The sequence below is a fragment of the Bubalus kerabau genome, chromosome X (assembly GCF_029407905.1).
Source record: "Bubalus kerabau isolate K-KA32 ecotype Philippines breed swamp buffalo chromosome X, PCC_UOA_SB_1v2, whole genome shotgun sequence".
NCBI lineage: Eukaryota > Metazoa > Chordata > Mammalia > Artiodactyla > Bovidae > Bubalus > Bubalus kerabau.
This window is the reverse complement of record NC_073647.1, coordinates 38945448-39017536: the sequence shown is the minus strand read 5'-3', so window position 1 is coordinate 39017536 and position 72089 is coordinate 38945448. Positions and strand designations below refer to the sequence as shown.

General features: G+C 40.9%; 1 protein-coding gene and 1 long non-coding RNA gene across 2 annotated transcripts; both read right to left on the bottom strand.

Annotated features, from left to right (window-relative positions):
• Positions 1–38255: 38255 nt before the first annotated feature.
• On the bottom strand, positions 38256–42761 carry SLITRK2 (SLIT and NTRK like family member 2). Its single transcript, XM_055563345.1, has one exon. It carries the CDS (start codon positions 42720–42722, stop codon positions 40188–40190), a length of 2535 nt encoding a protein of 844 aa, XP_055419320.1. The 5' UTR covers positions 42723–42761; the 3' UTR covers positions 38256–40187.
• Positions 42762–43014: 253 nt separating this feature from the next.
• Positions 43015–47356, bottom strand: LOC129639871 (uncharacterized). The gene is made up of 3 exons (XR_008708641.1): positions 47154–47356; positions 43306–43359; positions 43015–43198 (listed from the first exon to the last, which is right to left on the bottom strand). It is a non-coding gene; the product is annotated as an uncharacterized LOC129639871 (long non-coding RNA).
• Positions 47357–72089: the final 24733 nt, after the last annotated feature.

Genomic DNA, 72089 nt, shown 5'->3' with positions numbered 1-72089 from the left:
ACTGTTCTAAGCATTGAATATGTATATTAAGTCATTTATTTCCTCACAGAAACCTTAATGTAGTTACTATTTTTATCCCCATTTTAAAGATGAAGAAACTGAGACTCAGAGGTGAAGGGAGTTTTCCAAGCTCACACAAGTAAGCTGGCAACATCAGGATTCCAGTTAATTAGCCTCTGGAGCCCATAGTTTAACGCTGGCATCATACTGTCAGTGAATAGAACTGAAGGAGAATCTTTGGGGCTGTACTTGGTTTAGCAATCTAATTTCTGCAATCATGGCCTTAACTTTGGTTAACTAATCCTATGAGTTGTTGAGTTTTATTGATCATTCCACGTGTCTACATGGCATATAGTCAAAAGATTCAATTAGGCAGTCCTTCAGTGTCAAAGAAGACAAAAGTGAAAAAGTCATGGTTGTACTCACTCCTCTTTACTCTTTAGAATATTCAGAGGACCCAGTCAAGGGCTTCTTAAGTTCACAGGTATAGGGAGAGCCTGTGTCATTGAGCAACTAACTGTAAAACCTCCAAACCCAAGCAAGGTCTCAGTCACTCATCATGGGGAAACATCTACATAGGAAGGAAATGAGGCTCTCCAGATCTTCATATGTGTTAGATGGTAAGTGTTAAAATAGACATGAAAGTTATCTTTAAAAGTAAACAGTTTTTAATGGTAATCAAGGAAACCTTGCCCCTCCTCTGGCTTCTGAAGTGGAATACTTCTTTCCCGTTGCTGAGCAGTGGCAGTTGGGTTACAGTATTTTTGTCCACTGGCATTTTCACTCATTCTTCCATAGGAGAAAAGTGACTCAAGGTGACCTGTGAGTTCTTAAGAAGAGCCCATATCTGGGAGGGCAAGCCAGTTTCCATGTTGTCCTTTTAGAAGAGAGACACTGCAGGAAGCATCTTTGTGTGGCTTGGTCTTTTTTTATTTTTTGAAAGAAAAAAAAAACAAGTTCCTTCTGTATATTGTCATCTTGTGTAACCAGTGAAGGTCTCCCTAGAAGAGTGAGACAACCCATCAACTGGTCAAATACAGCAGGGGCTGGAAACCATTGAGCACCATGGGAATTTGAGACACGTCCCCTGCCTCCCAGCCACATCATCCTGAAAGTCATAACATTCTTGGGAAAATCTTGAACTTCAATAGGATATGGAAAGGGGCATCAGGCCAGTATTATCTTGTTATTAAAGTGAAAGGAGACCTTAAATGTCTTATATAAGTCTTAAACAAGAAAGTCTTATATGAGACTTTCTTCAAAATTATCCTTTCAAACAGGATATTTTAAAATGCATTGTAAAATAATTTTATGAAGGAATATCAAAAATAACTATGGAAATATCTTTTATAGGAATGAGAACTAACGTGTTTCCCTTGATTTCACACTGACATTTGATGAGACTCTGTACTTTTCCTGATAATTAGCCTCTCATTGATTTCCACATAGAAAAAGAGTGTGAAACACAGAAGTTATATACATGTTTGGCATATAGTAAGCACACAGATAATTGAACTAAATTTCATTGGGATCTAGATACTATTATAGGACAAATAATATATAACCCACAAAGGCATGTGACATAAATTAAATATTTACATGGGAGGATATGGTTCATCATCTTTGATTATATACATATATATGTATGTATAATATCTATATGTCTATTTCTACGTATTGTTATAGATAATATAAAGAAATTCTGTGACATATGTTGTCAGTTTGTTGTTTTGGTTTAGCTGACAAGACATCTGTGGGACTCCTTATTTCTTAGGAGGAAACTACAATTGAAATAGTCCACCTGGAGGTAAACCATGATCCTCAGACACTTTTACCTTTGGCAGAATACCAGTAAGCTTCCATTCAGGCTTTCATCCCACTTTCAGTTCTTTCTTTATCTTTCTCCTTATACCTCATCCAAGGAATCACTATAATTGTCCTTTGGAATGCCAGCTGATATTTTCAGCTTCCTGTCTCTTTGCCCAAGGGAAAAATGCTGATTTCCTCTGCTATTTGGCAAATGTCAAAAGAAAAAGACTGGCTACACTATGTATTCGTTTCAGCAGCATGAATGAGCATCTTGTATTTCCCCCCCAATCAGGAGAAGATTTAACTAGCTAAAACTTAATTAGCCTAAGCTCAGAGTTTGTTCTTATTATTGCTCTATTGCTTCTCCTTCATTTGTTCCTTTTTCTCTTCTAAGAATTACAATCATCAGGATTTAAGAATTCTATGGCCTTTATTTCTTTGCCTATCATGTCTGTCTCTAAATTTTTTCTAGGTGCTGGGAGAATTTTCTGATTTCTACTTTACAGATTCGGCTTTCTGCAATAATCTATCTCCTGTTCCCTGTCTCCATGGTATTCTTTTTTCATTCTGTAATTGTGTGTGTGTGTGTGTGTGTGTGTGTGTGTGTGTGTGTTTATCTGAAAGCAATCTTGACAGGTTTCATTTTGCTTTGTCTTCACCTATGAAATGTTCTCTCAGGATTCTTGGAAAACACAAAATAGAATTTATCTAATGATTTTCTCCAGTTTTATGGACTAAATCTCTTTCATTGGGAGAAATATTATTCCTTGATCTAGCTGCTTTCTTTGGGACTGCATCTTTTCAAATGTCTGTGAAGTTGTTCTGTTTTCACACCCTAACCAGAGTGGTCTCTACAGAGTTCTGCTAGTTGGGATAGGTTTCCATACAAATACTTTATTTCTGACAAGTGGGGTTTTACATTTTTGTAGTTGTATTTTACTAGATTGAGGATCTAGTTGCTCATAAGTAAATATGGAGGGAATGAATGCCTGTGAACAGTATGGCCCCCAGCAGTTTCTTGCTCTGTTGGTGATGGTGGCATGGAGTTAGAGGACCTTCTCTTTGCCAAATGGTCTAGACTGCCCTTTCTGAGCCTGTTGCAGCCATTTCTTCTCTCTTCACCCATATTGGGCAGAAAGTAAGCACATGAGCTCCCTGACTTGCTGCCTTGCAGTCTGGGGAGTGGAGTCATTTTCAGATGGTTGCACTGTCCATGCCCCCACACCACCCCATAGCTCCAGGAGCTTATTTGCATGCCAACACTGGACATGGGGATTTACAAACTGCTGCTCAGCATTCCTCCTCAACTGGGGTTTTATTCATCTGTGGAAGAAGAACAGAATAGTATTTCCCTTGACCATATCACAGCTTTTAGAACATCCTCAGTTTCTTGCCTGTTGATGAATTCCTTCGTTTTCCAGCAATGTTACAGACTTCCCTTTTTTATATAATTGTGTGAGCATTTTACTTAACAAGAATGTGTAGTACATTGTTTTCCATAATGAAACATGGCAGACTAATAAAAGGTTAACTAAATTATTTATATCCATTAAATATAAGGCTGGTTTTTCCCTGGTGGCTCAGCAGTAAAGAATCCGCATGCCAGTGCAGGAGACCCAGGTTCGCTCCCTGGGTTGGGAAGATTCCCTAGAGAAGGAAATGGCAACCTACTCCATTATTCTTGCCAGGGAAATTCCCATGGACAGAGTAGCCTGGTGAGCTACAGTCCGTGGGGTCACAAAGATTCAGATACAACTTAGTTACTAAACAATGATAACAAAATATGAGGCCATTGAAATGAACATAAATCCGTATTTATTTCTAAGTTTAAAAAAAGTATGTTATAATATTTAAGGCATAGCAAGATGACCATTAAAATTTTGGGTAAAATTATATATAGGCAGAGAAAAACAGAAAAATCTCAATGTTAGATGAAGTCATTCTAACATTTGAAATTTGAAGACAAATTTTAATCTCCCATCCAGTGTCCAGTGGGAAGTCCAGTCTCCCCCAATATTTCTTTGAATTCCTGACAATTTATGTTCCCATTCTCAGTTCTGATTCTGAATTCCTGCTTCTTTTTAACTTTTGCGCTTAACCTTCCCAGGCTCCTTTATTCTCCCAAACCATCACTTTATCCATTCAAACTGTCACAGACACAGTATTTTGTGTTTACTGTGGTTAAGAAGGAGTCTACTCTCTACTGGAGCTTATATTCTTACCCAAGGCATTGTGTTATTGATGACTTGACTGAATGCAGGGGTAGCCATTTGACATCCTTGTTCTTTAAATTTTTCTGGCTAATTTCCCTTCCCTCACAGGTGCCATCCTCCTACTAGACTACGCAATTTTCAATTTCCTCTCTCTCTCTCTGCCTCTGTCTTTCTGTCTCTGTCTCACATCAAATATCTGTCTTTTCTCTTTGATTCTCCAGAACATTTTCTTATTTTATTTCTTTCTTCAATTCACATGCATGGGACCTCATCTTTTTCATCCCAGAGTACTTATCAAGGCATTTACCTAATTAAATACTATTTTCTTTTCTAAAAATATCTCTAGTATTGACTTTTAAAGCAATTAACTGGACTACCTCACAACATGTATTTATGGGTTTGCAAAAACATATAGATAGAGACAAAAGAATGAGATTTTCTCTGAGATTGGGGTGATTTTATTCCTTTTATTTCATTATTGATAATCTGTATTTTCTATTTTACAAAACAAATATATATTAGTTAATCTTTAAAAGCAGGCAAACAAAATACAGCTTTAATAAAACCCTCAACGTTTCCAGCTTATCTAATTGAAAATAGAATATAATTGATCAGAACTTATCTTTTTAGGTTGCAAAACATTTCTGACATGCATCTTGTTTGTAAATTGAAGTTTTTCCATACTGCATAGTTTTAAACTAATTTCAATAAAATCAGTAAAATTAAGCATAAACACACAATTTTGGTATATACATATTAACCTATAGAAAAGTCATACTGAAACAGTTAAGTCAGTTAATTTTGAGGTAAGAATTGGGATTTAGCTTAAATTCTCTGTATAGTTTTAAATATTTGCTATTGGGTTCATGTAACAACATTAATGTTATTTGAAAAATTGAAAAGAAATATACACACAAACATAGCATGTGAGTCTTCCTGAAATCCTGTAAATTTATTTTCCATTAGAAAACACCCTTCACAGGTGATTTTGAGAGGATGACTCTTTTACACAGTGGTGCCTTGTCACAACTTGATTAATCATGGGATGGTGAACAGAGACGGAGAAGGCAATGGCACCCCACTCCAGTACTCTTGCCTGGAAAATCCCATGGACGGAGGAGCCTGATAGGCTGCAGTCCATGGGGTCGCTGAGGGTCAGACACGACTGAGCGACTTCACTTTCACTTTTCACTTTCATGCATTGGAGAAGGAAATGGCAACCCACTCCAGTGTTCTTGCCTGGAGAATCCCAGGGATGGGGGAGCCTGGTGGGCTGCCGTCTACGGGGTCGCACAGAGTCAGACACGACTGAAGCGACTTAGCAGCAGCAGCAGCAGCAGTGAACAGAGATTCCGCTGCTAACTGGTTATACAACCTTAGGCAAGTGATTTCACCTAATATATATTCTGCCATTTGCAAAATGAGGGGCTTACACTATGTTGGAATGTGTAATTCCCAGGTTCAACATTTTTGTGACTCCATTGAACATTAATTTAAAAATCTAGAATGAGAGCTGAAGAGCCCATGTTAGTGGGAAAGGTGGTTCTGAGGAGGAAACAAGGGTCATTTCACTGAGAATTGCTGAAGGCCCACAAGTGTGTTGACAGCCATGTAGAATAAGGGTTGCTATTGCAACCCTCCTCTGCCAAATATTTTCTGGATAATTTGTGATATTTTTCCTATGACAAAAAGTGATGGGATTTTATAGAATATATAAGTAAGAGAAAGGATTCCCAACCATCTGTGCTGGGCTGCATTTACTCTGTAGAGAAGAGGGTGCTGGCATCTAGATGTACCATCTGGGTTTACTCCCTGGTAGTAACTGAGTTGCAACCCGAAGCCTCAAGCAGATTCCTGGAACTTTGCAAAGTCATGCCTTTTCCTTCAAATCAATTTGAAAATCACTACATTGCTTTCATCTTTTAAGCAATGGCCCTAGTGACATGGAAGCGTGCTGCTTTTCTAACTGCCTGGACTTGGCACTAAAATATCTGGTCCCTCTTGTGCCCAAATTAAAACTAATATTTATATAAGGCAATCACTTGTATGAACACAACACAAGACACCCTGCTCAGCATCAGTTCAAATGTGCAGAACTTTAATCTGTAATGGAAATAAGGCTGTAGAGAACTGGTTTCAGTAACAATTCACCCTTCTTATTTAACTTTACACAGTGCCTCAAAAATAGTGGAGGCAACAATTGTACCTGTCACTCTAGGCAACTGAAACTTAAAAACCTTCCTCATTTGCAGGAATGAGGCACAAATGCTTAAGAGAGAAGATCATAGGTGTTTACTGCTTCCAGTTGTGTAGCTGTGGCTTCACAGTTAGTTTATCAGCCAGGTGCCTCCCATTGTCTCTTCCACATGACACCCACTGTGAGATCTTCAGGCCATTTTTTTCAAGTCTACTAAATTTATCGTTGCACGTATGCTCAAAGTATCTAAATCATAATGCCCTTGTTCTGTCATGTTTGTTGAAAAAGCATATTGATATATAGGCTTATTTTATTATTAAAAAATAGATACCTCCCATTTTGCTGTGTCTAAACAATCCTTAACTGTGTCAATCCAGGAATTCATTAATTTCTTATGTTAATTTCTCTCACTTTTCCAGTGAGTTTCAATGGAAATCTGTTTTATTTGCTTAATAACACGTCTATCCTTCTGCTTTAATGGGATTTTTTTCATTAAAAAAAAAAACACAAGGATTTCATATAGGCATGAATAAAGAAGAAATGGTACAATGACAGGGCTGATAAGTGGGAACTTTCCAGGTGCCTAGTTTCTATACCCCTTCAAGTCCCTGAGTAGAACTGGCTCTGTCCTGGGTGCCATGACAGCTCAGCAATGGACAGATCCAGTATCAAGGCAATAATTTGTACATGATCGAGAGCCTTGGAACAGAATGCAGGCAAACTGGCTGTTTCTTGTAAAGCAGAATTTCAAGGGTCTGACCTTTCAAATCAGGGACAACAATGACTAATGCTTTCTACAGACAAAAACAAAGCAGATCAACAACTATTCCCAAGGTTAGATGCCATCCCTTGAACTCCATGAAACAATCAAGCACCAGATGACTCAGAATCACACTGTTCCTTATGCTGAGAAAGCTTCCATTCCACCCACTCCATCCATTAATGCCCCGGCCCCTCAGCAAGGAAGGTCTCTCACCTGAGAGAGTATGTCATTATAAGCAGGATGCTAATTGAGAGAGGTCTGACTGGAGCAAGGCTCTAATGAGCTCAATTTTGATGCTCAGCCTCCAAAGAAGAACATGTTATACAAAGAGAGCTCTAGAACTGGCAGTGAGGACATACTTGGCACTGAAGACTTTAGGGGAGGTTAAGATTCACAATGTCTTAACATAACTGAGAAGGATTCAAGAAAACCAGGTGAAAATCAGGAGCCCTAGAGGAGCTCCTATGACTGATTTCTTTTTATTGTTAAAGATTGTGGTAAAATACACATAACTTTTGCCATCTTACAGTTTTAAGTGTACAGCTCTGTGGTGTCAAGTACGTTCACACTGTTGTGCTGCCATCACCACCATGCATCAGAAGAATGCTCTTCATCTTGCACAACTGAAACCTTTTATCCATAAATGCTTCCCTGTTATGCACTCTCCCACCCTCTGGTAACCATTCTACTTTCTGTCTCTGTGAATTTGACTAGTTTAGGCACTTCATATAAGTCAAAGGATACAGTATTTGTCTATCTCTTATTGACTTATTTTACTTAGCATAATGTCCTCAAGGTTCATCCATGTTTCAGCATGTGTCAGGACTTCCTTCCTTTTTAAAGCTGAATAATACTCCATGGTGTGGATATACCATATTTTTTTTATCCATTCATTCATCAATGGACATTTGAGATGCAGTGGCATATTTCTAAATGAAAACCAGTTGATTGTTGGACACTATCTGGTACTGCTGCTAAGTCACTTCAGTCGTGTCCGACTCCATGTGACCCCATAGACGGCAGCCCACCAGGCTCCCCCGTCCCTGGGATTCTCCAGGCAAGAACACTGGAGTGGGTTACCATTTCCTTATCCAATGCATGAAAGTGAAAAGTGAAAGTGAAGTCGCTCAGTCGTGTCCGACTCTTGGCGACCCCATGGACTGCAGCCTACCAGGCCCCTCCAACCATGGGATTTTCCAGGCAAAAGTACTGGAGTGGGGTGCCATTGCCTTCTCCGCTATCTGGTACTAGGTTTTCAAAATAGAGAAGTTCCTGGGTTACCATGAAAGTCCTATTCATGACAGTTTAACTTTCCGAGCAAATAACATAAGGGACAAGAAAAGCCTCATGGCGTAATTGCTCTTTGGTGGGAAGCAGTAACACAGTACTCATTTAATGCATTTCCTTGATTACTTGTTGTTCTGATAATAGTTTTTTTTTTTTTAACCAGAGAAATAATCATTAGTTTAAAATCAACAAAGCTCCAACAGCATAAGCTCTCTCTTGAAACACTTGAAACACCTAACTTCATGCTTTTGATGATATAAATTCCATGGGCTCATATGGAAGTTCACCTTGTAAAGATATAGGCATTTGCTGTATTATGGGGTTAAAAGTGGTGTTTTAATAGCATTTATGAACATTTCATTCTTTACAAAACAGCTTATGTTTTGAAATATTGGCCTTTTTTAAAAAAATGGTCTTTTGGAAATTTTGGAAATACCGTGAAAACGTTCATAGCAGGATAGTAGTGCCAGGATTTTCAACTTGATGTAACATCATGTCCTGGCATTTGATGCCCTTTCTTAATCCCCTTGTTGTATTCTCTCTCACCTTTTACAGTCAGTTTCCACCCCGCACCTCTCCCCAGCCCTTCCATCTTCCTTACTCTGTTTTTAGCCTTGCCCTACCTCAGCCTGCCCTGGACCTCCAGGTGTCTTCATAAACATTGCTCAGCTCTGCTGATGGCTCTGAGAGAAAGAGCAGATGTCAGTGGATTGTGACGTGCAACTAAAGGTCCTTAGATTTCCTCGCCCATGCAGATGGATACATCAGAGTTGCCCTAGAACATGTCAAGTTACAATGAAGTATTATAGAAATTCTTGCTCATAAAAGCATGTTTCAAATAGTTATTTTGTTCTTCAGATTAATAGCTAGTTTGTATCTTCAAGGAATTTACATATTAAATAAAGCAAACAGTGGCAATATAAATTATACCATGTTACAGATACATGTCTGAATAGACACGTGCTTTCCTGAGGATTTTTCTTGGGTTCTTTTCTCCCTTGAATCTCCTGGATCTTAATTGAAGTCTATACTAAAATTTGGATCATTCTGCATCTATGCTGATTTTGATGTGAAAATGCATGCAGATAGCATAACAGGATTTCCCCACATTTTTAATAGCTATAGACTTTGGTTGTTGCCAAACAGATTTTGTTATGTTCATTGAAGCCCTAAGTCACCAAAATACTAGCTGCTCAAATGAAAGGAAGGACTACCACTGGATAAATCTCTCCCTATGACTCTGACTCTTTGCACACACACAGGGCTTCTTTCCACTTAAGCTGGGAAATCTTAGCCAGTGTCTTCCTTCTCCTCTTTTGCCTTCAGTTTCTCCCTGCAAAAGATGGAGAAGACTATATGATCTCTAAGACCCCTTCTGACTCTAACATTCTTTATTTCAAAGTCTGTGGATAACCATGACACTAATATCCACATTGCTACTTCCCTTCTAAAATGATCTCTACTTGGGGAAAGAGTTTGATGAATGTTGTAAAAATCACTTCCTGGAAACGCAACTAGCCATTTTCATAATGAATATGATTTCATGCACCTAGCTTTGAAAGAAGCAATTTGCTTCCCAGATTGATAAATTTAAGATTATTATTGTGATAAGGAAATTAATGGTTCATATTTATGGCCATCTACAAAATTCACTCAACATTGATAAGTTCTCAAGCAGAGCCTAGTGAATTCCATTAAAGGGTTAGATTTCTGTTATACAAATGAATATCTTAAAGTACAAATGAATTGAGATATAGGGCTATAGCTGATGTAGTTAAATTTAAATTTGTCATATATCACTGTGTACTGAGCATACCATAAAGCTAGTTGCAAATGTTTTATTTACTTTTAAAGAGTAACATGAAAATTATATTTTTGAGCAAAAAAGTTTTATTTAAATGGTTCATAATGATACTCACCTCCGTAAAGTGAAGCACATCTAAAATATACTTATCTTGTTGAGTTCCAAACCAATAAAAGGACATGCTTATTTACTTGCCACATCATGTATAACTGATAGCTTTATAAACAGAACAAGATTAATGGCGGTAGTATCTGTAACTAAGATATTGAACTATTGATTTGGGAAGACATCCAATGCTTTTGATTTTATTTTTAAAATATCTCTGAACATAAGCACAATTAAACAATAAAAAAAGGTAATGCAATGTGGATTATGAGAAGCTATCTCTTCCTCAAACCTCCATTCATCATAGAGACTGGAAAGCATTGAAAACTCCAGACACTGGAAAAGAGAATCACCATGATTGTGGATGACTCTCATTTGCTGGTCTTCAAAGGGCATCACTACCCAGGAAGGAAAACACACTGAAATTAGTCTGTACAATGAGTTTGAATTCACACAATAGATGCCTGATTGGCCTTTCTTATAAGTCATAACATTGCTCTTGATTAAAAAAAATACCAATAAGAGCATTTAGAAAATGCATCTTTGTATTCTGGGAGTTGGGCTTGTGGGTAAATACTGATATCTGTAGCATCTCTGGGCTGGGTATTAAAGGATTGAGAAAGTCTCTTCTTTACTTTTCTCCTTCCTCTCGTACATAGTCAGATATTAGTCAAAAGAAAAATGCTTAATTATGACGTAGCAGCTAAACAGAAGAGATGGAAGATGAAACAGGAAAAAGTATAGACACAACATGATCTGGTTCTGAAATAAAATCGCAGACCATGGTGTTCTGTTGTTGTTGTTAAGTTGCTCAGTTGTGTCCGACTCTTAGTAACCCCATGGACTGCAGCATACCAGGCTTCCCTGCCCTTCACCAACTGCTGGAGTTAACTCAAACCCTTGTTCCTTGAGTCAGTGATGCCATCCAACCATCTCATCCTCAGTCATTCCCTTATCCTCCTGCCTTCAGTCTTTCCCAGCATTAGGATCTTTTCAAATGTGTCAGTTCTACACATCAGGTGGCCAAAGTATTGGAGTTTCAGCTTCAGCATCAGTCCTTCCAATGAATATTCAGGACCAATTTCCTTTAGGATGAAATGGTTGGATCTTCTTGCTGTCCAAGGGACTCTCAAGAGTCTTCTCCAACACCACAGTTCAAGAGTATCAATTATTCAGTGCTCAGCTTTCTTTATAGTCCAACTATCACATCCATACATGACTACTAGAAAAACCAGTTTTGACTAGATGGACCTTTGTTGGCAAAGCAACTTCTCTGCTTTTTAATATGCTGTCTAGGTTGGTTATAGCTTTTCTTCCAAGGAGCAAGTGTCTTTTAATTTTACAGCTTCAGTCACCATCTGCAGTGATTTTGGACCCCCCCCCAAAAAAAAAAAAGTCTCTCACTATTTCCATTGTTCCCCCATCTATTTGCCATGAAGTGATGGGACCAGATTCCATGATCTTAATTTTCTGAGTGTTGAGTTTTGAGCCAACTTTTTCACTCTCCTCTTTCACTTTCATCAAGAGGTTCTTTAATTCTTCTTCACTTTCTGCCATAAGGATTGTGTCATCTCCATATCTGAGGTTATTGATATTTCTCCTGGCAATCTTGATTCCAGCTTGTACTTCATCCAGCCTGGCTTCCCATGATGTACTCTACATATAAATTAAATAAGCACGGTGACAATATACAGCCTTGACATATTCCTTTCCCGATTTTGAACCAGTCTGTTGTTCCATGTCCAGTTCTAACTGTTGCTTCTTGACCTGCATACAGATTTCTCAGGAGGCAGGTCAGGTGGTCTGGTATTCCCATCTCTTTAAGAAGTTTCCACGGTTTGTTGTGATGCACAAAGTCAAAGGCTTTGGCATAGTCAATAATGCAGAAGTAGATGTTTTTCTGGAACTCTCTTGCTTTTTCGATGATGCAACGGATATTGGCAATTTGATCTCTGGTTCCTCTGCCTTTTCTAAAACCAGCTTGAACATCAGGAATTTCATGGTTCACGTTCTGTTGAATCCTAGCTTAGAGAATTTTGAGCATTACTTTGCTAGCATGTGAGATAAGTGCAATTGTGTGGTAGTTTGAGCATTTTTTGGCATTGCCTTTCTTTGCGATTGGAATGAAAACTGATATTTCCAGTTCTGTGACCATGCTGAGTTTTCCAAATTTGCTGGTGTATTGTGTGCAGCTCTTTCACAGTATCATCTTTTAGGATTTGAAATAGCTCAGCTGGAATTCCATCACCCATACTAGCTTTGTTCGTAGTGATGCTTCCTAAGGTCCACTTGACTTCACATTCCAGGATGTCTGGCTCTACGTGAGTGATCACACCATTTAGGTTATCTGGGTCATGGAGATCTTTTTTGTATAGTTCTTCTGTGTATTCTTGACACCTCTCCTTAATATCTTCTGCTTCTGTTATGTCCATACAATTTCTGTCTTTTATTGTGCCCATCTTTGCATGAAATATTCCTTTGGTATCTCTAATTTTCCTTAAGAGATCACTAGTCTTTCCCATTCTGTTTTTTCCTCTATTTCTTTGCATTAATCCCTGAGGAAGGCTTTCTTAAGTCTCCTTGCTATTCTTTGGAACTCTGAATTTAAATGGTATATCTTTCCTTTTCTCCTTTGCCTTTCCTGTCTTTTCTTTTCTCAGCTATTTGTAAGGCCTCTTCGGAGAACCATTTTGCCTTTTTCCATTTCTTTTTCTTGGGGATGGTCTTTATCATGCTTCCTGTACAATGTCACGAACCTCAGCCCATAGTTCTTCAGGCACTCTGTCTATCAGATATAATCCCTTGAATCTATTTGTCACTTCCACTGTATAATCGTAAGGGATTTGATTTAGGTCACACCTCAATGATCTAGTGGTTTTCCTACTTTATTCAATTTAAGTCTGAATTGGGCAATAAGGAGGGCTCAAAGAAACCTATGCAGACCAGGACCCAGAAACCCCACAGGGACTGAGCTAAAACTTTGTTTGAGTGTCTCCTGCAGAGGTACAGGTCAGCAGTGGACTGCTGTAGGGGCAGGGGCTCTGTGTGCAGTAGACCTGGGTATGGCATAAGCCCTCTTGGAGGAGGTTGCCATTAACCCCACAATAGAGCCCCCAGACCTTACACAAGACTGGGGAAACAGACTCTTGGAGGGCACAAACAAAACCTTGTGCATACCAGGACCCTAGAGAAAGGAGCAGTAACCTCACAAGAGATTGACCCAGACTTGCCCGTGAGTGTCCACGAGTCTCCAGTGTATGCCTGGATCAGTGGTGGCCTGCTACAGGGTCAGGAGCACCGAGTGCAGCAGTGCCTGCATGGAACCTTTTGAAGGAGGTTGCCATTATCTTCATTACCTCCACTGAAGTTTGGTTTCAGGTCAAAGAACAGGAAGGGAACACAACCCCGCCCATCAGTAGAAAATTGGATTAAAGACTTAGTGAGCTTGGCCATGCCCATCAGAACAAGGCCCAGTTTTCCCCCAAGTCTTCCCATCAGGAAGCTTCTATAAACCTCTTATCCTTCTCCAGCAGAGGGCAGACAGAATGAAAACCACAGTTACAAAAGACTAACCAATCTGATCACATGGACCATAGCCTTGTCGAACTCAATGAAACTGTGAGCCATGCTGTGTAGGGCCACCCAGGACAGTTGGGTCATGGAGAGTTCTGACAAAACATGGTCCACTGGAGAAGGGAATGGCAAACCACTTCAGTATTCTTGCCTTGAGAATCCCATGAACAGTATGAAAAGGCAAAAAGATCGGACATTGAAAGATGAACTCCTCAGGTCATTAGGTGCCCAATATGCTACTGGAGACCAGTGGAGAAATAACTCCAGAGAGAATAAAGGGATGGAGCCAAAGCAAAAACAACACCCAGTTGTGGATGGGACTGGTCATAGAAGCAAGGTTTGATGCTGTAAACAGCAATATTGTATAGGAACCTGGAATGTTAGGTCCATGAATCAAGGCAAATTGGAAGTGGTCAAACAGGAGATGGCAAGAGTGAACGTCGACATTTTACGAATCAGCGAACTAAGATGTATTGAAATGGGTGAATTTAACTCAGATGACCATTATATCTACTACTGTGAGCAAGAATCCCTTAGAAGAAATGGAGTAGCCATCATAGTCAACAAAAGAGTCTTAAATGCAGTACTTGGGTACAACTTCAAAAATGCAGAATGATCTCGGTTCATTTCCAAGGCAAGCCATTCAATATCACAGCAATCCAGGTCTATGCCCTGACCAGTAATGCTGAAGAAGCTGAAGTTGAATGGTTCTATGAAGACCTACAAGACCTTCTAAAACTAACACCAGAAATGATGTCCTTTTCATTATAGGGGACTGGAATGCAAAAGCAGGAAGTCAAGAAATACCAGGAGTAACAGGTAAATTTGGCCTTGGAGTACAAAACAAAGCAGATCGAAGGCTAACAGAGTTTGGCCAAGAGAATGCACTGGTCATAGCAAACACTCTTCCCACAGCACAAGAGAAGACTCTACACATGGACATCACCAGATGGTCAATACCAAAATGAGATTGATTATATTCTTTGCAGCCAAAGATGGAGAAGCTCTATACAGTCAGCAAAAATAAGACTGGGAGCTGACTGTGGCTCAGATCATGAACTCATTAAACAAATTCAGACTTTATATGCATGATCTCATGTAATTGTCACATTGACAAATATTATACCTATTTTCCACATTGGGGGACTGTAGTTCAGAGAAGTTAAGAAATTTACCCAACATTGTACAACTTGAAAGTGATGAAACCAGGATGTAAAACCACCTGGTGTCACTTCAGTCTCTGCATATTTTTTGTTTGATTATTTTTTATTGAAGTAATAGTTTCTTTGCAATATTGTGTTCGTTTCAGTTATGCATAATATATATCTATATAATTCATTTTCAGATTGTTTTTTATTATAGTTTACTACAAGATACAGAGTAGAGCTCCTTGTGCTATCTAGTAGATCCTCGTTCATTATCTATTTTATAATGTAATAGTATGTATACGTCAATCCCACCTTCTAATTTCTCCCACCCCCCCTTTTCCCCTTTGGCAGTCATAAGTTCTATTTTCATGAGTCTCTTTCTGTTTTGGGAATAAGTTCACTTGTATCTTTTTTTCATATTTAACATATAAGCAATATCATATTTGTCTTTCTGTGTCTAGCTTACTTCACTTAGTATGACAATCTCTATGTCCATCCATGTTGCTTCAAATGCCATTATTTCATTCTATTTTAAGGATGAGTAATATTCCATTGTGTGTATATACCACATCTTCTTTATCCATTCTTCTGTCAATGGACATTTACATTGTTTCCATGTCTTGCTTATTGTAAATAGTTCTGCTATGAATATTGGGGTACATGTATCATCTCGAATTATAGCCTTCTCTGGATATATGCCCAGGAGTGGGTTTGCTGGATATATGGCAACTCTCCCCTTTATGGATCACAGCCTTGTCATGGTGAAGGGGCTTGCATAATTCAGTGAAGCTATAAGCCATGCCATGCAGGGCTGCCCAAGACAGATGTGTCATAGTGAAGAGTTCTGACAAAATGTGGCCCACTGGAGGAGCAAATGGCAACACTCTCTAGTATTCTTACCCCAAGAACCCCATGGACAGTATAAAAGGCCAAAAAATATGACAGCGGTAGATGAGCTCCCCAGGTCAGAAGGTATCTAATATGCTACTGGGGAAGAGCAGAAGGCAATTACTAGTAGCACCAGAAAGAATGAAGCAGTTAGGCCAAAGCAGAAACAACATTCAATTATGGATGTGCCTGGTGGTGAAAGTAATGTCCAATGCTGTAAAGAACAATGTTACATAAGAACCTGAAAAGGTAGGCACATGAATCAAGGTAAATTTGATATGGTTAAAAAGAACATGGCAAGAGTGAACATCAACATCTTAGGAATCAGTGAACTAAAATGGATGGGAATGGGAAATTTAAATAGTAATTCAGATGATCATTATATCTACTACTGTGGGCAAGAATCCCTTAGAAGAAATGGAGTAACCATCATAGTCAACAAAAGAGTCTGAAATGCCGTACTTGGGTACAACTTCAAAAATGCAGAATGATCTTGGTTCATTTCCAAGGCAAACCATTCGATATTACAGTAATCCAAGCCTATGCCCCAAACCAGTAATTCTGAAGAAGCTGAAGTTGACTGATTCTGTGAAAACCTACAAGACCTTCTAGAACTAACACTAAAAAGAAAATATATATATATGCCCTTTTCCTCATAGGGAATTGGAATGCAAAAGTAGGAAGTCAAGAGATCCTTGGAGTAGCAGGTAAGTTTGGCCTTGGAGTATGAACTGAAACAGGGCAAAGACTAACAGAGTTTTGCCGAGAGAATACATTGGTCATAGCAAACACCCTCTTCCAATGACACAGGAGATGACTCTACACATGGGCATCGCCAGATGGTCCATACTGAAATCAGATTGATTATATTCTTTGTGGCTAAATTGGAGAAGTTCTGTACAGTCAGCAAAAACAAGACCTGGAGCTGACTGTGGCTCAAATCATGAGCTCCTTATTGCAAAATTCAAGCTTAAATTGAAGAAAGTAGGGAAAATGACTAGGCCATTCAGGTAGGACCTAAATCAAATCCCTTATAATTATACAGTAGAGGTGACCAATAGATTCAAGGGATTAGATCTGGTGACCAGAGTGCCTGAAGAACTATGGACAGAGGTTCATACCATTGTATAGGAGGTGGTGACCAAAACCATTCCAAAGAAAGAGAAATGTAAGAAGGCAAAATGTTTCTCTGAGGAAGCTTTGCAAATAGCTAAGAAAAGAAGAGATGTGAAAGGCAACAGGAGAAGGGGAAGGCAGAAGATGAGATGGTTAGATAGCATCATCAACTCAATGGACATGAATTTGAGAAAACTCCCGGAGACAGTGGAGGACAGAGGAACCCGGCATGCTACAGTCCATGAGATTGCAAAGAATTGGACATGACTTACCACTGAACAACAACAATATGGCAACTCTAGCTTTTTAAAGAACCTCAATACTGTTTTCCATATAGTATAGTATATGTTTTCCATATAATAGTTGTATCAGTTTACAGTCCCACCAACAGTGTAGGAGGGTTCCCTTTTTTCCACACCCTCTCCAGCATTTACTGTTTATAGACTTTTTGATGATGGCCATTCTGACTGGTGTGAGGTGATATCTCATTGTGGTTTTGATTCGCAATTCTCTAATAATTATCTATGTCAAGCATCTTTTCATGATTTCACATTTTTAAGCACCATAATATACTGCCTCTTCATGAGAGAGCTTTTCTCATTGTCCCAAAATGCTATCTCAGAAAGGAGCAGATGACCGCTAGACAGCAAAACCTTTCATAAAGACAACTCAGCTATGATACTGACCTTGGTTTATGTGAGTATAATAATGTGGGCACTCCCAAAGCCCTCAATCTACTTTGGCCTAGCAAGCAGGAAGAAAAGAACTGTAGTTGAAATCAGGTGACCTAGATTTGAGTCCTTCAGATACCAGCTTGAATAAATTTTCACTACTCTTTTGCTCAGTTTCCCCAGTTGTACAGTAGGGTTTTGAACTAGAATGTGGGGGGATCTCAACCAGGGAACATAGTAGTATCACCTTGAAAAATTGCAAAGCACATGTTCAGGTCCTGTCCCAATTTTACTGAGCACCAGTGTGGGCTCGGTGCTGTGGAGGTTAGGCAATTAAGCTTTCTAAGACCAGCTTCTCATTTGCAAAAAGCCTTTATGGCTTGATGCATAAAGAAACAATTCTGCCTATACAGGGTTTTCACTGTGTTAAAGGCTAGAGGTGCATATGTGTATCCAGCTACATCTATAAAAGCCATTATGAAAATGGCTGCTCTAGTTCCAGAAAGTGCCTTTTACAAGATTCATTAAACTCCTTTTACCCATGTACATGTCATTTTATCAGGGTGGCAGAAATACAGCTATTAGTGCTGTGGTTTTTCATAGACTCATAGGATAACAATATTAGAGCTAGAAAAGCCCCCAGGCATCATTTAATCTGTTCCTCTTATTTACACATGGGGAAACTGAGGCTTGGAGGGAATAGATAAGTTAGCCATGAACACCCATCAAGTTTGTGACTGAATCAAAATAAAATCCCGAGTTCTCTGTGACCTGAGTCAGCGCTCATTTTATTTTATCACTCACTAATATCAGCAAGCAACACTGCAAGCAGGTATCACTGATGATTCATTCATTTATTCAAGAAATATTTATGGAGCACTTACCACCACCACCCCCCAACATCCCCACCCCCTGCCGCTTCCCTGGCGGTTCAGACAGTAAAGAATCAGCCTGCAGTGTAGGAGACCCAGGTTCGATCCCTGGGTCAAGAAGGTCCCCTGGAGAAGGAAATGGCAACCCACTCCAGTATTCTTGCCTGGAGAATCCCATGGACAGAGGAACCTGGCAGGCTACAGTCCATGGGGTCACAAAGAGTTGGATACAACTGAGTGACTAACACTTTCACTTTCTTTACCAGGTGCCAAGCACCATGCAAAGCCCTGAGATGAGGAAAAATAAGAAGTTCTTGGCTCAAGCAATCCCTAGTTACTGTTACTAGAAAAGGTAGGACAATGGGGGAGAGCAAGGGAAACTCTGTAAATCAGTTCTTGACTCTGGTTTTATACTAGAATCACCTTGGAATCTTTTAAAAATGATAATGTGGAATATACCTCAGGACCCACCCTAGACAAGCTGAATAAGAATCTCTGCAGGTGTGGCCTGGGCATCTGGGGCTTAGCAGGAAACTGCCATTGCGAGTTAAAGAAAACCTGGTTGGAGAGTCAGTGGCTCTAGGAAGAACCGAAATATTTATTTAAGTTTTTGTTTATTTATTGAGCTGCACTGGGTCTTAATTACCGCATACAGGAACTTCTGTCTTCATTGTAGCATGCAGAATACTTAGTTACAGCAGGTGAACTCCTAGTTGCAGCATGTGGGGTCTAGTTCCTTGACCAAGGATTGAACCCAGGCACCCTGCATTGGGAGTGTGGAGTCTTAGCCACCAACCAGGGAATTCCCCAACCAAAATATATTAAAGTGGAACTCACAGCTTAGCACACTTGGGAGTGGGTCAAACAATACAACATAATACTTTCTCATTTCTTATACTGATTTTTTAAAAATTTATGAATTGACAGTTGGGTGCCAAGCCATACAAGAGACACTTTCACATGTATGAGTGCATTTAATTCTTATATCACTGTGAGGAAAGTGCTATCTTTATGCCCATTTTCCAGTTGAGAGAACTGATACTTCTAGGAGGTAAACTTGCTTGAGATCACAGAGGAAGTGGTAGAGCTAAGATTGAAATGTATGCTTTCTGACCTTGAGACCCTCTTCCACCACATTATGTTGCAAAGGAAATGCCCTTTTATAAAATAGATGGGATATGCTCTTAGGTCCTGTGTAATGGAACTTGTACAGTCAGGATTGTTGATCAATAACATGTTAGACTGGTCTCCTCCACCCTGATTTTGTTCTCCCTCATCTTCTCTGCCTGCTTCCAATCTGTCTTCCTGCTGTACCAGCCAAAGGTGCTGTCCTGAAAGATGGAGCAAAGGAAGACACTTGCCATTCAAACTTCCCTCTTCCAGGAGGGATGAACACATCATCTCCCATGACTTTGGAATCACTTCTCATTATGAGTTTTGTCAGAGAACAAGCACAAAGAATTGTGTCTTATTCTTAGCACACATTCTCAGCAAGCCTTCTAATGACTCCCATGGAACCAGTTTCATGCATGCAGTGTTTCTGTCTATATTGAACATTAGCAAGCACAAACAAACATTTCTCTACAATGGTTTGAAATTAGCAAGACAATGTTGAGCACATTTCTGCTCTTTTGTTGTTGAAAACTGAAATATGTATTTACTCTCTTCTAAAGTAACCAAAATTCTCAGATTACACTGTGCTTGGCTGTGTTGACTGCATTTAAGTCAAAAAGCACCCAGATGACATACTGTGTACTGTGTACATGCTATCAAAACTTAAGCCCTGGTCTCAAAGTATTTTCATCTGCTTCTCAGAGGTGGTAGGAAGAATGATGCAAGTGTTTTTAATTTCATCTGTTGGCAGCCCATTCCCACATCCAAAATGCTCCTGAGAAGTCTCTGCAATGAAAAGCCAGCATAGGGTGTCAAAGAAACAAAAGGAAACCAAATTTAATCTTGGGATTTTTATAGGTACTGGGAGGGAAAAGTAAATGTCACAATGCTGCCTGCAAGATGCTACCACTTGCAGGCCAGCTTCCTTTTCTAATGTGATTTGACAACAAGGTTTAGAAGCCACTGAATGAGAAGCTTTATAGAATAAAACACGCTGAAACACACAAGACTCCCAAGACATTCACACCCAGACACACCCAGAAAGACCCAGTCTCACAAAATGTGTAGTTTAGACTGCACTGTGGACTTTGGGGAATAGGGGCATGTGTAAAACCCAATATACCTCTCCCTGCAAAGTCATTCATATTCAGGCTGGGAGTAGGATGGCTGAGATGTCATCTTAATCATAAACTCATGACAACAAACAAAAACAACCACTGTCATTTCATGTAACCCCTTAGCTGAGGGAGGAAGCCTCTGTGTTCAGGTTGCCAGAGTAAATTAGGTAGTCAAATGGATCTTCCAAAGCTCTAGCAGATAAAGGGTCATTAGCGTCTCACAAGATAATGCTGAATTTCCTTTCACCGTCTTAGTGACTGTTCAGACCTGGTTTTAATATTGTATTCTATTGGCGGATTTCAAGCATCATCTAGCATGTGGGCTTCGATAAGCCTGTGTTGATACAAGTAGTGCTGGGAAAGACCAGGCCAAGGGTACTGTGCAGGTGGCCAAAAACTCTTCTCATAAAACTACAAAACGTGCTACCTGTTTCCAGCATGGCCCAGTAGCTGTGCTCTGCGATCACTCTGCAGCCTGTGTCCCTGTTGTCGCCCTCCCACACCCAGGCTGAGAATCTGAGCTGCAGCCCAGCTTTCATGGAGAACTTGCTCTCAGGGACTTGGGTTAGAACAGCGCCCAGGTCGCCTCTGAAACGAGGCCCTCCTGCGGTCGCACACCTCCCTCAGTGAGAGGAAAAGAGGCACAGCAAGTGCCTGGTGCCAGGCGGAACCACCAGGGCCTGCGCCCAGGCAGAGAGGTGCTCACCGCAGAAGCCAGCAGTGCAGCCGCTAGAGCACTTGGCACCAACAAAATATTTATTGGGCATGAAGTGCTGCCAGGCCAGGGCAGCATGCCATAGTAAGAGAGGAGAGAAATGAACCAATGAAGGGAATTTCTCTTTTCTTTTCTCAGAACCTCAAACTAAAAATAAAACACAGGACACTATGAACTACTCAAAATACAAGCCCTACAGGGGGAATGTATCATCAGCCACACACACACACACACACACACACACACACACACTCACTCAGGGCAGGTGAGAACTTGACCTGAATGAATTTATGCAGAGCACTGTGAATATTATGTGACACAGATTGCTGCTGCTAAGTTGCTTCAGTCATGTCCAACTCTGTGTGACCCCATAGATGGCAGCCAACCAGGCTACCCCGTCCCTGGGATTCTCCAGGCAAGAACACTGGAGTGGGTTGCCATTTCCTTCTCCAATGCATTAAAACAAAAAGTGAAAGTGAAGTCGCTCAGTCGTGTCCGACTCTTAGCGATCCCATGGACTGCAGCCTACCAGGCTCCTCAGTCCATGGGATTTTCCAAGCAAGAGTACTGGAGTGGGGTGCCATTGCCTTCTTCGGTGACACAGGTTAAGTGCTATGTAATTATTATTATTACTTGTATGAAGATAGGCCTATGTCCATATCAGGCCAAAGGAATAAAACACACTGCATTGCTCATGATATTTGCTTCACAGTCTTGACAAAAATAGATCAAGTTGTAAGAGGTCTCACCTTTACACATTAAAATTAATACAGAAAGAAAAACTAAAGAGTTAATGGGAGCAATCAGCATCAAGGTATGAATAGAGAACAGAAAGTCGGATAATACCATAAGCAGCATCCCAGAGGACAGCAGGTACCAGTGGACCAAATGAGATCACCGGACTATGGCAAACCTTCATAGAACCTCCCTCTCCTTCTTGAGGATTAGTCGGAATCTGTGAGCAGCTATGTGATCACAGAGGTTAAAGGTTCTCAGAGTTAGAGAAATCAAATGCTGAAATGATTTTCCCATCTGCCTAACTTCTCCTGGGTGGTCAGACCCCCTTGCTTTAGCCAGCAGAGAGGTGAGGCTGTTTGTCTTTTTTAACGCAACTCAGAACGAATTTTCCCTATTTGACATCTGAGTTCAGGAGAGACTGTCTAGAGCTGGGATTTGTGAATGGCTCTATCCACTGGGATGCTTCTCACACATAAGCCTAATTCATGGGCCTATGCAATTTTCTCTTCAAGTTATCACCCTTGAGACACATTTAGAATCCTGGAACATGAGGGCCGGAAGGGGCGTTTGAGATCCACTGGTCCAGCCTCCTTGTTTTACACTCACAACTGATAACTGCATTCCAATGTGTCACCAGCGTTGCTTCTGGCATGATGAGGGCTATTAACACTGGGAAAATGGTAAGCGGTTCCCCACATTCTCAGAAAGGCCAAGGTCAAAGTCACCCTCCCCCAGCTAGTCTCACACACAGTTTTCACTGTTTCCTCTCTGCTGCTCTGTGAGGCAGCTTACAAAGCAATAGCCCTTTGTTGCTGAGGGAAGAACAAAACCCTGGCCTCCCAGCAGTGGAGAGATTTATAAGAGCTCAAGGAAGGTCAAAAGGGTAAATTACCCTGTGACTTGTATGTAATCAGCATCTCTCTAACATACTTCAGGATGAGGCTGATTACATCAGGCAAAGGTGGAGAAAAAGGAGCATAAATAATCACAGAAGAGAAAGCTTGAACAAGTCGTGGTCTTCATCTTTTTTTCAGTCTTTACACACCATTCTGCTAAATCTTTTTCAGAAAAAGCATTGAGGAAGGACAAAGATTGAAGATTTTTTCCAGATTTATTTAAAAGTAGGAGTAGGAAAAAATAAAAGTAGGACTAGGAAATAACTTGATATTGTGTGAGATTTTCTTTATTTTTAATCAAGAAAGAACATGCCCATAAATTGGAGGGAGTGGCCCAGAATTGAGAGATCACTTCCATTTTGGAGGAAGCTGCAAAGACTTCATGGAGGAAGTGTGACTTTCACATTTCTTTCTCCTCTTCCTGTTTCGTTATTTGTTTGCTTTCACAGATTTCTGAAAGAATGTGGTTATATTTAGGTAAAATTAGGGTAAGAGTACCTTTACTTCCTTCTCTCTCTCTGTCAATCGTATACATAGTGCACAGAAATTTCAAGTGCCCATTGCATCCTGGGAACTTTCAGTCTCTAGTTAACCCCACCTTAGCACTTACAGCATTGCACTGCAAGTACTCCCTGGGACACAGTAAGCTCCATGAGGACAGAAACCTTGTCTATGTTATTTACCACTGTGTGCCCAGCACAGAGGAAGTGCCCAAAGAATTGACTGAATGAATGATTACAGCACCAGCTCTTTGCAGAGCTATGTGGCTGTGATTTCAAATGCAACTGATAAGAATATATTCCTAGGTGATGTTTTTCCACATCCCCTTGACCTTTATGAGGGCTACTGCCTACTTTCCCCATCCATGCAGGATTCTGGTAACTAGCATGGGGCAAGTCCTTGAATATTGATGTAACAGCATAATAAATACATTATAGAAATCATTTAGTAAAGCAATCATAGTAGACCTACAGGTTTTAAAATAGCTCCCTTCAATATAAATCATGCAAGCCCTTTTAAGTAACAAAATGGAGAAAGACTCAAATGTAAGTGATAACTCAATTACAGTTCTATACTTGAATGCTTTCCAATTGCTGTATGTAAGACATGACTGACATCAAAACTATACTGAACTTCCACTCCCAAATCATCTGAGTTTTACAATAAGTTCACGTTACTGGGTTCCCATAGTCCATATAGAATTCATATATTCATACAGTCAGCACATGCATGTCCGTCCTAAAGAATAGATAACAGCTAATGTTCAGGATTTGGAGGCTCTGCTAAAACATTCATTAATTAGGGCAGTTATACATGTTTCTGATGGAAGTACAGCCATTTATTTATCTACAGAAGGCTTCAGTGCATGTGAGGAAGTAAAAATGTCTATGCTTCTCATAGGTGCTTTGGGATAACACACAAATAGGGATATGGGCTTAGCAAATGCTTTTTAGGCCAAGACTTTTTATTATACAAAGCTTTAATTAAATATATGTGAATATTTCATACAATAGAAATATGTACGATTCTAGAAAGATTTGATCCCTCCATTTTTCTCACCTTGCAAAAATCACTAATTTCTTTTCTCACTGGGACTTCCATACCCCTACTTTCAGCTGCTGAAGCTCGTTTTGACTTCCAAATTGTTTTCCCATCTCTACTTTCTCCCTGCCTTATTCCATTATTCAAGGCATCAAAGAGATTTTTCTTAAAAAAAAAAAAAAAAGAGAGAGAGAGACTTTTCTAAATACAGATTTAATCTTGTTACTACCCTGCTCAAACCCGCAATGCCTTCAGTCTCTAGCATGACATTTGAGGGCCTTAATGAGCTGACTGTGGCCTACCTTCTCAGTCTCATCCTGGCCATTCTCGCTGTATGCTCTAACCTAGAGTTAGCTCCACCAGGTGTCTCACCTAGACCAAAACAGATGATACACTCGCATCTCTCTGTGCCTTAGACTCTCAGTTCCCTTTTCCACCTTTTGCAGCCAAAGCAATTCTACTTACCAGCTCTAGGGTAAGTTTTGCTAGGCCTCCTGCCCAGAGGAAGTTAGTGGTTGCTTCCTCTCTGTTCTCTGAGCGCTCTGTGTATCCTTCTAACGTGGCATTTATGGCTCTGCATTAGCATTCGTTTTATGCTTGACTTTCTGCACCACTTGATTGTGAACTCCTGGAGGATTAGAACCGAGTTTCTTCACAGTGTTTAATAAATGTTTGTTACATGAGTGAATGAGTGAGGTAATGAGCTAATTATTTCCCCCTGCTATGGACATTAGTCAGCATTCAAAACAGTCTTTTTTCCATTTGGGAATCTCTTTATTGCCATATGGTATAATGAGGGCTCTTAAGTCTACCAGAGGTCTGGGGAAAGGAAATGTAATAAATGAGAAAGCATTTTAAAGTAGACACGTGTGGGCATTAGCTTGAAACCTTTTAAAGACAGACGTTACATGCTGGAAAATATCAGGAATGAGATTGTTGAAAACATGGTTTGTTTAACAATAGCTAGAAGTGAAAAGTTCTTGTCTTTAACCCTGGGAGCCATAAGGTGATGTTAACCCATATTTCAGTCCTCTCCCTGCAGTGTTTACCAGATGAAAAAACCCCATCAAATTCTTCCATCCAGATTTCTGGTCTCTAAAAGGTGAAAAGGAAAGACTTTCATATTGTTCTGATTTTCAAAATTTTATGAAGATCAGGTGAATTTACAAATGTAGTAGCATGGTTTAAAAAGTAAATTGCTTGCTGTAGGTAAAAAAATACTTGTTCAATTTACAAAACTGTGGAAATCTCTACATCCAAAATTTAATGCACAGATTTACTTTAGTATAATTCTAATTCTAATCATGGCACAATTTGTAAAGTAAGCCATAGATTCATGCATTTTTGATCAAAAGAGGTTTTAGGACAATTTTTGTCCAATGCAGGTAACAGATTTGAGGAGATTTTTATGTCCTTACTCCTTATAGAAAAGTAATTGGCCGTGTGAGATGAGATGCTTGTAAAAAGCCATACAGCAGTTTTTAATCTACCAGTTCTAGGGATAACCAAATACAAAAGTAAAGAGTTCTTGATTTGTCTATTTAAGCATCAAACCAGATACGTTTGTACGTATTTTCCAAGTCAGTCTTTAACATTTATTTTTATGATCTTTACTTGGCTTGAGTGTTTGTAACAATCATGAATGAAATTTCATAACATGAAGATTATTTGGCAAAACAAAACAAATAATGCCAGAGATTGTCATAGACTAGCTCTCTCTACTGTGATTCGGCAACTTTTAACAGTTGCAGAACAAAGCTTTCTGAATCTGTAACCATGCGAGCAGTTCCAGAGCTCAAGGAGAGTCTTCTGGTGCCTGAATCCACACTTCTATGCTTGAGGAAGCAAGGCAGCCAGCCCCACGGTGAAGGCTGTCTCTCTTGTCTGCTTAGGGCTCCGGGCTTCTGCACTACTTGGCACTACTGAGATTTTGTCAGCCCAAGGAAACAATGGGGAATGTTCTGAGTGATTTTACTTAAAAAAAAAAAAAAAAAAAATAGAAGAAGAATGTAAGCCCCAAGCTTTGAACGCAACATACACTGTGGACTTTTCTAAGTCCCACTCATGCCCACACAGCCCTTCATAATTGATGCATTTTCAGGTCAGAAAGCCCAAATACATCAGTCAAAGGTCCTGTTGTCCCTAAGGCTCATTCATTTGCATTCCAAGTAAGACCCGTGGTTTGTGGGTCAGATGTAGACAGAAGACTGATATGTGGCCCAATAGCTCAGGCTTCCAAATGCTGTGGGCTTCAGAGACAGCTGTGAGGGTTGCCTACGAGCTCTTCCTATGTGCCTGACAAGTGCTTGATAGAAATCTGTGCATGGGCGTTGGGGGAGGTTTTGCTTGTACAATGCTGTCATGACGTGACCTTTCTCATCTACTATTTAAAGAGTTTTGCTATGAATAACTGTGAAAATTTATCTAAGTACCATTTACTGGAAATCCTCAAAGGCTTTGGAACAATTTTATTTACAATGAAGGAATAGAAGACAATCTAAATATCCTGATGCCGTGAATCAGGCTTTCGTCATCGTCCAACCCTGCTCTAACTTAACTGTGTCTACTTCCCCTCAAAATGTTTCTGTTTCTTTATGTTCTTCAATGGAAAAAATTCTGCTTTCTTCTTTGCAATTTCCTCTTAAGGCTGTTCTGATGATGAATGAAACCTGGGCCTATTGGAAGTTTTTCTTGTGATCACAGCTTAGATGACAGAGGTACATGAAGAGTTTAAAAAAGTACACAATTTCTTTCCCACAAAGTATAACCAAATCATACACAGTTGATTTTTAACCTGCCCTACAAAAGCCAAGTTGCTTTTCTCACACCACAAACTCATTTGACCGCTCTCACCAGCTCTGTGGAGATAACAACAGCCACCCCTGACACTGCCTCTGCTTTAGCCCTGGATGCTTTCATTTACACACACACACATTCTGAATTAATCAAAAAGTACGTCAAATGTAAATAAAATATGTATGAAAGGAGAAGCATCCACAATTTTGTTCAGTGTCAGACAGCCTGAGAGAGATACTTGGCCAGAATGATGAGATGGGGCAGGCTGCTCAGAAGGTAGGAGTCCTGGGACACACAGAGCTGCCTGAGGAGTAACTGGTGGCATGTTCATCAAGTCCATGGTGTCACAAACCCTGGGCTGGTTTGACATCATTTGTGAGGACCAGTTCAAAATGAAAATGGAGGATCTCTTGTTCAAAAGTTCCTCATAATTTCAAGAATTGTCAAAGTGGCAGAGCTTTAGACTACATGTGAGACAATTCTAGGTACTTTAAAAAATTTTTATTTATTTTAATTGGAGGATAATTACTGTACAATATTGTAGGGTTTTGCCATACATTGACATGAATCAGCCACGGGTGTACATGTGTCCCCCATCCAAACCCCCCACCTCCCTCCCCACCCCATCCCTCTGGGTTGTCCCAGAGCACTGGTTTTGAGTGCCCTGCTTCATGCATTGAACTTGCACTGGTCATATATTTTACATATAATAATATACATGTTTCAACAGGGGTCTCTCAAATCATCCCACCCTTACCTTCTCCCACAGAGTCCAAAAGTCTGTTTGTTACATCTGTGTCTCTTTTGCTGCCTTGCATATAGGATTGCCATTACTCCTGACACTGTGCAGGTCTCCCCCCACCCACCCAAGAGGCCTGTGTGAAGCTCTGGGAAGCCAGAAATGCCTCCCCAGGGGGGCCTCAGGTTTCTCCACTCACAACCAAGTCTTTTGAGCCTCTATCCCTTCAGGATCCATGAAGAAACAGACTTTTTTTTTTAACTCATTTTTGCCTTACGCTTTTTCCTTAGAGAATAAAAATATTATTAAGAATCTGCTGAAGATAAAAGACAGACGTGTTACTAAATATGGCTCTCTAAACCATCAGCCTGAACTCCCAGATCCTGGACAGTCTGCGGTTGAACTAGAGAGCAAGGCCTCTTGGCTTCATCTTCTCTCCATTCCCCTCATCACAGGGTCTGCTTCCTTCATCCTGAGTCACCAGAGCAGCTTCCTGGGCCCTAACCTCTCTCCCCAAATGCTCAGATCACTCGTTCTGCCAGATGACTCACTCTGTTTATCCAGGGAGACCCAGTGATAGAGTAGACAAGACATGGGTTTCAAGTCAGTAAGGACTGATTTCAAAGTACACCTTTGCCACCTTTTGCTTTATTTGGCAAATATTAAGTCACTGATTCTCATAACTACACTGTTAGGGCAAATACGATCCTTCTTTCCTTGTTTCAGATGAGGAAACTGAGGCTCAGAGAGGTTTCACAACTTGCCCAAGGTCACACAGTGGGTGAGTGGCAGACCTGGGTTTCAAATTTCAGCACATGGGCTGCAGAGTACCTGCCTGCTTGGGAGCACGTCTCTGTGCTGACTCGGTGAAGTAGATGGCCCCAGGGTAAATACCAAAACTAATCTAGGTTTCATCATTGTAGCCCAAATATAATCATTTCAAATGGTAATGCGGGGATTAATGTTGGAAATGCATGTTAAATGCTTTATAAAGCCCTATTAGGAAAGTGAAGTGGCTCAGTCGTGTCTGACTATTTGAGACCCCATGGACTGTAGCCTACCAGGCTCCTCTGTCCATGGAATTTTCCAGGCAATAGTACTGGAGTGGATTGCCATTTCCTTCTCCAGGGGATCTTCCCGACCCAGGGATTGAACCCAGGTCTCCCGCATTGTAGACAGATGCTTTACCGTCTGAGCCACCAGGGAAGTCCTATACAAATAGTAACACTTCTACAATTTTTACTTTGCTTGAAGAACCTTGCATTATTTGTGAAATCAAGTCCAAATTTCTTACTGTGGCTTTCAAAGTCATCAAAAGGTGCATCAAGCCAGCTTTCCACACTCTTCTTCACTATCCTTCACAGGCCTATTTCTTTCTTTTTCACTTTTTAATTAGTTTTTATCATTTGTTACTTCTCTTGAATTTTCAAAAAATTGCTATATCATATGTCAATATGGGCAGTATCTTTATCCCATCCCATTGCCTTTTACTTTTTTAAATTAATTTTTATTGGAGTATTGTTGACTTACCATGTTCTGTTAGTTTCAGGTGTACAACACAGTGAATCAGTTATACATATCTTCCATATATGTATTCAATAACATCTTATGGAAAAATACAAATGAACATTTTGGACAATGCAATACATATATTCACTCTTTTTTAGATTCTTTTCCCCATATAGGTCATTACAGAGTATTTAGTAGACCTCCCTGTGCTGTACAGTAGGTCCTTATTAGTTATGTATATATAACTATATATATATATTATACATATATATATATACACATATATATATATATAACTGTTTTATATATAGTAGTGTGTATGTTGGGGAAGGCAATGGCACCCCACTCCAGTACTCTTGCCTGGAAAATCCCATGGACGGAGGAGCCTGGTGGGCTGCAGTCCATGGGGTCGCTAAGAGTCATATACGACTGAGCGGCTTCACTTTCAGTTTTCACTTTCATGCATTGGAGAAGGAAATGGCAACCCACTCCAGTGTTCTTGCCTGGAGAATCCCAGGGACGGGGGAGCCTGGTGGGCTGCCGTCTCTGGGGTCGCACAGAGTTGGGCATGACTAAAGTGACTTATCAGCATCAGTGTGTATGTGTCAATCCCAATCTCCCAATTTATCCCCACCCCTCCAGCACAGCAGTAACCATTTGTTTTCTTCACAGGCCTATTTGTCTTTATATTGTCAAGCTTGGTGACTCCCCAAGCCTTTCCCCAACTTACGGCTCTTTTTTTGTGCCCTGCCTTCTCCCATGAGCCTTCTCAGCTAATTCCAATTTAATCTGCATTGATCTTTTTCTTTTGTGACCCTGACTTCTCCTCTCCTTTTCAAGGACGAGCAGCTCATCTTCCCAACTTAGTTTTATATTCCATGAGGGCAAGAGCCACGTCTTACTTCTAGTGTATATGTTATGTCTCCCTGACATACAGGAGCCGATTTTTTCATTTCTCCCCGACGGAGTCTCCTCCCAGCACTAGGCCTTCAGGAACTTGTGGATTTGTTTTAGATGTGCACAGCATCTGCTCAAGTGCTCGGCACACAATGAGCACTCCATAAGTTGTCTTTTTAGAGACAATCTGTTACCACATAAGGACTACCAGAAATTACTCATACTCTTTGTGTAAATGGATTTATACAATTAAAATGTTTAGGAGCTGGAAAGAAAAGCATGAGACTGTTTTTGGTTTCTTTTTTTTTTTTTTTTTTTTAAAGCTGAAAGAAACTATAGAACTTCTAGTTCAAATGTTTTCACTGGTGTGTCACAGAACAGGTGTGAGGATTGTTGAAAATAGTTTGTTATTAATGATCATTAACCTGTCAACTTTGCAGATGATTTACTACTTTTTATAAATTAAAGTGGATTTCAGGTTTCCCCAGTAGTAAGCTCCTTTTTATTCAATTGTTTTCTTGACTGGCATGGCTGTCTACTTTCTTTTTCAGATGAGGAAACTGGGGCTCGGAGAAGGGACTGGTTCAAGGTCACATAGAGAGTTAGCAGAGGCATGGAGGCAAAATCTGAGGGCACCTTGTCCTTGGGGAATGTTTCCCCACTGTCGTCAGATCCTCCTTCATCAGCAAATCAGAAAGAATCAGTGTGATTGAAGACCAAAACAAAGCAGAACTCAGAAAAACCCACAGTCTTACTGCCATAGGAAAATGTTTGTCTCCTGATAAGGGATCAAAGCTGGGGAAAGATTTCTGACACAAGGCAATATTTTGTGAAACTCCCCATTTCCTGGCCATCTGTTAAAAATCACTCTAGAAAGTGTCTATTTACCCCTAAGACTTTACCTTGTCTTTGTACAAAATTCCATCCCTGTATACAGACACTCAGAAAGTCCAATTGGAAAACCACAAACTCCATCAACACAGTCAGAGCCTTATCCATTTTAATATGTAAGAACAGAATAATAAACTTATTTTTAAAATTTTATAATATTTGAACTGTTTGAGTAGTAGAACTGAACAACTTTCTGAGAAATTTGCACAAAACAACAATTAGATTGTCTCTATCTGAATAAATGTAATTTAAAAAGAGTAAGATTCCTTCAACAAGCCCTGCTCTCAAACTGTCCAGATTAATGGTTAAAATGTACTTGCTTTTCAGAAATCTATTTAGTACATAAAATAGCTTTTGTTCAAAAATTTCGAGTTAAACAATTGAAATGTAATTATACTGTAAATCATTAGTATCTCAGTGGCATCCTATTTTTTAAATCTTTTAAGAGAATGGCTTAGACAAGATAGTCTACATGTCCTTTTCCACAACCTTCTGTAACATGACAGAAGAAAACAGAAAGCAAAGTGTAGATGGGTTTTCCTTTCATTCACTAAGGCTTTTAATAAGCCCTTCAGACACCTGGAAAGCAGAGGAAGTTTTTGAGTAAATGTTTGCTTCTCTTTTTTACCCTTGCAAAATTTATGTCAGCTGAGTATTACAGGATTGAGGGCTTTGTTTTTTTGTTTCCAGTTAAAATCAATCTGGCCAACTAGAGACACAGTGGCCCAGAAATAAAACTATGGCTGAAGTCTATGATCAGTTAGAAGCCAAATACACTTGTCAGCTAAGAGCTTTGCTAACTGGAATGAATAGTTGAATTTCTGAAGCTCAACTGAATTGTCCAAGGGTCTGTCAGTTTCCTTGATGATAAGAAACTTGGCAGTGTTGGATAAAAGGGTAGGATGATGAACAAACCAAATGGGAAAACTGCTTTGTGCCCTGAAATGTGATAATATGATTTTCCTAGAGAGATTCATAGTTTAACTTTCCTAATTATCACACAGAATAAGCCCCACAGAAAACTCCCCCTACCAAACAGCTAAATGAAAAATCCCATCACCTTCCTCCCCTCCCCCCAAAGCAGTAGAATGTTGTGATTTACCAAGAAGAAAAATGTTTTAAACATTTTAAAAGTCAAGCTTTAGGAAGATAAACTAACCTCAGACAAATGTTACATTTGAATCTTGTAAAAAATAAAATCAGAGATGGCTGTGTCCAAATTAGACACTGGAAAGGAGAAGGGTAAGAGATTTTCAGGCTTGAAGTACCTGAATAATTGCCTTCATGCATTGTCCATTTTGTGTGTAGCAGTCACTCCCCAAATAACCTAGAATCAGAGCATATCCATTGAGTTCATACAGGCCAACACTGCTCCAGATAGGAAAACTGAGACCCAGTGAGAACTATGACTTATCCTCACAGCTTCTTAGCTGTACAAAGATCAGAACCTCAGATCCTGGGACTCTGTTATGAAACACCACCTCTAGGTTCTTTTCTGGACAAGTCGGACTTTATGAAACAACTGTGTTCTGACAGAAATATGACTTAATGTAGTCTGAACACAAAGAATTTCTCTTCTATACGGAAGACTTAAGAAACAAACCAAACACACAGGTCCTGCTGCTGCTGCTAAGTCGCTTCAGTCGTGTCTGACTCTGTGAGACCCCATAGATGGCAGCCCACTAGGCCCCTCCATCCCTGGGATTCTCCAGGCAAGAACACTGGAGTGGGTTGCCGTTTCCTTCTCCAATGCATGAAAGTGAAAAGTGAAAGTGAAGTCGCTCAGTCGTGTCTGACTCTTAGCGACCCCATGGACTGCAGCCTGCCAGGCTCCTCCGTCCATGGGATTTTCCAGGCAAGAGTACTGGAGTGGGGTGCCATTGCCTTCTCCGACACACAGGTCCTAGGAAGACCTAAATGATAAGCTCTGAATCATCATTCAAGCTTTGTCAGGGAGTTTATTTTCTCTCAACTCGGAATCTCCTGATTCCAAAAGCCAATAACAAGGAAATCTCCGTGCTCAGCAGTAAAGCTACTTTTAAGTCTAGAATGCGATCACTGGGTTCAATAGACAGATTCGGGTATCACTTAAAATTGGGCCTGCCGGCATGTAATAAACTTTGGATCTTAGCTGTGTGTTACCGTAACTTCTCTACCATCATCACAGTGTGCATGTGTGTGTTCTTCATAAGCTCTGAAAATCGTTCCAGTAAATATTTGTTTAGGACTTCCTGGAACAGCTAAAAACCCATTACAATTGCTTTGAACTTAGATCCTTCAGTTTTTCACCCTTCTTCAGTGTTCACATGAGAGCCAGTATTATTCATTCATTCATTATGGAAATATTTATTGAAGGGTTATATATTCCAAATCACTATGGCAGGTGTTAATGCTGTGAAAGGGAAAGGGGCTTGAGGAGTGAGCAACTTGGCTAAAGATTACCCAGAGCACACCCCATTCACCTCTCCTATTTGCCCAACAGTCACTTTGTGAGCCAGAAATTACCTTATATTTGATGTTGTACCCAACATTCTGTTAAGATCAAATGTATCCCAAAATGCCAGGTAACTAGATCTGACAGATAATTACCTCTAATGTTCCTTTTTAGGGTAATGTTGATAGCAAACACAAAATAATGGTTGAAAAATCAAATTAATAAAAATGATGTATAACTAATCACATACTGTTGCCCAGGGAAATATGGATCAGGTGCATTTCCAGCCTCCATTCAGTAATGACAACATCTATTTTGATGGTCTTTTCCCAGGATCAACAGGCACATATGATTTGCTGTCTGATATGACATGTGTTCAGAATGGGGGGCTGTATATCCCTTTCATTCCCATTCCATTTCAACTTATCTTTCTTGTGGCTCAGCTGGTAAAGAATCCGCCTGCAATGTGGGAGAGCTGCATTCAATCCCTGGGTTGGGAAGATCCCCTGGAGAAGGGAAAGGCTACCCAATCCAGTATTCTGGACTGGAGAATTCCATGGACTATATAGTCCATGGGGTTACAAAGAGTCAGACACGACTGAGCAGCTTTCACTTGGATGAGATAATTTCCTGTACTAAGCACCAACTCTCATTCTTCATTAAAACACTCTAGAATGAGACTATTCCAATTGTTGTCACAGACTTGTGAAGGCCATATGAATAATCTGAATATATGGTGAAGACAGTAAATTAATAATCTAAAGAGGGGATAATTAGTTGCAAATCCTCTTGTTAATCACACAAATCTCAAATCCTTTGTTGTACATTTGTGGATGAAGCATACCTGGCAGATATATTCTGATGTCCAACCAATGCAAATACCAAATAAGTCACTTTGCTATAGTATTACCATGATTACAGCAACAAATGCATCTCTCTCTCACTCGTTTTGACTCTAGTCTCTGTGAATACAGTTATAACATCTTCTTTAATGAATTCATAATTTCTATTTCTTGGATTTGCATGCCAATCTTTCTCATTTTATAGATATAAAAGTATTAAATCACCTATGGTATTAGACAGAACTTTGTAATGAAAAACAGTTGGCTGTTGTGTGGGTTGGTGTGTGTGGTGAAGGCAGTGTGAAATCAGACTTTCAATTCCTAGAGAGATCTCAATTTGAATTGTTTTATTGTTCTTTCTACTTTTAATTTTTTAAGGCTGATACCAATGGGTAGTCATAGAAAAGTATTAGTATGTTTTTAAAAGGACATTTGCCCTTAATATGTAAATTCTAATCATACAAAGAAGACCTTAATTTGTAAATATTTGAACAGTATAGACCAAGGCAAAGAGAATGGTTCCAGCAATACTTTGTCATCAACTCTTCTCAAGAGTCTAAAGAATTTTTCTAACTAATTCAAATGTTCATTTTTAGTGAATATTTATTAACTGAAAGCTAACTATAGCATAAAAAGAATTTTATATAAAGTTTATCCAATAAAACACAGTATCATTTGATCACATTTTCAATATTTCATTTTCCCTATTAACAGCCCAAAATATGGCACTCATTTTTTTGAAACAATGTCACTATTTGGCACAGAAGTCTATTTACACGAGAGTGCATTTCATTTTCCATTTATTCCAGTAATTTGAGAACAACTATTTGCAACTAAATCTAACAGTATTTGTACAAGTACTTTCAAGCTAAAATACTGCTAAAAAATTACAACACACATGCAGTTTAATATGTTTACATGGTCACATATATTTATTATAAAACCTGTGACTCTAAGCACTTTATAGGATGTGAATACAGGAGTCACTCTACCATCTAATGAATCATGGCCACGTCTGACAGAGAAGATGCTGCGGAGCAGAAAAGTCCTGTGGTCAATGGAATTGAAATGGGTTGGCTACTCGGACTGTTCAGGAATGCTACTGCGCCCTCAGAGAATCGCTTCATAGCTCCAGTCACACAAAACTGCAGCGGATTTTCAAGTATAAGCCCTTAGCAACCAAGAAACTGGTAGCACAAGCAGCACTGGAAAAACACACTCTTATTATGCAGGTGGGCTGTGTTTTAAGCAAAGTCGATATTGAAACTCCAAACATACAAAAAAGATAAATTAGACAGATTATTTGTATTATAAAATGGTTTTCTGCCTTATAAAAAGATTGATTCACAAGTTTCCTCTAAATGGCAGCTCTCCTAATGCTTTTAAAATACAATTTAACTTATAAAACTTTAATTTATATGTGACTTTTTGCACAACCATTGTGGGAAGCAAAGTACACCTATATACAGTACTTAATTTTCTCTCAGGATTTAGGTGTCTTATTGTCTTTGTAAAAGACACTTAAGCCAAGATGTTATATTTTAAGCCACTGCAATAGAAAGTCAATACTGCCTTTAAAACATGGATATTCCAAAATTATAAGTATGTTTGTGATTTTTTGTATTTACAATTTGGGGATTCATCTTTATAATGTACATCTTTAGATAGCAGAAGTATATAGCTATTTTCAGGCCATAATATTGGGCCCTGTTCTGCAGAAATTTGTTTTTATTTTTGTGGGTGTTCTCCCTGTTTAACTGTGTAACTCTAAAATGATGTTAATGGTGGTTACACAGTAGCTAGCACATGATGTGTCAGTGTTATACTTCATTGCACAAAATCATCTTCAAAAACTCAACTTCCTGCATTTCACTGCTGTCCCCACTGTTTTTTCAGGTGATGGTCATTCAGATAAGGTTCTCCTTTTTTTAGTACTAAGCTCTCTGCAGGGTGTGGGGGTGAGCGGGTGGACAGAGATCCTGACTACTGTATCTCTTCACCCTCTTAGCACACAGCACAAAGCCTGGCCCCTAGGAAGCAAGCACTCAATTACTTAGTGAATGAATGAAGAAATGACTGGATTAGGAGAATTGTCTAGAAGACTTCCTTCAGTCTAGCTTCCAATCCAGTTATGTTTCTGAAATGTGTACAGCCAAAATGAATTTCCAGAGTCTGAGAAATCACAGAATGTCCCTCTTTTTCATTAGACCCTTTTTGTAAAATCCATAGAATATAGAGCCCTTGATGAAATGAAAATATTTAGAAAAATTAAATCACCTTAGAGGCCAGAGGATAAAGCAGAGGAAACTGAAGGGTCATTTCCTTACTCACCAACTGCTGGAGGGAAGTAACAAGGCACACAGGTTGACCAAAGTCCAGAAGCGAATTAGACTTTTGGCAATTGTGTCCAGACTGAGAAGTGGTGCTTTTGAGAGTTTTGATACAAACTTAGACACAGGTATATTCAGAAACAGCAGAAGGAACTAATTAAGAGCTAGAATCAGAGGGAATTACCATTTGCCAGATATACAGATCTGTTTCAGGCAGGGCCAGGGGAGATCACATTCTGCTGGCTGGAACCATTTCACTGTGCTTGTGCTCATACCCATTACAAGCTGCATGTGAAATAAAAGTGAAATAGCAAAATCCAGCTGTAGGAGATAAAAATAAAAATCCTAAAATAAAATATGTTTTAAAGCACTTGAATGGATAAAGCAAAACAATACAATCAGTGGGGATGCTAATAAGTTAAAAAACATAAAGTGTTTGTGATTGCATTAAAAAAATAAAGCTTCACAGTATATGGTGTTTTATGCCTTTAAATGAAATAGTCTGGACCACATTCAAACAATTTCATCTTAAAACCTAAAACAAAATAAAGTACACATCTAAGAAGCATGAGAATTTAAAATTAAACCATAGTTATTAAGCAAAAGAGTTTATGAATCTGAGTTCTTCCAGGAGGCCGCTCTAAAATCATGTAACTAAATGAATAGTAAGCAATCTCTGCTTAAAATGAATGAATTAGTTTTTCTATAGAGACTAGTATTTTACAGGAATGACTTTATTTTCAGGAGAATACGAACATTGAAGTGGAATCACCATATCAGTGGTTCTAGGCATACAGTTTAAACCAAAAAACTCTCTTAATAGAAGATGGATATTAATTTGCCTTCATAATCATTCCCTCAAATACCTACCTCAGTGTTCTGTATTTATCATTGCACCAAATGAGAGCAGACCTGACAGTCCTTTTGTAATTCTTACATATATAAGAGGAGATGGTTTCCGGGAGCTATCTCCAAGTTCAACTGGCATATCACTCTTGCTGCTCTTCTATGAAATGTAAAATCTCTGGACATTAACCTTCCTGTAGATCATTTCAGCCCACCATTTTAAACGTCAATCTAATGGATTTAAATAAGAATTATGATCTCTAATCAAAGAATGAACACGTAAGCTTGTCACTGTAGATGTTCAGAGATTTTAGGGTATTAAAGGCATTTACTTTCCTGAATGCCCTTTACATTTATATATACACAATTACCTTCTATTGTTAAAAAAAACGATTTTGCACCAGTAGCTATTAATCCAAATAATTTGGATTTAAGTAATTTCTAATTGAAAGCCTATCACATGAATTGTTTATAGTGACAGACAATAAACTATTAGTCATTTTAAAGCTTTAAAAGTAAGTCATCAGGATCCACTTCAATCTCCACATGATAATAAAGGATTATTATGTGCAGTAACCTATTTATGAAAAGGAAACAGTGTGCTTCTTTCAGATGCCATCAATTGCTTTAATAAGGAACTGAAAAGCTGGACTACTTTATATGCAGATCACCACCCCAGTTGCATAAGGATTTACAATAGACAAAACAAAACTATTTTTTGTTGTAAAGAAGGGCTGTTTGTTTAAATCACACAATAATATTTGCATCTAAAAATTATTTACAGGCTAATAAGGCTTCATAAATGTTATGTAGACTTGGTTAATTCAAATCATTTTAATTCTAACACCAAAACGAAAAGCTTGGTCAAGCCAAGGAAAAATTCAAGCAACACTTGCCTGAAGAAGGCAGGGGAAGAAAAGATGGCTACTTTCTCCATTTAGGCATTTATTAATTGCGTTGGAGACACACAGGGTACATCATTTGATAGCTCCCTGTTAACGCTTCCATAAACTCAAGAGGAAAACACTGCTTTCTCTGAAAATGGGAAAATTGAGATGGATTCTGAGTCTAACCTTTAATCCTAAAAGAAATAGCAAGTAACGTATAGATTTGTCTCTGTTGCCTTGAATTTGCAGAGAACTTACTTGGGACGTTTAAATCTCACCTTTGAAGTCTTCCTTCAAGGCATTTAATGGCTCGTATGTCTTTATTAAATGAGGTGTGTGGCGGCCTCTACTGGTGTGTGTTTATAGAAAATGTTTCAATAGGCAGAAAAAATATTAATTTCAATTAAAAAGTTAGAAATACAGACTCTTTCATTTAAATATAAAAATATCTAATTTAATGCAGGAAAAATATATTACAAGTTGTGTAATGTACTCTTTAATTAGGAAAATAATCTAAAACACTGACCACGTTAGTGTAAAATAATGATTTACGGAAGGGCATTAATTGTTCAATTCACTCTGATATTGGGTTAAATATATTTTATTAATGAATTACTAATCCCAACTGAGGTGGTTTATTACCTCTAGTCCACTGTTAAATCCCCTTAGTTGACTTAAATAAAATCATTTAGAACAAACCCAAAGGAAAGGAAACATTTTACAGTTAAATCTATAAAGTCCTAGAACTAGAATCATTTGATGACAAGCTGGTTTCTATAACTCAAGCAAACTGTACGTTGACTTAATATAGCTGACATTTCAATCTATTTTACAGTGTTTTTAATTTCAAAAATACAACACATTAAAATATGTTCAATTTATCAAAGCTAAAAGCAACATTTAAGTAATGTACTTAAAGTGCAAAGGCACTTTAACATGAAGAAGTGATGCCCAGTGGCTATGCTTGGTAACTGAAGTTCGAAATACCATATATCGCTATTTACAAAAGAATTTATAGTCTCAAAAGATCTTTGGAGATCTTCTACAAAATACACTAAATATCCATTTTCATTTTAAAAGTTTGCTTACTGTTTCTTCATTCACTATAATCTCCTCTTCCCATTCCCACACTGGAAAAATAAAAGAAGAAAAAGGAAACACAACCATAAAGTATATGAAAAAATGCACTGTAGAAACATTCATGTTCAATGATGATTCCTAAGGAGAGAAGTGGGGGGAAGGTGGGGGAGGGAGGAGAGCAAGAGAGAAATAATTTAAAGGAAAACTTGAAAAAGCAGTATCATTGCTTCACCCCATCCCCCAAACATCTTCAAAGTCCCCCACTGAGGCTGAGAAAGGGAGAACAGACACACACAAAAGCAAACGCCCAGCCTCCAAGAGTTTGGAGCAGCATCCTTTGATGCCAGAGGGTTGTCAATGATTTCCTTTCACAGCTGACTGATTGCAGTTTGTTTTTCCAGAACTTCGAGGTAGTCTGGTTCTGATTGCGGCTTAGCTTGCAGTAAAGGGTGGTCTGCTTTGGACTGCCCCACAAAGCATTTCCTAGGAGTTCCATATAAAACGGTTTTATTGATTCTGTCTTGGTTTTGGCGTCGAGATTCATAGGAAGGGGTGAACTGCCTTTTAGGTAAGGTACAAAAGTTATAGTGGACAAGTCCCGCACTGGGCAGCTCCTTGACCCGCTCAGCGATATTCTGATACAGCAGCTCGGGCTCTCTCGGGGCCTGCTTTTCCAGAAGCTCTGTGGCACTGATAGTGTAAGCAAGTGTGGCTGGCTCTTCTTTCTTCTCCTCCAGGTTGCTGTAACTGAATTCTTGCAGGTTTCGGTAATAGGCCACCGGGTCTCCTTCCTTCTGCATGTAGATGGGGTTTTGGCACATCTGGCCCACAGGTGGAGGGATGTAGTTATAGACGTGGCCGTCTGCTTTATCCTGGGTCTCAGTGTTGTAAGAGCCGTACTGTAACTGGAAGGAACTTACATCTAAGTTGTTAGCACTCCTGGGAACACTGGGTACCCGCTTCCGGCGTTTCAGGACAAAGACAAATAAGCCAGCGCCAAAACAGACAGATAAGATAAAGACAACCAGCAATCCTAAAATCAAGACGGAAAGTGGAACTTCAGTGTGCAGTTCAGGGTAGGAACTGGGAGACACACTGAGCGAGCGAGGTGTGTCTGTGTTGTGATTCATTGACAAAACGGTTCCGTCTGACAAGTTCGGACCATCTGGACAGATTGCCTCCCTCCCCAGAAACTTCAGGATCTCCCCGGCGTGTTTCGCGGGAGATTCACAGGTCACCTCGTTGATGATGACAGGGGAATTGGCATGCTCTGTCCAATCCTTCAGTCCCATGATGTCACAGGTGCAGTCCCAGGGGTTCTCTTGGAGATCAATCTGGATAAAAGCCGGAAGCTGATCTAGAACTCCTTTCACTGGCAGGTGAGAAAAATGGTTGTTTCTCAGATTCAGCCTGGTGAGGGCCGTGCCCCCAAATATGTTATCAGGCAGGGACCGTAGCAGGTTGTTATTCAGAAACAGCAGCTGTAGGTTAATCAAAGCATCAAAGGTCAGCGGCTTAATTTCCTTAATGACATTATACTCTAAATAGAGATACTGCAAGCTCTGCAGCCCATCAAACATAGCCGGAAACAGCACTTCAAGGTAATTGCCATTTAGATAAAGTCTGCGTAAACTGGTCAGGTTTGTGAAGGCACCTTCCTGAATGACTGCAATCCTATTGTTGCCTAGATGCAGCAAATCCAAAGAACTGTATTCTAAGAGGTCGTTCTTATAGACCATTTGAAGATAGTTCCCTGTCAGGTAGAGTTTCTTTGGACTGGTGGGTTTGGGCTGCAGGTCGGAGATGTTGGTGAACTTCCGTTCTTGGCAGTTGACGTTCAGCCCGTTGTCGGAGCTCTGAGAGGTGCAGACACAGCTGCTGGGGCAGGTGAGGGGCACTGGGGACTTGGTCTGGTACACCATGATGGGGCCAAAGCTCTGCCTGTCCTTCGACACTGTGACCCGGGGGGTGGGACGGTTTCTCATTTTGGGTGGCCGGCTGGCTTTTGGAGCCCGGGTCGGGTTGAGAGCAGGATTCAGGGTAGGTGACAGCCTCGGGATGTGTGTGTCGGCGTGGCCACCCCTCTGAGCCGAGTCGCCAGTACTTTTTCTGGGGCAGAGATCTTGCCTGGTCAGCTGGGTGACATCTTTACCGTGCAAGCGGAAAGGGGTTTCACAGACAATCTCCCCCACGAAAACGGTGATGGTGTCCAGCCAGGCCTTGAGTGGAAGTAAGTCGCATGTGCAGTTCCAGGGGTTCTCCTCCAGCTGGATCTCCATGATGCCCCCGATGTGCTCGAGGACCCCCGCGAAAGGCATCAGTTTCAGCCGGTTCCCTCGCAGGTCTAGGTGGGTCAGCAGGACGAAGCGGAACACATTGCTGGGCAGCGACAGAAGGAGGTTGTCATTCAGGATGAGCACTTTGAGCTTGTTCAGCTTGCTGAAGGCCCCCGCCTCGATGGCGCTGATGTAATTGTAGTCGGCCTGCAGATACTCCAGGCTCTCTAGGCCCAGGAAGGTGTCCTCCCTCAGCACCTCGAGCTTGTTGTTGTTGAGGTGCAGCCTCTTCAGGGTCTTCAGCCCACTGAACGCCCCTGTACGGATCTCCTGCAGCCCGTTGTTGCCCAGGTGGAGAGTCACAGCGTTGGAGTAGTTGACGAACTCGTTGGGGTACAGTCTGGTCAGGAGGTTGCCATTGAGGAAGAGCTGATAGATTCGGTACTGGGGGGGCTGGAGCAGGCTGACCGTTGTAAATCCTTTGTTTTCGCAGTTAATATTCAGGACGTTCTCCTTCTCTTCGCACAGGCAGCGGATCTTGCAAATGTCTTTGGCAGTTTTGCGACTCTCCGTCTCTAAGATCCCGGCCACGGTTAACACGCTGAGGAACCAGACGCCGCTCAGCATCTTTAGGCGCCGTCGGGGTCAGCTCAGGTACCTACAGGCAAACCTTGGGCGGGGGGCGAGAGAGAGCGGGAGGCGGGGGAGAAAGAAACACGGAGGCCCGATTAAAATGGCAAAGCGAGGGGGCGGCGTGGGAGGGAGGAAGACGGCGGGAAGTGGGCAGCGAGGCAGAATGAAATCATTGCGTTTTTTTTTCCCCAGCGGTTTCTGCTCTCCTCCCCTCCCCTCCCCACCCCCGGCCCACCAACCCACCGACCCACCCACGCGTCCCGGCACCCACATGCTTGCACCTGATTTCCCTGCGGGTCGCAGCCAGCCACGGAGTCATTAGTAACCGAGTTGTCCTACTAAATCCAGCCCATCGCCTCCTCCTCCGCCCCTGGGGGATATCTTGAAGCTATCTCGGGCGGCTTGACCGTCCTGGGCTCGCAGCAGAAATTGCTCTACTTTTTTTTTGTTGTTGTTTTGTTTTTTTTAAACTGCGCAAAAAGGGGGTGGGAAAATCAGGGGACTGGCGGCGAGGGGAGGAGAGAGGGTGGACGAGCAAAGACAGCGCGGGGTGCTGGGGCGGGGGTCGGTTACTCACGCATCAGGAGAAGACGGGACCCCTCTCCTCTGCAGTCCGCCGGTAGTTTAGCATCTTCAGAAAGAGAGGAAGAGCAAGGTAAAAGGGGACGCCGGTGCTTCCGGAGGGATGCTGTTTTCTGCCGGTTGATTTAATTTTGCTGGGGGGTGGGGAGGTGGGGGTGCGCACGAATTCGAAATATGGCAGGCGACAGGAGAGGCCGAGGACGCTCCGAGCGGCGGGCAGCTGAGTCCCCGGGGATCCCGGGGGGTGCGACTGCGCACGGAGCTGGCGAAGCCGGCCGGCCCGGTCGGCTGGCGGCGGCGACGGCCGAGCCTGGGCGCTCACTTCCAGTCCCGCGGCAGTGGCAGCAGTGCGCCTGGCAGTTTGAATTTGAGAGGCTTTGCGGGTTACCCGGGACAGGGCTGGGGTGACGTCACGGGGGAGGGGGCAGGCCGGGGAGCGAGGGCGCGCGGCGGGGGAGGGAGGGGCAGACGCTTCCCTTCCCAGCGAGTGGCTTCGCCAAGCTCGAATCCCGGCTGCGTCAGTTGCTTCTGAACTCCTCCACCTCCAGCCCGGCGGGCGGCGGGTGGCTGGCGGAGCTCCTGGAGAGGGGGTTCTCCAGGAGCGGCCCCACTATGGGGTTGGCACCGCCGGGACGCCTTGGGCCCTTCCGAGTGGTTTCTTCCACCTGCCCCTCCCTCCCGGCCCTTCCACTGGGACTTGGGGTTGGGGGGCGGGGATGTTGGTGTCTCATTCCAGATTCTGGAGCAGGGGTCCCATCTTCCGTGTGTGTGAAATCTTACGTGTGTGTGTGTGCCTCTTTGCTACAGGACTCTGTGTGTGTGTGTGTCAAATCTTCCGAGTGTGTCCCATCTTCCGTGTGTGTGTGTGTGTGTGTGTGTGTGTGTGCGCGCGCGCGCGCGTGTGTGCGCGCGCCCGCGCTCGCGCGCCTCTTTGCTACAGAACTGAGGCCGCCTGCCAGCCTCCTAGCTGAGATGCTCTTGGTGCGGAGAGCGGCCTGTGTGTGCACCAGTGAGCCTGTGTGGGAGGACGAGGAGTTCTCCCGGGGGTTCTATGCTTTGCATTCAGAGCTTTGTTTCAGTGCGCAGAAAATTACTTTCTGGGTGGTGACTGGCCAGATATTTGCCTGGATTCTGACAGCCAGCCCAACAACGTTAGCCTATAGACTGGGATAAACAACAAAACCCTTCTCCCCGAGGTTTATACTTAGCCAAATAATGAGGTTTAAACGTGTACTCTTAGCCTGAAGGAAGAAGAAGAGGGGTGGGTGTCAGACAGGCACGGCCAGGCTGCGCCTTAGCTGGGAGTCCAGTCCACAAGGGTGCAGAGCCCTCCAGGCTGCAGGAGCCAGGGACCCAGGGGGACAGAAGCCGCCGATGCAGGAAGACTGGCTTCTGAGAAAGAAAAGGGATGACCTGAGTCCTGGCCTGAGACTCAGGAGACCAGGCCTCTGGTTCAGTTCTGTTGCCGGGTGTGTCGCTTTGTTTCTGGATCTTCCAGTTCCCACTGGCACAAGGGGGTGGACTATTCGGCCCCTCCCAGGTCTGATAATCAATTGCATTCGGATAACCTTTCCTCAGGATTATTATTGGCAAGGTGTTGGCTTTTTGCCTTCAGTATCTCTGTTTTCCCCTAATTATCTTAAGGTCCCCTTTTAAGGCAACTTTTAAGTTGCGCAGTTGGAGTCCATTTGCAAAATGGGAATGTCTGCCCATGGCCCAGAAGGGCCAGGGACTGCCTCTGGTGGGAATGGGGGAGATGAGGCAGCAAAAGTAATGGATGGAAGAGAATGGGAAGAGTTGACCGAGCTATGTGCCAGTCCAGCCAGACACTTCAGCTGATTCTTCCCTGCCTGCTGGGCCCTGCCTGCCACAGTCCACACAGGGTCCCATGGCTGGGCGAAGGGTGGCAGAGAGGTTCTGGCAGAGGTCATCAGCCTTCAGAGAACAGCAAGCCCCCTGCCTCTCCCCTCCTCCTTTCCTGTGAAGCTGATGTCCTAGAATTGTCCCACCCAGACAAGTTTTTCCCTCCCCAAGAAGGGCTTGCTAGTTTATAAACAGCTTTCAAGCAACCTGTGGCTTTGGCCAGTCTCCTCCACAATTGGTCACAGGCCTTCGCCTTTCCCCTCCTTTTTGGGAAAAGCCCATCCCCATCCAGTAATTCTGGCTTCACCTTGGGCAACACTGTTTCCTTCTGGGCCCTCAAATTTCCCTTTTCTCTGCTAAAGGGCAACAGTAGAGGAACTGCCCCAGAGGGGGAGGGCATAGCCTCCCACCCACCCTGGCAACTACATCATTGCCAGTGGAATGGTGCAGTGCCAGCACGATTAAACTGCCTTCCAGAGCAGAGGGGCATTTGTTTCTACATATTTCCAAATGTTAAATATATAGAGTTCCTAGAGAGAGATGGTTTATTCAGTCATTCATATAACAAACATTTATTAATTAGGTTAATATTTCACTGAAGTGGAAGCCAACATGAGAGCTGGACAATACCTTTGCAATCAGATTCATTTTCTAGATGAGGACATTTCCTCAACCAGGGGAAGTGCTGACTTGCTAAAGTTCAAGAATCTATAAAATTAGAAACAGAACCCAGGGATTCTGAGTCCCAGGCCAGCAGTTCTCCAAAAAACTCACTCCTGCTTACCGTGAATTGGTGGTGGTGGTGATTTACTGAAATGTGTTCTTAAAAACAAAAATTTTGAAAGTGAAATACCAAATATGAGTTTTAGTTTCCAAAGATCGTAATTTCCTGCAGGAGACGGATGACTCTGTCAATACAGTTTTAGGACAGCATCTACCAGGAATTAGGGCGGGGGTTCGTCAATGGATGACGGAGGCGGTTGAAGTCCTCGACATCACGGGGCGAGGGAGACGACGCGGTAGGCTGCCTGGGGGAGCGGCACTGGGGACCCCGCGGGGGCCGCAGCGGTCCCCTCCCGTGGTTGGCTTCAGACGCGGGTCGGTGGACCCTCCCACCACTGCCGCATCTCCCGCCGGGCCCCGGGCTGCTGCAGCAGCTTCCCCCAAACACAGTGACGGGGAACAAATCAGCCTCCACGCCGGAAAGCACTTTAAGGAAGTTTCCTTCAGCCCCGCGAGTCGGGAAGCGCCGCCGCGGCTCCCCGCCGGGGACAGCGGCTCCCGGGGCGGCGGAAAGGGGCCAAGTGAACGCGGAGCACGCGGGAGGCAGAGGCGGACGCTAAAATCGGGCAAACGCTCCCTGTCCCCGCGGGGGCGATGGAGGGAGAAACTGGGACTCCGCCGCCTCGGTCTCCCTCCCATCTTCCCAAGTGAAGCGGGGCTCGGGTCTTCGGGGCCGCCGGCGGCAAGTGCGAGCGTGCGCGCAGCCCTCCTCCTCTCCGGCCGCCAGGGGCTTCACGGAGCCCGGCCGGCCAGGGGAGGGGGCTTCCGCCGCCCGCCAGCCAGCAGCCTTCGGCCCCCGCTCCGCCTCCCGCGGCCCAGCCTTTCTCGAGAGCTCTTCTCGGGACCCAGGAATCCGGCGAGTCCCCCGAGGCCGGGCCCCGGGCCCGACCGCTCACGCAGCCCTCTCCTGCTCTCGCGTCTCCATCGCCGCGACGGCCGCTCGCGCCGCGCCGCCCCCTTCCCGGGCCCTGGTCGCTGCGTCCTCCGCCCGAGCGGTGGCCGCGCGACGCCCGGAGCCGGACCCCGCCCGCCCGAGCGGACGGACGGTCTCGGGGCCGGGCAGCCGGAGCGGGAACGGCCGGCCACCCGCGCGCGGTCCTCGGCGGATCGCGCCGTCTTTCCCCGCCCGTTCCCTCTGCCGGGGGAGCCGGCTGGCCGGCCGCGTCGCCGCGGCGTCCCCGAGTGCTCAGAACTTACCCGGCTAACGCGCCGCCCGGAGCTTCCCCCGGAGGCGCCCCCGGCATCCGCGTGCTAGGGAGGCGCGGGAGGAGGCGCGGGAGGCGGCGCGGCCTCAGCCCGGCGCGGCCCGGGAGCAAAGGCTCGGCGGCGAGCGCGGGCGGCGCCCCCAAGGGCAGGCAGATCCCCACTGGAGCCGCTCGCCGCCGGGCAGCGCTACCGGCAGGAAGGAGGGAGGGAACCGGGAGGGAGGCGGGGAGGAGGCGGGAGGGGGAGGAGGCAGGCGAGGTGGAGGGCGGGCCGGCGGACCCTCGCCCGCGCTTATCAATCACCCCGCAGATCAGGTGTCACTGCGCTGCACCCGGATGGCAATGGACCGGCCCACAAACGAGCCTGGCTCGGCTTCTCTGACCTGTGCCGCGGAGCGCAGCTCCCGCCTCCCGGCGGCCCCTCTCGCCTGGAAATCTGCCCAGCCCCTGCAGCTTTCACCGGGGGCTTCGGCGCGGACCCGGTCAAGTGACATCAGGATGGCACGGGGTCCGGACCGTAGGCGAGGGGACACTGAGACCTCAGGGTGGAAGTTATGGACAACTGAAAGCGGCCAGCTCTCCGAGCCGGCCCCGTCCAGGACGGCTGCCCCCTTAACTAGTGAGCGCCCGGGGCTCGCCGTTCGCGAGCAGATGTGTAAGGACCCCTGACGAAGCAGTCAACACGGCATTTCCATATAACGTGGAGCCGGGCGACACCAGCATCCGCCAGAGCCAGCCTTTCGCCACGGCCCAATCCCTGGTTCCGTTTGATTCTTTTCATTCTTCACGAGGTTGCCTGGATCGACTGGAGCGGACTTGGGGCCACCCGCCTTTCTGCTTTCTCCTTTCTTTCCTCTCTGATTAGTAGTCCAGGTGGTTGTGTTTTGATCACGGGAAGATGCTATAGGCGAGGGTCATGGTAGCTCCAGAGGGAAAAGCGCAAAAGCCCAGAGCGTCGCGATTCCTTCCACACCCGCTTTCCCTGGGTCTCCGGGAGAAAGTTGCAGTTGTATTCATTGAAGACGGGAGCAGGTAGTAGATGGCATTGGCACCGAGACTTTCTCCCCTCAGTCCTGGAGCAGAGCAGCCGTAAGGAGAGTCATCACTGTCCCCTATCCTTTTCATTCCCTCTCTACAGGGTCTGTAAAACCCCAGTTCTTCAGAAATTCGCTCACTTGGTGGCAGAGAAGGAGAGCTGAGGGGAGGAGACAGACGCAACATTAGAGCAAAAACTAGCTCTGGGCTAATTAATCTGCACTACAATTTGTCTGTTTCAAGGTTATTTCCTGCGCGTTTAAACCACTTTCTCCTGGCACAAACTTCCACTTCATTCTTGTCCTTACCCTGGGGAATCTTTTGTGCTTCTTTCTTCTCTTCTAGGCTTTCTTTTCTTAATGGTTTTCTAAGCAGACCACTCTGGGCCTCTTTAATAGAAAATTACTGATAATCTTATGCACGTAGGCAGACTTTATTTTAGTAATAGTCCAGAGAATTTTCTCTTATATATCTCTGAGGTTGTAAGGAGCATTACTGTTCCTTTTATTGACTTCAGTCCTGAGAAAGCCTTTTTGATATTCCCCTGCCATTCAGACAAGCACTTTCAGAATAATAGAGTTCTCACATATGCACATGGGCAGGCTATTTACAGTTACATAGTCAGAAACATTGCTTTTCTTTAATATCCTTATTTGTGTAAAACCTGTTCACTATGACTATAGCAGCAGCCTGAACTCATTATGTTATTACTGAGAACAGTTAATACTGTTTCTTCATCTGTCTTTACCTCATTTCGGACGGTGTCATCTATTTGTGTAGTCATTTAATGGGGGCTATAAACAACTACAAGGCACAGAGCTGAGGGGCTATTCAAAGGCAGAAATAATGACACATTCATGCTGAGAAAAAAAGACACAGTTTACTGAGAAGAGTGGTGTATCCCTCGCTATAGGGGACACACACACAAGCCATAACATATACAGATAAGATGAGGAACATGCTATTTTATTTTGGTCCAGTAGAAACTTGTAATGGAGAAGGCAATGGCACCCTACTCCAGTACTCTTGCCTGGAAAATCCCATGGACGGAGGAGCCTGGTAGGCCACAGTCCATGGGGTCACTAAGAGTCGGACACAACTGAGCGACTTCACTTTCACTTTTCACTTTTATGCACTGGAGAAGGAAATGGCAACCCACTCCAATGTTCTTGCCTGGAGAATCCCAGGGACGGGGGAGCCTGATGGGCTGCCATCTATGGGGTCGCACAGAGTCGGATACGACTGAAGCGACTCAGCAGCAGCAGCAGCAGAAACTTGTAAAATGGGCATGCGTTTGTTTTAATCAGCCTTGTAAGCAAGTCTAATATCTTTATCAGCCTTCAGAAAAGCACTTAGCAGCCTGCCTTTCTACACAAGACCACACTGATAGTAAGATGAAAAAGAGCAGACTTTTTGTCAGCATAACATTTTCAAGTAGGTGAATAGCTATTTCAAAGGATACCCTGAATGCACACAAGCACACAAAATCAGGAGCAATACAGAACTTTCTGTGAGGGTTGTTGCATAGATAATTACAGAAGGGAGTTTTAAGTGTGTGGAAGATATAAATGTACCAATTTGTTGGAAAGCTGTTTCATACTGATTTTTCTAAAAGTTTCTGTGTTACAGGGAAAATTCCTGATGTAATTGAATATCAAAGACATGCATATTAATGTATGTGTGTAAATTAGTAAAAATGGCATTCTTGATTCTTTGCTGTAGTGGCATTGTAAATGCATCTCTGTGTTTGTCTGCTGAACTCAGTTGATGAGTTTATGTCACCAAAGGGCTTAGAGATCCCTGATTGCAATGCTGGTGGGGCAATAGAGAAAATTTTGTTAAATTTTGCTTGGGCTTTTGAAATTTCAAGCTAAATTTAGGAGAAAGTTAGAAGCTTCACATAGGATGAATTTTTGAAATGTGAAGACATTACCAAGACAATGCAAATGTTGCCCAGTTACTGAAAGTACACAGTTTGCCTGAGAATGCTGCTTTTCCACCTTTACACAACTATCCAGGGCTGGAAAGCTTTTAAAAATTTTACAAAATAAGACCAAGTAGAGACCTCATGCAGAGTCAGTAAATCTAAGACCAGTGTGAGGTGTTTTCTGAAAATAGTGTCCCTTTAAACCAAAGGTTTCAAAGAAGTGTTCAGACGGAGGCAGACAAATTCCTAAATAAAGAAATGCGACACAGAGGACATGTCGTTAATACTGGTAATTATAGTTTTAAGGATATTGTAGACGTTGGTTCTCTGATGCTATTGAAAGTCTGGATATTTTTAAAGTCAATGCAATTATTTTGATTATTTTGGCAGGCATGTTGGCTTGGTTGGAATAGTGCTGAGCCAGGACCCAGAGCAGTTTGTCTTTTAATCAAACTCATATCCAAACCCTTGGAGACCAATGACCTGGGTTCAAATTCCAGGGTAGATCCTGTCCCTAAGTTTCCCCATGTGCAAAACTGGATACTACCACCTGTCCTATGGAGTCAGTAAGGATGAGTACCCATATGTGAGGTGAAATATTGAAATGAGAAATTCCTAAACTCCTTTCTTAAAAAAAGTAATTGATACAAAGCAATGGTTTTAGTGAGAAAGCATCATTTTACCTGAAATTGGATAATAGAATCAGGATTTGAAAGATGTTTTACTCTTCTCATTGGAGCTGTATGATGTCAGGCATTCAAATGAAAACTTGAAAACATTTCATCTTTTCCCTAGATTTTTTTCCAAATACATAGATGTATGTGTATATCAGGATGTTCACTTCTTGGATCAGATCAGTGTTTGCTGTGGAGGGCTGGCGTACTTAATGTGTTTAGAAGCATCCCTGGCTTCTCCCAATTTACAGTAGCACCAGTATGTTATATATTTATATACGTGTACTATATGTGTGGCCTTCCCTGGTGGCTCAGACAGTAAAGAATATGCCTGCAATGCAGGAGACCTGGATTCAATCCGTGGGTCAGGAAGATCCCCCAGAGAAGGGAATGGAAACCCATTCCACTATTCTTGCCTTAAGAACCCCATGAACAGAGGAGCCTGTCAGGCTACAGTCCATAGGGTTGCACAAAGTCAGACACAACTGAGCAACTAAGTAGTATATGCATACTATCTATTATATATATACATATGTTTTATGTATGTATATGTGTATATGTATATATATGGTATGTGTGTATGATATGTTTATTTCACACTTAAACAAAATGGAGTAACATAATGTACATGATGACTTAGCGACAGAGCAAGACCAAGAGCCCAGGCTCCCTGATGCCCTGCTTCTTGGTCTGCCTCACCCTGAAGCCTGCCCACCACTTCTATGACCCCAAGTACTATCACTGGAGGCAGACAACACATACTGGTGCTACTCTTTGTGAAGAAAGGTATTTTCCATCATGACCCAGGGCACTGTCATGGGTTGAAACCAGAGTTTCTGAAGCAGTATTCCTCTTGTCATAGCCATGCACCCTGAAATACTCTCTTGTAGCTGATTTTAAAACCTGCTGGCCATGGTCTGCTAAACTGATTTCATAAAGGACTAATAGGTTGTATCTCACAGTTTAAAAAACACTGATACAGTGAATCGGGCCAAGGAGGAACAGTGAGCCAGAAAAAAGAAAAGGAAGCAGTAAAGAAAAAGAGAGAGACTAGAAATAGAGGGAAAAGAGAAGTGCATATGGTGCAAAGTTACAGTAAAACTTACAGCTCTCAACTGATTGTATTCAAATCAAATATCACTTAGTGATGGCACGTGTTCGCTGAGGGTCCCAGACCTCCATCCATCCATGGTGACTAAGTAGAGTGATTCATCACTTAGAACCATATTTAAGCTTACTGGACTTGGGAGGGAATATACATTGCAAAAGCCATAGATTTTACAGATCAGACTTAGGACAGCGTTAGTAAGTATTTCATTTATCCTGACACATTCTTCCCTATTAATCTCGCTGCAGCTGGAAGTTATGTTTTGGTCTGGAGTTACAACCTAATGCGCTCAGAAGGAAACCAAAGTTATTGGTTTGACACTGCACATTATTGCAGTGGTATAATGCAGTCGATCCTCTGTACTAAGTTCTGTTTATTTTATTTATGTATTTATGTTTGGCTAGTATAAATATATGGTAAAGTATGTGCTGTGGCAGAGAGTTTAATGCTGACTCTGCTGGAACATTCAAAAGTGTCTGCACACAAGTTGCCCAGTTCTAAAGAGTTACAGTCAGAAGACCAGCTACTAAGGATTTGCATTAAGTATTTCTGAAATTTTTAAAAAGCCATTATTTGTGAAGATGACAAGGCCGTTAATATTCAAAAATAGCAAGAATGACACACTCCAAATCTATCCTGAACTTGTGATTTGCACAAAATGAAACAGGGTTTAGAAATTATGGATTCAGACGGAAGGTAAGATTTAGAAAGTAAATAAAATCATTTCCAAGTAATAGCTAGATGCAGCATTCAACCGTCATTGCAAATCAATGAGAGGAGAAAGGATTGTTTTTTACCTTGAATCTTGATGATTTATTACTCATATGTGATATCAGTTCCTTTTAAATTTTCCTTCCATTTTTAATCTTCCAGGAAGTTATCTAAGTGATATTACAATGCCACCTGGCACACACTCTGGTTTACCTGATTATTGCAGCTGAGGTCACCTTTAAGTCAAACGTAATGACTCCAGGACATATATCAAACAACTTCTGCACTTGTCTGGTCATACCATGGTTCTTAGGCTAATTAAAAAGAAAAAAAAAAAACCTTCAAATTTTATGACACTTTTGATAACCTAAATATCTTTGATGTCCTCTCAGAAAAATAATCTGATGTCTATCTGGGGTTGAGGAACCATATGGAGTGTCTCAAAAACATCAGTCTGTGGCAACTCCAGGACACCATGACAAAATTGTAGGCATAATCATCACCAGATTTGTCGCCCACCCTAGACATTGCCATGGCAACTCAAGTACTGTAGTAGGGTCAGTGTCACTTTGTTAATATTTTGAAAGGAGGGAAAAGCAAGCTTGTTCTTTGCTACACATCATTGCTTCAGAATAATGAGTTCAGTATGCTGTACCCTTACCTGTTTACATACTGACCTAGTTGGTACAGGTCAGGAAACAGCACTATTTGAACTAGATAACTTCTTTGTCATCATTTAAACATATTGAATAAGTTTATTTTAATAGATTATTTTCAGTAGAAATACTAATATTTAAGGACATGTGTACAGTATTGCTAAATGATTGTGTTGACTATTTTTTACAGCAAGAAAGGACAGTTGTCAAATTAATGAATCAATGCCCTTCTTACAATTTTTATAAAATATAACCACTCAATCTAAGATAACTCCTAACTCTCGAATGCAAATAAATAGTATAGAACAATCCCTGATTTACAGTTTCAGTTGCTTGGAATTCTAGCATATGATTTACTCAGGGGTCAGAACAGATTTGCTATGATTTACGTTGACAACATTGGGATGTATTAGGCAGTAATGGAGTTGCTCGTTACCCCTGCTATGGCCCTTAGCCAAATTCAGTCTCAAACTGTAGTAATGATATTGATCACAGGCTTCCTGGCTTCACCAAATTGTACTTCTCCACTGATTTTTTAAGTGGTTTGTCCAAAACGAATCCTAGAATGCTAATAACCCATAATGCCTATATGGAGTTAAGTTATCCAATTTCTTGATCTGTTTTCAATATTAATATGCAATAGCACCTTAAGTCATTTTTTAAAACTACTATATGTTAATATAACAAATAATTCTCTGTAAAGTGAAAGTTGCTCAGTCCTGTCCAACTCTTTGTGACCCCATGGGCTATACAGTCCATGGAATTCTCCAGGCCAGAATACTGGAGTGGGTAGCCTTTCCCTTCTCCAAATTCTCTGTAGAAAGACCTCAAAATATAAGGGTGTAGGATGAGTGATCTATATAGTTAAACTCTGCAGATTTCCCAAGCTGCTTTCACGCATGTTCAATTGTTATCTTTCATTGAAATACCAAAGTAATTAGTCATCTTTAAGAATTTTCTACTTGCCAAATGTCAGTGAGTATTTTGGGTAGCGATGTTGACTACAAGTACTTGATAACCTAAGAATTTCTATTTTGCATGTTTGCCTGCTTTCCCTCCTCCCTCCCTCCCTTCCTTCTTTCCTTCCTTCATTCCTTCCTTCTCTTCCTTTTTTTCTGATTTGGGAATTCATTCATCCACAATTAGGTATTTTGTCAAATAAAACTATCAACACTTCAGGCAGCAGTCTGTATCCTGAGAAAATGATGATTTGAAATGATCCAACACCACAGAGAGCTTTCGGTCAGAAAGACACCATCATGGTTCTCTTTTTACTGAATTTTCCTTAGACTGGGAAGATGGTAGATCCAGAAGGGATTTAAAGTTAGAGGACTTTGGTGTGTGTTTTGGGTGTGCCTCCAGCCTCTACCTCCTGGTCCCTTGGAAAACACGCAGTTTTCTGGGTCCCACCCCAGACTCATGGAATGAAACTTTCTGGAGGTGGAATGTGATATTGTGTTAAAATGTCCAAGAATGGCATTTTTATAGGATTCTCAAGGGATTCTGATGCAATTTGCAGGGCCAATTATAGTCCAGCATCTTCATTTTATAGATAGGGAAACTAAGGCTCCGATAAGCTGAGTAACTTATTTCACAGTCAACCAGACAAAGCAAGAACCAAACTCAGATCTCCCAACTGTCATGCAAATATTAAGTTGTATAATGTTTTGATACTTAATTTTAGAATTGTATTTTTCAATGACAATCAGTGTTAAAATTTAATGCTGTACAGTACAGTCTGCTTATGAACCATGTTACAAAATGCCCATAAAAAGTGGCTTGTTGGTCAGCCACAAGAAGAAATAACATTTTGTTTCCAGACTCTTTGGACTAAAAGTTTATTGCTATTTACTAGTGCTTTGGGTGATAAACTATATAGAGTGGAATAAAATGGTTGATAAATACTTATTGAATTGAAAAAAAATTAGCCCCAACTTTGGTTTAGAGTTTGAAAAGATTTACCTTATTATGGGCACAGAGATGATAAAATGTCAAATTTAATGGAATCTGAAGTAGCTTACTTTTCATGTTATCATATACTAGAATCATTTTGAGGATATGATAGGTAAACCAGACTCCATAGTAGTTTGTTTGTTTGTTTCATTTTGCTTTTTCCTTCGTTTCAAAGTTTTGAGTAAAGTTACATGAACCCTTTAGGTTAGGGACTGAGGATGCACTCTAGAAGCTCTCTTGACCTATTAGTGTCTACTTCAAGAAAATTTCTGCTAGAAACTTTTGAAGATAAAATAGAACATCTAATTAACATTTAGAAGAGGAAGATATATATCCATTTCAAGTAACCTGACCTGGATTTCAGCAGCAGGATCTCTTCTTGACACATTTGTAACTCATTTTAATTGCTAATAGGTACTGTGTGTACACACCCAAGGCAGAACAGGACTTCACCTCTCAGCATTAAAAAGGTGAATTAACTTGAAATTAATACATTTTTGTGAAGAGACATTCCATTTGTCCTAATCCAATACAGAATCAAATGCATGTGATTAACAAGCACCAATTATCTAAAAAACTTGAAAGGACTAATGATATTTTTATGCCCTGTCTGAATCACTATAATTATTTTCAAGAGAAATCAGGTGATCTCATTGGTATGAAGTGGGGATAGTAGAAAATGTATGGGCTTTGGAGTCATATAGACCTATGTTTGAACCACAACTCAACCATCTAACAAGAGTGTGAGTACTGGGCAAGCTGCTTAAATTCTCCAAGTCTCACTTTGCTTTTTTGTAAAGCCTATTATGCTGACTTTGTGAGGGCTGTTGTGAAAAACATGGAAAATAGATATAAAATGTTTCATCCTGTGCACATTTAATAGATGAAGCAGGAACCATGTTCTCCTTCCACTGTCCTTAGGTTGGTCCACAGAGTAAGGAATACCATCCTCTTATCCTTCTTGGAAGTAACAGGAAGAGCGTTTCTGTCTCTCTCACTCAATCTTGAAAGAGAAGTGACCTTGTTACTAACCTTGAGTGAAGAATCTGACCAAGCTCACCTCTATGCATCTTGTGTTCACTCTTTCAGGGTCACCTATCCTCAGAGTGTGCCAAGCACTGCCTGGGATTGGGCAGCTCTATCCACTTCAGAAGTCTTCTCTGTGAAGCCTAGCTGTGGCCATAGACCAAATCAACTTATTCAATTCAAGCTTAATAGTATGAAGCTGGTATTTTGATCCCCATCTATATGGTATCTTCATTTATTCTCAATTAGTCATGAACCCACAGTGGATTTAAAGGAGGGAAAAGCTATCAGCCCCAAATCCCTAAGAGTAGAGAGTCAATAAATTATAGCTACTGTTTTCATGCGGGTTTTGATGGCATCTTCATTTTTTCATAGTAATTTGGTCTACTCAAAATATGAAATGTCTGTAACCTAGTGAACATTTTTTAATGGGACATTACCATATGTTCTAAATCTGTATTCATTAATTGGGAGGAAAAACTTGACCATTGGTTTCTTTTATCTGAGTAGCATGATTTAGCCTATACTTTGTCAAAACCGAAATCCTTTTTACAACTTCAAAGCAGAGGAAATACTTTGTTTGATGCTTCCTGAAGGTCAATTCTGCTTAGTCATACATTGTATGTGTTCTTTTTAAACTCAGCAAATGTCTGAGATATCAAAAGATACTGAATTTAGAGGCATTATGAGGTAATAATTTTTATTGTAGCAAGACCAATACTCCTGTTGCAGCTTAGCCTGACTTGTAAAAATGTGTTTGAGTGTATGTGTGTGTGTGAATTTAATTGTCATTTATGCTTTGTGACATAAATACAGTCAGTGGCAGAACAGAAATGTATGTCTCCAAGGGAAAATATTAGCAGTAGTTTCCTTTCTTCTGGGTGGGCGAAAAAATTAAATTTATCACTTATTTTTTTGAGAAATAAAAGAATGAAAGATTGAAAAAGGAGAGAAAATAGAGAAAGGAGTAATATGGAATATAATAACAACATAACAGCAAACACCTTTGTTCCCATTACCCAAATTGATGATGTAGGAGAGACTTGAAGCAAATAGGAACAATATTATCAATATAAAATATGTGAAGCTTCAGGTGAAGCCACTTTTGTATCTCATTCCCGGTTGTATTCTTTTTACCTCTCCCCAAAGGCAAAGACATCAGTGTGTGTGTGTGTATGTATAAATATAAATTAAAAAAATATATGTACATGAACAATCTATAGGCCTGTTTTGTGAGAAAATACTGTATGTAGTATTTTTTATTTTTTAATGTAACATGTCTTTTAGATCTTCCCATGTGGATGCATAGAAATCTAATTCATTCAGCTTGACTACTATAGTCATCTATCAAATTATATTTATCAGTTACAAGAGTGATAGTCATCTAAGTTGGTTTCAATTTTTTCACCAATGCAAACAAGCCACATCCTTGTGATAAACACCTTCTCTTGTCACCTTGCTTTCACTGTGATGAGTATGTGCTTGTTTTTCTCGTATATTACAGCATCCTATTTATTTTTTCCATGGCATCTAACACTATTTATAACATTTTATTTAGTTATCTTATTCATTATTTACTTTCTAAAATAGCTATGTACCCCATTAGATCGAAAGGTGTGTATGCAGGCATGGTATTTGTCATTGCTATTGTTCACCAATGTGTATATGTTTTGTGAATGACATACAGTGTATACTTCATCAATATTTGTTGAATAAGTGAATAAATGGAAACAACAAATGAATCACTTCTTTCTTAAGGTGAATTTGCTGCCAGGAATCTCCTCAGTCCTTGCCACAAATAGACTTCTGGCAAGCCTGCTCCTCGGGTCAGCTAAAAATATGCAGTCCTGTCTCATTCTGCATCACCAATGTGGCTAAGCTTTAAGCTCAGGGTTCTTATAGGTGCAGTGTAATCTACCAAGAAACCAGACCTCATATGGACGTGTTATTCCCTTGAATTCTAGAGTCACTGGGAATAGAAGTGGCTGACATTCTTTGTGAAGATAAAATTGTCCCCAGAAGTCTTAAAACAGACCTCAAACAAGCAAAAGCTACTGCCACAGATTTTGCTAGTAGCCTCTTGGTGTCTGCTCTCTATTGCTTGCCTACTCTAAGAAGCTCATTTTTTTTTTGTTTTTTTTTTGTATTTCTGCACATTATCTCCCAGAATCAAGATGATCATTACTAAACTGCTACATGTGACCATCTGGCTGAGTCTTGGTCAGTGAGAGTGGAAAGTGTCATTTGGGGGTTCTGAAAAATCTCTTTAAGAGGCAAGGTGAATCCCCTTATTCTGCCCTACCTTGATTGCGTTCCTACAGTCATCTTGGATCATAAAGACAAAAGTTACCTGGTGGCTCAGTGGTAAAGAACCCGCATGCCAATGCAGGAGATACACGATACTCGGGTTTGATCCCTGAGTCTGTAAGATCCCCTGGGGGAGATATGGCAACCCACTCCAGTATTCTTGCCTAGGAAATGCCATGGACAGAAGAGCCTGGAGGACTACGGTCCGTGAGGTCACAAAGTGTCAGGCACGACTGAGTGACTAAACAGCAACAACAACCCTCTGGGTGTGGTAGAACAGATTCCTAGAAGGTGTTAAGGTCCTAAGTATCATGTTGAACCATCATACCAGCCCTCAATTGTTTATTTGTGTGTATGTGTGTGTGTTTAATGTGAGCATTAAACATCTATACCCAGGTGATATCAATCCAAACAGATATATTTAGCCAAAGCAATACCATCCCAAGAATTTTGCCATTTAAGAAAAAATATCCATACACCCTGACAGGGGAGTTGTGTAAAACCTGATTTTTTTTTTCCTACAAAACAGCAGGCTAAGCTTAAGAATATGTAAGAACTTTGTCTACTAGAAAATTCTGTGACCATATCTAAATATGACCACTCTGGATTGTTTAACTAATATTAGTAAGAAACAAAGCCTGTCTTCACAGTTTGGCAAAAGCTCATTAATTTGATTTGAGGGGTGGGGATGATTTGAGTGCAATCTAGGCTGCAGTTTATCTTTGTAGTAACTAAAACACACAAAATTTCCCCAACAAATCTGCAGGGTAATTGTTGACTTACCTAGAAACCAACTGCTTTCTTTTTTTCTTTTTTTTTTTTTTTCAGGGTTGATTTCCTTTAGGATTTTTTTTTTTGGCATGTACATTTTATTATTATTATTTTTCACTTTACAATATTGTATTGGTTTTGCCATACATCAACATGCATCTGCCACAGGGTTCAAGATGGGGAAACCAACTGCTTTCTAATTGAAAGTTGGCAGCTTCATGTTTGCATAGAAACAGTTAATGTGCTAATTTTAAATGATTTTTAAAAATCTATTTTTTTAATTTTATTTTATTTAATTTTACAATATTGTATTGGTTATTTACTAAAATAATTTGGCAAGACCTTATTATTGTTACTCATGTTGTATGGAGGTGGTCCAAAACTGAAACTCAGTATTTCTGTTTCCTTGATGACTAGCAGCAGGGACAAAACTGCTTTTTTAAAGTTGCAGAAAATTTCCTTCCTAGGGCTGGAAGAGTGAAAGTGGGAATGTGCTTTGGGAGTAGGTAGTCTTTCTCTTTGTTCTGGAAGGGATTAATCCTGAGCTTTATTGACATGCAGAAGTAAGCTAAGTACTTATTCTTTGTTCTCTGATTTTGGAAGTAATATAAGTGTAAATAATTCTGAGAGGAATGCTAACATTCTAATAATGCAAAAGTTTACTTTTGGTGGGATGAGGATGGAGGGATGGGAACCCAGTCCCTCCTGGATATCTAGGGATGTTCCCTTTCATCTGGCATGCTCTGGGCAAAAGCTGAAGAACCTTGAAACTGGAAAGAGAGAGATGACGGGAGAAGAAACGCAGGCAGCTGGTCTGCTACAGACCTTCCATATTTGATATCTGATACTGAACTCAATTTTCCTTCCCTGTACTGTAATCACGTTTCCAGCACAATGTGTTAACCACCACAGCCTCTTGTGTTGTATTTCCTTGGGGTGGGGAGGAAGGGGCTCTGTTTCTATATTCAGAAAGAGGTTTTTGAGAACTGGAGTGGCATGGCTTAGTGGTAAGTAGACATGGACCAAAATTAGAGTGAATTAGAGAATTCACAGGCATCAGTTTAGAGCCAAGTGTCACAAGGAAAAAGCAGGTGTCTACTGAGAAAAACAAAATGCACAACGTGAGAATTGTGAGTTAAGTTTTATTTGAGGGAAAATGACTGTCACCCAGGAGACACCATTTCAGGTAGGTCTTAGAAACTGCTTCAAAGAGGCAGGGGGTAAGGTCAGTGTTACATATGGTTTTAGTAAAGATGGGGAGTATGTGTAGTCAAGCACACATTTTGGCAGAGGCTTGCTGCTAGTCATGAGGAACAGATATCACCATCAATGATCTTAGTGTTTTTCTAGATATGGGGAGATGCAAGAATTGGACTCATAAAATTGTCTCCTGAAAATATCCAACTGTATATCCAACTGTCTAAAGACCTGGTCTGCCAGTTTTTCCCAGCGCAGAGGGCCTCATTCCTTATATCCACCTTGACCTCTTTTCAGTGGGTGTTGAAGCCTGTAGTTGCAGTGGCTTGTCAATAAGTCCTTGTAGAGGCAGATGGCAAGTGCCAATTTTTAGTTGGCTCAGGAGAGACAGATTTATACTCCCCAGGAATGATTTGAAATACACAGGAGGACTCTGTGTTACCCAGGATGAGTTCTCAAGTTATTTTTTATTTAGACATTCAAGAAAGATGATGCTTAGAAGGCTAGAAAAGTGGGAGCACTAGGGTTTCATAATAATATAAATACTGTTTCTCTTGAATATTTACTCTACTGCTACTGCTAAGTCACTTCAGTTGTGTCCGACTCTGTGCGACCCCAGAGACAGCAGCCCACCAGGCTCCCCCGTCCCTGGGATTCTCCAGGCAAGAACACTGGAGTGGGTTGCCATTTCCTTCTCCAATGCATAAAAGTGAAAAGTGAAAGTGAAGTCACTCATTCGTGTCTGACTCCTAGTGATCCCATGGACTGCAGCCTACCAGGCTCCTCCGTCCATGGGATTTTCCAGGCAAAAGTACTGGAGTGGGGTGCCATTGCCAATATCTACTCTAGCACCTGTGTAAAACAGTTGATACACATGATCTCATGTATTGCTCATAACACTTGAAAGGCAGCATTATTTTCATTACCAGGGAGGCAAATGCTTAGAAATATCATAATTGGAAATTTGTCTTATTCTATGTTATTGTAATGAAAGTATTTTTCTTTACATTTTTAAAATTAATTCTTACTAATCTTCTTTGCAGTTAATATGAACTGGTGACATTTGGTAGTCAGATGACAATAAAACTTTAATATCAAGAGTGTTCATTTCCAGGAAGAACGTGGAAATATGTATGTGAATCCAGAGTATTAAAAAGTAAGAGTTATGCTGAGAATATCTAGTGGAAGAGTTTTGCAGCTCATATCTAGTGGAAGAGTTTTGCAGTTAATATCAATGTTTATTTTTTATAATCATATATTTTGTTTTGAATCATGATACAAAGTAACACCGAGAACATTGAGTTTAACATTCTAGTATTTTTTATTAATTAATTTATTTTAATTGGAGGCTAATTACTTTACAATATTGTAGTGATTTTACCATACATTGACATGAATCAACCATGGGTGTACATGTGTTCCCCATCCTGAACCCCCCTCCCACAAGTATTAAATGACCACAAGTTACTGGTATTTACTCATGAGCATCATGATTCACATTTGATTGCCATGTCCTAGAGTGCGTAAAGTGTTGCTATTATGTACAGTACACTGTAGACAGGCTTACTAATGAAAAACTGCAGCAAAAATGACAGGCTACATTAGTAATGGATAATAAAGTCAGAACAGCTCTTAATGGTGAGCAATGTTAGTTACTGAGTCTGCTGCTTTTCTTTTCTTTCTTTCTTTCTTTTTTTCTTTCTTTTTTTTTTTTTTTTTTACTGTTTTACTCTAGAGAAGTGAAGTTGCTCAGTCATGTCTGACTCTTTGTGACCCCATGGACTGTAGCCTTCCAGGGTCCTCCATCCATGGGATTTTCCAAGAATACTGGAGTGGGTTGCTTTTTTCCTCTGGAGGGCTTCACACTTATGTCTTCTTTTCTTCTTTCTTAACCAACTAGATGGTTAAATGCAGAAATGCACTCAAGTGTAAGTGGAAAATGCCTGGCAGGAAAAGTCAATTGGCTTTTACTAAAATTAGGAGAAATATTTACAGCCATTCCAAAAAAAAGTTGGTTGATTACAAGAGTGGAGTGCGAGCTCACATGAGCTCCCGGAGGGGCCTTGTTTTCACTTCGTCATATGCACAGTGGCACAGAATTGAGCTAGTAACTTGGTGTGGTTTGAGAAAGGGGTGGCTCTAGTGGCTTATGACTCTCCTGCTCCCAGTACCTTCCAACTCCTCACTAGGAAGCCCCTGGAGTTGGATGTCCAGTGTTAGGCAGCACTATAGCCTGAGAAGCTGACTAGGATTCATGTGGAAGAGAAAGGTGGTCAGGCGGCTGGAGACAAGGTGAGTCAGAGCATGAACAGACCTTCAGCTAGAGGTGCAGTCATAGAGGGAGTTGAGGGGCACAGGTTCTTGCAGAAATTGAGTCAAAGTCTTGTGTGTATGTGTGTGTATATACACACACATACAGGCTTCTCTGTCCATGGAATTCCCCAGGGAGGTAAAGTTGACAATACATAAATACATAGAGATGATTTAGATATGAATATATATATATATATATATATACACACACACACACACACATCCATATACATATAAAATCATGAATGGAAAGGTTGAAAGAGAGGTCATTCTAAAAGAAAAGCTATTATAAAGGAGGAACACCTGGATACAGCTCCTTATCTTATCTCTGTAATAGATTGTTGTTTGGTCTAACTCTGGTTTTAGCCTCCTTCGAGCTAAGGAAAACTCATCTTTAAACTCATCTGAATCTTTAATCTGTGTTTTATGTCAAGAGCTATTTTCAGGCCATAATCACAGCTCTGGAGCTTTAAACTATCATAGCATTTTGATATCAAAAGGATTTGACTTTGTTCTTTCTAGGGAGACAGACAAAAACGCCTGCTCGAAATAATCAAATGGCTGTGTAGTTGGATCTTTCTAATCCCTGCTTTCTCCCTGGATTAGGGAAGATGAAGAAGAAATTGTTCAAGGAGAAGAAAAGTATAGCATCTCTCTGAAGCCTTCTGTCCATAGCCATTTCTCTGCCCTTGACCTGTTCTGGAGTCCCAGCACCAATGCTGTTCCCTCGGCAGGGAAGATGGAGAAGTTATGAGCCAGACGTTTGACTATAAATTAGCTTTTTTGTTGATGCTGATCTGATGGCTGAATTCTAATAATTGGCTTCTTGCCTCATTCCTTATGATTAAGGCGCCATGTGGGGACATTTTTGTGAGCAAAAAGGGATGCTATTAATAACTAATCTGGGAAAGCAGGTATAAACCTGGGCTGCCCTGTGCAAACTGGACATTTGATCTCTCTATTTATGATCAAGTAGTACATGGTCCTAACGAATGATACTAATAACCTTTCTACACTTTGATGGAGACTAAGCACTTTACTTACAGTGTGTCATTTAATCCTCAGAGCTGCCTCCCCTACCATATCAGTGCTGTTAGCCTCCAGATTTTACAGATTAGGAATTGGAGGCACAAAAAAGGGAAGTCACCCAAGTTCCCATGGCTAAGTTCCCATTGGCAGAAACAAATTGCAGGGGCTTGGAAAAGGTGAACGGAAGTACCAGTTAGGTTGAAAATAAGGAGCAGTGGGCTGGAATGAGGGCATAAGGACAGACACATTCCGCAGGTGGTGTGGCAGTGTTAGCTGGGGATGTCTAGGGGGTGGAAAGGATTCTTAAGAATGCCAAGAAAGCATAGGCTAACAGACTATTTTTGTCATGGTGTATGGCAGCACATCAGTGGGGAGGGCAGCACATCAGTGGGGAGGTGAGAGTCACCCATCACCCCCTGCTCCCTTGAGATGCCCAGGGATCTCAGCTGTAACACAACAGGCCTGAAGCACACAGTACAATGACAGATAACCCAGCTGTGTCAGCAGTTCTCCAACACCATCTTCCTGCACCTACAGAACTCTCTGTTATGAGCAAGCTAGGTCCTGTGATTTCTGTCTGTTTATGTGGTCAGAATTCCAGGAGTATTTATCCTCTTCATCCTTCATTTTATCTCTAAACACTCTGTCATCTTTTATTACCCCCTAGGCATTCCTTGTGTAAGCCTTGAGCTGATGGAAAGCAACTTAAAAGCACGGACCAAATCATTTTGGCATCTAAGTGAGCATCACAGTGCTAAGCACAGAGAGATATTCAACAACAACAAAAATATTTTCATAGATCAGTTTTTTCATGCGGCTATAATATATAATGAAAATGGAGTCACTTCAAACAATACAAATGTATTATCTTACAGAAAGTCTGAAATGAGGCTCACTGGGCTAAAATCAAGATGTCAGTAGGTCCATGTTCCTTCTGATGGGTCTAAGGGAGAATCCACTGCCTTCTCTCTCCCAGCCTTTAGAGGCCATCTGCATTCCTTGGCTTGTCACCCCATCTTCCATCTTCAAAACCAGCAGCAGAGCATCTTCAAACTTAGCTGATTCTGCCCTCTCTCTGCCACTCTCTTTCACTTTTAAGGACCCTTATGATGACAGTGGGCCCATCCAGATAATCTAGGGTAGTCTCCCCTTTGCAAGGTCAGTTGATGAAACAACTGTAAGTCCCCTTTGCTGTGTAACATTAACGTAGTCACAGTTTCTGAGGATTAGAATATGTACATCTTTGGAGGGGCCTACTGCACTTCTGTCCAAATGGGAAGGAAAAGGACACATGTTTCTCCCTGTGTTAGTTTCCCATTGTTTTTTTTTTTGTTTGTTTCCTTTTTTGGCCACACCATGAAATATGTAAGCTTTTAGTTTCCCAACCTGGGATCGAACCTGCATCCCCTGCATTGGAAGTGCATAGTCTTAACCACTGGACTGCCAGGAAAGTTCCAGTTTCCCATTGTTGATATAACACATTGACAACAAACTTTGTGGCTTAAACAGCACAAATTTATCATCTTACAGTTCTGTAGGCCAAAAGTCTGAAATGGCTAAAACCAAGATGTCAGGAAGGCTACATTCCTTTGGAGGTGCCAGCACAAAATCCATTTCTTTGCCTCTTCTAGAGGCCACCTGCATTCCTTGGCTCATGGTTCCTTCCTACATTTTCAAAGCCAGAAATGTGTGATCGAATTGTTCTCACACTGAATCATTATAACCCTCCTTCCAGCTTCACATATCCTTCCCTGACTTTCACTCTTTGGCTTCCCTGTTGTGCTTAAGGACCTTTGCGATGACATTACACTTAGCCAGATAATCCAGGATAATCTACCATCTCAAGATCAGGTGGTCAGCAATGTTCATTCTTTTATGCCATGTAATCTGACATATTCATAGGTTCTTACAGTAGAATGTGGACACCTTTCTGGGGCCTATATTCTGCCCCACATCTTCTAAAAACTTTCCAAAAATATGTTCAAATATGCACAGAAGTGGAGAGACAGAGTACCATAAAGCCTCACTGACTCATCCTTAGCTTTGGACTCGGTTCATTTTTGAGGGTTATTCTGTGAGTGGTTGTAATATTATTTCATACAATAAATACTAGTTAACTTTATTTCTACATTATTTTGATTTCTTGTTATATAAACATTGAGATTATAATGTATTGTTTAAAAGTTATTTTGTAGACTTTATTTAATACTAATAATGGTTGTAAATGATATAAAACAGTACAATAAATACTTTCAAGGCAGAATATTGTATATAAAAATCATGAAAAGTAGGATGGACACAAAAAACCTGATATTCTGACATCCCTCAGTACAAAAGAATGCCTCTGGCCAATATTCAAAAACCTAGTGTATAGATAGCAATAGGGGTTATCTATACCCTTCCTAGCATCATCTGGGCCAATCTTCTGCTTGGTGGAAAATGGAAACTTAATAACAGCACTTTTTAAGTCATGGACTAGTGTGGCATTATATTATTTTATGGTACTGAAAGTTTTTTTTTTGCTCATTGGTTAGTTTTGTTCACATTAAGTAGTGTTTTGCAAAACATGAATGAGCTATAAAACTAGAATATTTAATATTCATACTTGTTATACTTTAATATCTTGCTGAAGAGTTCAGAGAGGACATGGCGCTTGTGTCCTGCATGTGCCAGTATTTATAAACTTTCCCATTAGTATTCATATTACAGATAAGTGAATGAAAATAAAAATTATCTGGAAATTGAAATGTTGATGCATTACACTTGAAGTTTTCATTTTCTAGGCTATATTATTTTATGATTTCAGCTTTTGTAATCTTGTTATTACCATGTGGCCAATACATAAATTATACACATGGTAGATTTGTTTTGGGGGTTGGAGTGGTGCAGCCAATGGAGAATAAAGAAAGATAAACACAAGTTCTGTGAGATTATTCCTCCTTCTTACCGAGAATGCATCAGAGCTCTCCCCAGGGCCACAGGGGGATGAATACTGTTGCGCCATATTCATCTTGTCAGCTCTGAGCCAGCTTCTGTATGTTTAAGTCGCAAAATTCTTGAAGAGCTTGGTTTCTCAGCTTCTGTCAAAACTCTTCCTGTGGCTGTGTGCCTCCACTGTAGGCTAATGTTTGTCCTTGTTACATAGACAGAAATGTGATGTACACATTTTATATCACTTCTAGGATACCATGGACACTCTGGGATGCTATGCATTTACATTATCAAACACAGCAACAATAGCCCAATGATAACAAACGATTATTGACTTGTTATGTACTGTCACTGTTCAAAGCATTTTATATATATTATCTCATTTAATTATCAGAACAGTAGTCTATCTCTTATATTCATTTTAAATAAAATCTTCCCATAAGCCTCCAGCAGATTTCCTCTAAAGTCTCATTGGCCAGAATTACATGTCTTGCCCATGCTAAACCAAGCACTTAGCAGGAGGAATGCTTGACCTAGAAAGTCTAATCAAAAACTCCTCACAAGTATGATATGATATCACTTATATGTGGAATCTAAAAAAATAATACAAATAAAGTTATTTACAAAACACAAACTCACAGACTTAGAGAATGAACGTAAGGTTACCAGGGGGGGAAGGGTTGTGGGGAGGGAGAGATGGGGAGTTTGAGGTTAACGTGTACACACTGAGAAATCAGAATATGCATAGAAATGAATGAAAATGAAAATAAAACAACCCAAAACCTATGGAATTCAGTAAAAGCAGCGCTAAGGGGAAAGTTCATAGTAATACAAGCTTACCTCAAGAAATAAGAGAAAAATCAAGTAAATAACCTAACTCTACAACTAAAGTAACTAGAAAAAGAAGAAATGAAGAACCCCAGGGCTAGTAGAAGGAAAGAAATCACAAAAATTAGGGCAGAAATAAATGAAAAAGAAACAAAGGAGACCATAGCAAAACTCAACAAAGCTAAAAACTGGTTATTTGAGATGAATAAAACAGAAAAACCATTAGCCAGACTCATCAAAAAAAAAAAAAAAATCAGAGAAGACTCAAATCAACAAAATTAGAAATGAAAATGGAGAAATCACAACAGACAACACAGAAATACAAAGGATCATAAGAGACTACAATCAGCAACTATATGCCAATAAAATGGACAACTTGGAAGAAATGGACTAATTCCCAGAAAAGTATAACTTTCCAAAACTGAACCAGGAAGAAATAGAAAATCTTAACAGACCCATCACAAGCATGGAAATCAAAACTGTAATCAGAGATCTTCCAGCAAACAAAAGCCCAGGACCAGACGGCTTCACAGCCGAATTCTACTAAAAATTGAGAGAAGAGCTAACACCTATCCTGCTCAAACTCTTCCAGAAAATTATAGAGGAAGGTAAATTTCCAAACTCATTCTATGAGGCCACCATCACCCTAATACCCAAACCAGACAAAAATGCCACAAAAAAAGAAAACTACAGGCCAATATCACTGATGAACATAGGTGCAAGAATCCTTAACAAAATTCTAGCAAACAGAATCCAATAACATATTAAAAAAGATCATACATCATGGCCAAGTGGGCTTTATCCCAGGGATGCAAGGATTCTTCAATATCCACAAATGAATCAATGTAATACACCACATTAACAAATTGAAAGATAAAAGCCATATGATTATCTCAATAGATGCAGAAAAAGCCTTTGACAAAATTCAACATCCATTGATGATAAAAACCCTCAAGAAAGCAGGAATAGAAGGAACATACCTCAACATAATAAAAGCTGTATATGATAAACCCACAGCAAACATTATCCTCAATGGTGAAAAATTGAAAATATTTCCCTTAAAATTAGGAACAAGACAAGGGTGCCCACTCTCACCACTACTACTCAACATAGTTTTGGAAGTTTTGGCCACAGCAATCAGAGCAGAAAAAGGAATAAAAGGAATCCAGATTGGAAAAGAAGAAATAAAACTCTCACTGTTTGCAGATGACATGATCCTCTACACAGAAAACCCTAAAGATTTCACCAGAAAATTACTAGAGCTAATCAATGAATACAGTAAAGTTGCAGGATATAAAATTAGCACAGAGAAATCCCTTGCATTCTTATACACTAAGAATGAGAAAACAGAAAGGGAAATTAAGGGAAAAAATCCATTCACTATTGCAACGAAAAGAATAAAATACTTAGGAATATATCTACCAAAAGAAACAAAAGACCTATATATAGAAAACTTTAAAACACTGATGAAAGACATCAAAGAGGACACAAATAGATGGAGAAATATACCATGTTCATGGATCAGAAGAAACAATATAGTGAAAATGAGTATACTACCCAAAGCAATCTATAGATTTAATGCAATCCCTATCAAGCTACCAATGGCATTTTTCACAAAATTAGAACAAATAATTCCACAATTTGTATGGAAATATAAAAAACCTCAAATAGCCAAAACAATCTTGAGAAAGAAGAATGGAACTGGAGGAATCAACCTGCCTGACTTCAGACTATACTACAAAGCTACAGTCATCAAGACAGTATAGTACTGACACAAAGACAGAAATATAGATCAATGGAACAAAATAGAAAGCCCAGAGATAAATCCACACACCTATGGACACCTTATCTTTGACAAAGGAAGCAAGAATGTACAATGGAGAAAAGACAATCTCTTTAACATGTGGTTCTGGGAAAACCGGTCAATCACTTGTAAAAAAATGAAACTAGAACACTTTCTAACACCATACACAAAAAATAAACTCAAAATGGATTAAAGGTCTAAACATAAGACCAAAAACTATAAAAATCCTAGAGGAAAACATAGGCAAAACACTCTCTGACATAAATCACAGCAGGATCCTCTATGACCCACCTCCCAAAGTATTGGAAATAAAATCCAAAATGAATGAATAGGATCTAATTAAACCTTAAAGCTTTTGAACAACGAAGGAAACTATAAGCAAAGTGAAAAGACAGCCTTCAGAATGGGAGAAAATAATAGCAAACAAAACAATTGACAAAGAATTGATCTCAAAAATATACAAGCAACTCCTGCAGCTCAATTCCAGAAAAATAAACTACCCAATCAAAAAATGGACCAAAATACTCAGACACTTCTCCAAAGAAGACATACAGATGGCTACCAAACACATGAAAAGATGCTCAACACCACTCATTATCAGAGAAATGCAAATCAAAACCACAATGAGGTACCATGTCATGCCAGTCAGAATGGCTTCTATCAAAAAGTCTACAAACAATGAATGCTGGAGAGGGTGTGGAGAAAAGGGAACCCTCTTACACTGTTGGTGGGAATGCAAACTAGTACAGCCACTATGGAGAACAGTATGGAGATTCCTTAAAAAACTGGAAATAGAACTGCCATACGACCCAGCAATCCCACTGCTGGGCATAAGCACCGAGGAAACCAGAATTGGAAGAGACATGTGTATTCCAATGTTCATCGCAGCACTGCTTACAATAGCCAGGACATGGAAACAACCTAATGTCCATTGGGAGATGAATGGATAAGAAAGTTGTGGTACATATACACAATGGAATATTACTCAGCCATTAAAAAGAATGCATTTGAATCAGTTCTAATGAGGTGGATGAAACTGCACCCTATTATACAGAGCAAAGTAAATCAGAAAGAAAAACACCAATACAGTTTATTAATGCATATATATGGAATTTAGAAAGATAGTAATGATGACCCTATATGTGAGACAGCAAAAGAGACACAGATGTAAAGAACAGACTGTTGGACTCTGTGGGAGAAGGCGAGGGAGGGATGATTTGAGAGAATAGCATTGAAACTTGTATATTATCATATGTGAAACAGATGGCCAATCCAGGTTTGATGCATAAGGCAGGGTGCTCAGGACTGGTTCACTGGGATGACCCTGAGGGATGGGATGGGGAGGGAGGTGGGAGGGGGGTTCAGGATGGGGAACACATGTACACCCATGGCTGATTCATGTCAATGTATGGCAAAAATCACTACAATATTGTAAAGAAATTAGCCTCCAATTAAAATAAATTGATTAATTTTAAAAATAAAATAAAATGCCTTTCCATATAAAAGGAAAAAAATCATCACCTAAGTACAGAGAAGGATATTGCAATTCAGAAAAATCTGAACGAAAGCTTGGTTGTCCTAGCAAGGAAGAAGGGACATAAAAACATTGGGCAGAATGCCAATGGTGTTTACCACAATACAGGGGAAAAGGAGCAGCTATCAGGAGAATCAAGTTTGGAGACATTGCTCAAACACTAAATATTGAAGTGAAAATAAAATTCCATTAGTATTTGAGCCCTTAAAAACAATGAATAGCAAAATAGCTGTGAATTTTCTAAGCATTTCTAATTAATTTCTTCTTAATTGTTTGCAGTGTGACTCCAGGCAAGTTAACTGAAGCAGTTGGCATTTCTTCTCCGACTATGACAACCCAATAATGAGACTTCTTAACTCAAGAAACTAGAAATGTCATTCTGGGCTCTGTTTTGGCCCATCCCCAATATCCATAGCTTGATCTATTTCATTTCTCCATCCTGGAAGATTGCAATTGACTGATCTTCATCCTTTGAACCAGAATCCAACAAGGGCAGGAAAAAACATTTCAATAACCACTAAAGGCATTTGTAACAACCTTTAACTCTCCTACATTAAAGAGCCAAAGGGCCTGATACCCACAGGCATTAATGGGCAACAAGGTCTGTATAGCCCTTTTATTGCCCAGATTTGGGGTACAATCTTCTTCCTTCCTTCCCACCAGTCAACATTACAGTGATTTTGTCCCGACCTTCCCTGGCATGTGGGATTACCATCAGTTTGCACAACTGTGGGGAGTACCTGTGAAATTCATCAATCTTGTAGGAATCTCTTTCTGTGAGGCAGACAGATAGATGCACAGACATAAACAGATTTTTCTATCTATAATATTTCTTGTAGTTGAAATCATAACCCATACAATTGTTTCCTGATTTTTCACCTACCATCATTCTCAGCTTTTACCTGTGCTGTATTTTCCATAAACCTTTCTGGACTTTACTTCTGATATGTGAGTCTTGCCCTAGGGGCCAATCCTGTTTCTACACCCCACCCTCCTTTGCCTGCCAGTATTCTCAGATCCCTCTCCTCTTTTGAGTCCATCTCCCTTACTCATAGGTGGCTAATCAAGTACCATAAAGTGTTTCTGTCTTCACAATCAACAAGACCCATCTTGTCCTAGAGGGC

Coding starts and splice junctions, on each gene's coding strand:
- SLITRK2 (XM_055563345.1), bottom strand. CDS start 42,722: ATGCTGAGCGGCGTCTGGTTCCTCAGCGTGTTAACCGTGGCCGGGATC.